Source organism: Epinephelus fuscoguttatus, linkage group LG11 (genome assembly GCF_011397635.1).
Source record: "Epinephelus fuscoguttatus linkage group LG11, E.fuscoguttatus.final_Chr_v1".
Taxonomy (NCBI): domain Eukaryota; kingdom Metazoa; phylum Chordata; class Actinopteri; order Perciformes; family Serranidae; genus Epinephelus; species Epinephelus fuscoguttatus.
In genome coordinates this window covers 40,983,915-41,056,003 of record NC_064762.1, presented here as the reverse complement: position 1 = coordinate 41,056,003, position 72,089 = coordinate 40,983,915, and the positions used below count along the sequence as shown (strand labels likewise).

The window sequence follows — 72,089 nt, the reverse complement described above, 5'->3', positions numbered from 1 at the left end:
GATACATCGGACACAAATGAGGAAGTACACATGAAAAGAGTGACAGAGGTTGACCTTGCTGACACACTGGTAGGTGTGTGTTTGTGTGTTTATGTTCATGCCAGTTGGCTCAAAGGGGGAATGGCAGTGGCTTTCTTCAGAATGGCACATAACTTCCAAATGGATTTACAGACTCCCCCAAGATTTTGTAAAAATGTTAATGGGCCTAAGAACAACTAATCAACTCTACGGGCTCTAGTTTCGCAGACCAGGTGAGGCGGGGGCGCAGCGCACCTGCACTTCACCAACTGGGTGTGGCCAGGAGGATTTTGCAAGACCTGGTTTCAGCTGGCGAGCTTTTAGCACACCTTCGGCGAAGCCTTTTGGCATGAAACTGTCACTGCGCCAAGCTGGATCTGTCGACACCTCCCCCTGCTGCGCCGCCACACCCATCTCAGCGCACCTCGGTCTGCCAAACTACCAAACTGAGCGCGCCTCAGGCTGCGCTGCTCAAAACTAGCTCTGCGCGGGGTTCGCCACCCTGCGCCGTGCCGGGAAACTAGAGCCCTACATGTCAATTTCCTAAAAGGTTGTGTGGACGTGGGGGTGGTTTATAACCACAAGGCATGTAATTGCTTTAAATGGATTCACATAATGGCAAAACTTTGTAGACACACACACACACACACACACACACACACACACACACACACACAGAGACACATACATAGGCTACATTGGAAACAATTAAAGCTTTTTCATCACCAAAGTACATCCTATGCTCTCAAAATGCTGTGGGTAAATTTTCCGTTGTCTGTCAACTTGTAAACTCACTCTACCTCAATATACTTTTGTTTAAATACCAACAAAAATTAATCACACATGCAAAAAAAACCCACACAAATCCCCCTCACCTAGACAATGATTTTAAAAGATTTGGCTGGACAGTATAACAATCAGACCCTGTGTGAATACCTAAAGCAAATCACATGCAACACCCACAGATCAATAATGGGAAGTAAGGTCACTGTTACTGTTACACTGGTCACTGTTATTTAAATGTGTTTTTTTTTCCAGCCCTGGGAACCTGAGCATCAAAGTATACCAAAAAGCACTAGAGGTACAATAAGGTAATGAGTCATTCTTGACATCTTTTATTATAAACCATTGAAAAACCAAATGTTGACTTGCTCTTGAAAGGGTTTTGACTGCATTTACAAGACCAGTCATCACAATTAATCTTATCTTTGACTACATGATGTGCACATCCCTTCTTTGGTGTGTAACAGAACATTGCATTTGTCACAGGTATTACTTTTATTTAATTAGGTGCTAATACAGCTGCATTTGAAGTATCTCCTACAGCCATATTGTATGAAAATGAATATATAATTATATAATTTAGTAATGTACAAAAAAAGATATCGAATTTAGAAAAATGCTAAATTTGATTTTAAAATGAGATAACAATGAGGATATTGGGGGGGGGGGGGGGGATGGGGAAATGATAATAAGATAAGATAATTGAGCGCATTAAAGTTAGTATTCTATATATTCCTCCTTGAGCACAACACAAATCAGTCTATGCACCCACACAGCTAGGCAATAATATCCCAAACAAGCCTATGGATGGAGCGTGTCTCTTTTCCACAAAACAAGCAAATTATGAATGGGGTACTTGAATCTAAATTAATTTATTGGAGTGGATTAACAAAATCTTGTTAATATCATACATGGTAAATATTAATGCATTCTTTCTTTCCATCCTTCCATCTAGCTCTGCTGGAGCATCAGATCAGGGTGCAATGGGTTAGTTTTCTTGCTTGTAATGCATGTAAAACTTTAATTTTAAAAAATCAAAATCTTAGTACCACTGATAAATTAGACAGATTAATGTGTTACTGTGATGTGCAATTAGAGCAGTATTTAAACTGCATGTAATATTGTGATGCTAAACTGTTAATCTCATTCATTTCGGACACTGATGACCCTATGTAGGGCACTTCTGAAAGAAAGGACACTGCTACAAGGTATTGAGTTGAGCCATGGATCTTCATTCTTATTATGATTATTACATAAGGCAGATACCCAACACTAATGATTAATGATTAGTGTTGCAGATGCAGCCCTTTCCACCATGAATGCTGGGAAGTCCACAGAGAACATATTGTACAGGTAATGTTTAGTTTAAGGTAGTCACTTAAATGTCGCTGTCACCATACAAGATTAAAGATGTACACAAAAGTGTTATGGCACATTGTTTTCATTACATTTTGTTTGTTGCAGCAAATACACCCAGCTTTATGCTCTTATTGTTATTGAGGATGAGGACGGGAGTGAAGATTTCAATGTTATACCCATAAGCTCTGACCCTGCAAAGAAAGCTGAGTAAGTTTTATTATTATTATTGTCTGTCATCTTGAAACTGAAGTTTTGTGTGGTGTTGGAGGTCAAGGTTACACCTATGAAAAACATTTTAATGACAAATTTAATAAAACATACAAAAACACTGATATGGTGTTTAAAATCATTGTTCCTGAGTGTCTGTAAGAACAATTATTTTATATGCTTAATTTTATTCCATTCTGTTTGGTATCATTACAGGGACACAAGTATATCTGCAACCAAGATAACTGAGGAATTAGCATGTGCCATAGACCACAAAACTGTCAGCAGATTCAACATAACATGCTCAAATGTTTGGGATGGAGCTGTCAGAGGGTTGAGACGTTCAACCTTCTCTTGCTTGTGAGATTCACTGATGATGCAGGCTCCTTTGAAGAGGGGATAGACACAGGTGGACCAAGGTGAGAGTTTCTCATACTTCTTATGAGCCTCTTGCAGTCACGACCCATTTTTGAAGGACCCCCACAGAGTTGGTACTTGGTGTACAATGTTACAGGTTTGTTGTCAGGCCAGCCCTTGCTTGCATAATTTGATTTAATCACGCTTATTTCTCATATGTCATATGACAAAGTATGCTAAGAATTTGTACGTCAAGGGAAGGAGTAAGACTCTGAAGTATTGTTTATTTTAGAGATGTGATACACCGTCAGGGCTTGACGCTAACTTTTTTCCCAAGGAGCACATGTGCTCCTAAGTTGAAAAAGTAAGGAGAGCACAAAGAACAATGTAAATTGATCAAATAATGTGTTTTCCGTAATAAACGTGATGCAAATAGACATTTACAAGCAAAATTATGTAATGAATTTGTATACAAAATGTACAGAAAGGATTGCAATTTAATTTTGTCTTTAATGTTATTATCTTATATATATTATCTTTGCAATATGATTATCTTATATAATGTTATTACTATCCTAAAACATTCTCCAGGTCCTCTGAAACTCTGCAGGACTTAAACTTAAGCCTCTTTCCTTCCTTCCTCCACACTTTGACATATTTCCATGCTGCCGACAGTGGGACTTACGGCCGGGGTCCACCAGCTGCAAACGTAAGCGTCATGTCAGCGTAGCGTTGCGGCGTATTCATATGGGCTCCACTGACTGCGTACGGAAGCGACACGTAGAGAATCCGAGCTGAGAGGCTGCATGTAGGCTGCATGAAATGTTAAAGCATTTTCCACCTAAGTTATTACATATATTTGATTTATCTACAAGTTTACTGTACTGTTTGTCATCTACTCGCTTTCAAATGTCCGCCACGGACATTTACACAATGTCACGGATAAACATGGGTAAATGAATGAAAATGAAAATCATTACATATCACCTCTGATAATGGTTTATTCATTTAAAAACACATTGTGCTCATTTAGCACACTATTTCATGTAGTTTTTATCTGCTGGAGGGTCGCGTAGGGGAGCGTAGCGCGACAAAAATAGAAGAGCATCCTAAAATAGAGTAACCTGGTTCCAGACCATAGACCCCGCCCACTCAACTGAGTAGGCTTGCATCTCTGGTCTGGCATACTTTAATGAATTTGCGATTTATCTCGTCCAAACGATGGACGGACCAATGAACGCCGGGGGTCTAGCGATTAGCCAATCAGCGCCACGCTGATGTCAAGCTGTACGCCGGTGGGTAACTGGTGAGGATAGCAACAATGGCGACCGCTACAGATCCTACAGACCACATTAACGATGCTATGGAGGTATTTCGCCACTACTCGCGTTAATGGAGGACCAAATTAAGGAAGCTGCTAAACTGGATTTAACGGCGATGCAGCTGGACGTGCACGACGACAGAGACATTTTAAACGGGGAATGCTGGCTTGTTTTCGGCACCCCCGAGGCATGGATACTAATGACGTCAGATTCTGGGTGAGTCATTGATCTCTACTGATTGGTTAGGGAAAAATCACATTCCCTCCCCCTTGTAAATCGCCTTCAGTGGAAGCCATGTCAGACTGAAGGTTCCGGGAGCTTCAGTCTGACACTCAGGCTAAAAATAGAGAGTTGTCGCGCGGCAGACGGGGGTTGTTGCGCCGCTCCCGTTGCCAGTGAGCCACTGTAATTGATTAACAGGGGGGCGAGCTGTTATGGTACTCGCGCTGCAGACGTGTCGCACCGCTGACGTGCCCAGTGGATCTCGGCCGTTATATTCATTGTGCTGACAGTGGCTTGGAAAACCGCCCATAAACGTATCACACGGGGAAGAGGGAAGAGGGAAGGCGGCTGGAGTTCCTCCAACATTTGCAGTTAGATTATCATATTTTTATATTGACAAACATATAGGCTGCTTCGGCTGATTTTTTTTATGCGCACATGTGCCCCTAAATATTTTTTACAGTTCGCACACATCTATTTTTAGTCACAAATGCGAGTGAAACGCTCGCACTGTCGAGCCCTGACCGTTATTCCAGTGGTTAAACACTATTCCAATGATGTACCAATGCACCAACAAAGGCAAGAAATAAGAAAAGTCAGTAAACATGGATGTGAACAATATTCAGCTTTGCAAATCTTTGCAAGCTTTGCAAGTTTTTAGATTAATTCATATTCAACACATTTATGTGTTTTAAAATAGCACTTAATATAAACATTCATTTTTTTTATCTACAAGAAAACTCCACAGGTCATATTTTTAAAGCAACATTTTTGTGCACCTCATAAAGGGACAACTGTAAATAGAGGTATTTAAGTACACTCTGATTTCTCGAGATACAGAATTTATTGTTTTTGTAATGTGATGTACTGTAGGTTTGTGACAAAATTAAATTTGGTCTCCGCCATGTGCATTCCCCCAGCAATAAGGGAGGATGAGTATGATATGGCAGGGAAGATGATAGCTGTGTCCATTGTTCATGGAGGACCAGGCCCACATTTTCTCTCAAGGGACCTGGTCAATCACATAGCTGGACAGCCTGGTTTCTGTGCACAGGTGAAGGATGTAACAGATGATGAGACAGGGAGAGCTCTCCATGAGGTATGGCAAGAAAGTACACTGGTCATTAAATTAATTAAATGCTTATGTGCAGTACATCTGGTCAAGTGTACAGTAAAGCCCCTTATTCAAATGACTGATGTGTACAGAAATCCATAATGCTTAAGAGTAATCATTACTGAAAACACTGAATTCAATTACTTTTTACATTTCTTTTTTGTCTCAGCAGTAAAGTGATATCCACTGTTATAATTAGCAGTTGTATGCATTTCTTTGATGGTTACTGTTTCCATTAAGATTGAGTCGGCACATTCTTTGATGTCTGTGCAAGATGCGTTACTGAAACACAGATCCTTGCTTCAAACTGCTGGATGTTTCAGATGTGTCAGCTCTTTGGATGAAAAACACACCATTGTGGCAGAATACCTTACATCGTACATCATCGGCAGAAATCACAGCGTAATAGAAAGGCAATACTAGGTATTTTAATTAAATGGATTGAGTGTTGAGTGGGGCCTAACTAAAACACTCTCATTACAGCTGCTGCACTTCTCTACATTATTAATATTAAGTACTAATTAAGTTGAGTCAGTGATTTGAAAATTGTTATCCAAATGTTATGGGAAAAAGTCTTCCATATTATGGGATTTCTCAGCCTTTATAAGTCATAGACAGCTTCATGTTATTGCTTTTTATAGTATTCAAATATTATAGGGCCTGAAAAAGTGAATAGCCTCTTATAGTAATGTTAAAAATCTTGTTAACCTGAAATTGTATAGGTTTTACTGCCTGTAACAATTGACTGTACCCTTCAATAGATTCACTGAGATGGACTGGCCAGCCTGCACCTTTTGGATACCCTTTGCCAACATCCAACTCTACTGGCTCCAGTGCTGTGTCATAAGGACAAGAGGCTGACTTCTGCAGAACTTGAACAACTCTTTAAACCACAGCTCAGTCCTACAGGGAGCAACAGGAAGACTGCAGAAAACTTGACACTCACCTTCTGGGCAGACTATCTAATGGACTGTGAAGGTTTGTGAAGTAAAATGCTAGTCTGATTATAAATGATCTACTCTTATTACATGAATGTAAATATATTTAAAGACAGTTCTTTGTTTTACAGAGCAAGGACCTGTGTCGCTGGAGGAGCTGTGTTCATCACAGGCCTGAAGACAGTACCACCCGCAGGAATGACACCCCAACCATGCATCACATTTTCACAGGGGTCTGTGTATCCCACAGCTAACATATGTGCAAACACCATCAAACTTCCACTCTTGCAAACCTATGGTGATTTCAAAGCAAATATGGATTTTGGTATTCAAAACTCACCAGGATTTGGATGTCTGTGAAAAGTAAAAATCAAGTGGGAGGTAGAACAGCTTCAGCTAAGTCTAGCTTTGTTTTGACTACCTGACTTTTCTTAGCCTTGAAGTTACTCACATGTTCCAATCAGTTGTATGAGGAAAAGCTCTGTTTGGTCTTTTGTTTCATGCCTCTTTTCCAGTTTACATGTCATTTGTATTTTGATAAAAGTTCATCGAGTATCAAGGCAACTTCATTTGGACCTAATTTCTTTAATAAACACAACACTGTTTCAAAGTGTTTTCTCAAGATGTATTAACTCTGTCAAAAATGTAAAATAAAAAGGTGTATTACTGTTTTCCAATGCTCAAAGCAAAGTCTTTACATAATATCTTTTAGAGTCCACAATACCAAGTCCTGCCAACTGTGTGAGGGCTCATGGCTGCCTCACTGTGAAGATTCTGACCCATTTATAGCCCAGCTATTCCCTTCAGTGTAATGTACAGCTGTAATGCTGCCTGCCAGGAATCTGGATGTTGAAGTCCTTGTTGCTGCATTGCCTGCTGAAGATAATCATAGATGTGTGGATCACCACATGGATCTTCTGACTGATGCCCAGCTTGAAAAATGTGTGTTGATGCTTCTTTCACGGCAAAGCCACAGTCTCGTGATCCAAACCTATAAGACAGTATCACAGCATAGTTAATTTGAAAAACACTTAAGGATAACCATATAAGGTCAATACAATTGGTTTATGTATGTACTGTATGTCATAGAGTACCTAGGCCTTTAGGTAATTGATTTCAAACAATGGAGAAACCATGAAAATATATATGTTACGGATTAGTATTGCAACCACACCAGAAAAAGAAAGAAAAAGATCAATATCTTGTGATAACTTAATGTTTTGACATAAGTCTTTTCATGTTATGTGCTTGCTAACCTGAAGGAGGAAATGATGTGTGAGAATCAAACACAGGAATATGGCTCATTTAAAACGAATTAACTAAGTTCTATTTCATGTTTGGGTTGAGACTTGATGAGATTCTGCTGTCACTGGGCATGCAGGATAATACTGTAATAAGTATGTGTACAACAAGGATGTAGTAAGAATGAGTCTGAGCGAACGTGATACTGATCTTTTTTTTTTTCTTTTTCTGGTGTGGCAGCAAAATGCTTCCATAATCTATATGGTAATTATATTCACTACAAATGCAAACAATATACCTGTGAGGTACAGCGTACAGGTCATCAGGAATTCCACCAGGACAAGAGGCAAGTCTGGAGGGCCTGATTCTGTGCCTGTTCCAGAGGTGAACACATTCATCCAGGTCTGCCTGAAGAACTATCATGAAACAGAACCGTAGAAGACACTGGTGCTTATGGCCATGTGCCATTGAAATATATCCAGAACTGACCCCTAGGGATTAACAGGATGTTTTGTTATACACAGATGATCCTATACACAAATATGATGTAGGCTGGTTGTAGAGTAATTTAGTATTCACATTTAAGGCTACTTTATAGGTACACCTAATTACAACTGATAGGGGCCTATGTTTGGCTCATATTGATATACAATACACAATACTTCTGTTACTTTTGTAAAATTTTAAAAACATAACAACGGCAATTTATTTTAACATTGAGTGGGTCAACTACAATTTGATCATCTAAAGAGGCTAACTGGGACTGTTAAGCAAAACAACTGATGTCCATTCTTACAGAAACATACTGCTGTCATAGAAGCCAGAAGAAGACATACATACCTCTGTTTTCTGAATATTGACCACCAGGACTCAATGCCCTGGCTACTCATAGAAGACCCAAATATATGGCTTCTGGCACCAGCGTAGTAATCGCTGTAGTCATGGCGAAGAGTGCGCTGCACAGCAGCCATTACCCCATTCTCTGTTCCACAGTCTGTGCGCAGTCTCATGGGAACCATGCCAACGTTTTTAATGCAGTCTATGAAGTTGTTTTTTTATCACTTCTGGGTTGTTGTTTGATGGCCCACATTTGAGCCACATTATTTTGCGGGAGAACCCATCTATACAGCCAGATATCTCAAAGCCAAACAGTTTCAATTTGTCATACCCATCTCCGTGCCACACATAATTTGGACCCATGGAATAATATGTGCATCTAACAAACCTACGATGCGTCCTGCACAATGTTCCGTGTGGGTTGAGATGACGAAGCATCTTCATGACTGTCTCCCTTTTAACGTGGAGTCTATGTGTTTGCTTTAATGTCAGCCACATAGTTCTGTAGCCAAACATTTGTCCAGGTCCGCGCAGCTCTGATATTATGGCCCTTCTAACTTCATTTGTTGAGGAGTAGTTGCCCAGTCTCCTCAGTCCTAACTCCTTCAACTGTGCTTTCAGGGTTCCGAGGGACATGTTAATGTCATGATGGGTTGACAGCATATCAAGAATGACATTATACGTATGTCCTCTTTCAAAATATTCCTCTATTAACGCCATCTCATCCTCCATTCTTTCCAACGTGGTTTACATGGACACAGCTGAGTAGAAACAGGAAATGACGTTACAATCAGAAACAAGAGGTGTTGTCCCTACCAGCCCTACCTTTTCCGTAATCTGAAATGTCGTTATGTTTTGTGAAATGTTGTTGTGTTCTGTGAAATGTTGTGTTTTGTGAAATGTCGTTGTGTTTTCTCTAATGTCATTGTGTTTTGTGAAACGTCGCTGTGTTTTCTGTAATGTCGTTGTGTTTTGTGAAATGTTGTTGTGTTTTCTGTAATGTTGTTGTGTTTTGACCTTCAGGGCCACTGTAGAAAAGTGATAAGTTTAAAATGTACAAAACATAATGACCTTGGGTGGACCATAGGTCCTTGACCATCCAAGATGGCAGAGGATCTAAAGAACAAGTTGTACACCGCGCTGCCATCACTACCTTTGTTAGACTGGGCAGATGTCGGCTCAAAGACAGAAAAGCCTTGAGTTGTATAGGCTGATGTGTCAAAAACAAAGTCATCATTAAGATACTGGGGTATTTTAATTCTGATGTCATCCACCCTGTCATTAAAATATGCTAAAAAATTCATGTGCAGACAAATCAGTTGTTGACCTGCTGATGCTGAGTTTACAGATCGTGTCAAAAAGCAGTTTGGAATTGTGCTTATTATTTGCAATCAAATTAGAATAGTAAGAGGTTTTCACTGCTGACATTATGGACTGATAGTTGGTTAGGCTGTCACTCCACGCTTCATAAAACACATGAAACCTTGAGTGACACCACTGGCCTTCCAGTTTTCTGCAGCTCTTTCTGGGGGCTACCAGTTCCTCATTTATCCAGGGTCTATGGCTCTTTTTGCAGCAGTTCTGAGTTTTTGCTGGCGCCACCAAATCCAGTAGGTCCTGAAGTGCACTGTTAAAATTTTCAGTGAGACATCCCACTAAAGATGCCTAACTAAAAATTGAATAGAAAACATCAGGCAGTCTTAAAATCCTGTAAGGCTCCAGGGCTGATATTTCGAGAAAGATGTACTGTCCTTGTTTCTCTCCCTGATGTAGATGAAACAGGAAGAAAATGTCAAATAGGATCAGTGAATGATCTAAGGCTGGTAGTGAATGGATTTCTCTGACTGAAGCAGACAAGCCAAAACACTAGATCCAAAGTGTGACCACGCTGATGTGTTGATCCAGATCAGTAATGTTTATGAAATCTTTAACCAGAGGCTTTTCCTCACAGCAAATGTGAATATTGAAATCCCCAACAATTAAAATCCTCTCATATTGCAGACTGAAACTAGACAAAAAGTCTGCAAATTCAGAAGTAAAATTTACATCAAACTTTGGTGGATGATAAATCAGAGAAATAAAACCACACAGGACCTGTTGATTGTAAAAAAAAGCTGCAATTCAAAACTGGTAATTAAAAGATCCAAAATCTGTTCATATTTAAAATGGCCTTTAAAATTTGAGGCCACGCCCCCTCCTCTCCTTGTCAATCTGGGAGAATTGAAGAAACTCGTGCCAGGAGGACAGTAGGGGTGCCACTTCACCTCCACAGAGCCAAGTCTCTGTCAAAAACATTACATCCAGTGCATGAGAATCATAAACATCACAGAGGATAAAAGTCTTATTAGACAGTGACTGGGCGTTGAGGAGACCCATATGGACCTTTAGACTGGTTTGATCCAACGGAGTTGTGCAGTCCAGATTACACAGGTTATCCAAACACACACCACGTCCCCTGTCCCAACTCCTGTATGTCAAGCGAGGCTACAACTGCTGACTGACCTCCAGTGAAGTCGGGTAGACAGGAAGAATCCAACGCAGCTGGAGGACCGAGTCCCGGTAGAAATGGCATCAAAAAAACAATCATAGTTTGTCATCGTCAGCCAAGCTTTGATCCTCACGCAAACCAGCTTGAGTACCATAAGCGCGCCCGCGCCTCCTGCGAGTCCTCTTTTGTGGCAGAAAAGCCGGCACATGGCGAAACAACTCCTCAGGTACAGAGGCCAGAAACGGAGGGAGGCTAGAGGTGTGTTGACCATCATCAACATTAGAAAACTTCCTGATCAGAGAATGAATATCCAAAAGTGCCTGATGATCATACACCAACACCGGTTGAGTATTTATCACAAGCAAAAACACCATTAAATACACAATAAATAACTGAGACAAGAGAGAAACAGGTATGGAGAAATGGTGTGCCATGACAGGCGGTGTCATCATTCCTTGCAGCAATAGCCAATCAGCATTGATTGCTTCTCCCCGATTTCTACAATTGACCGCAATGATTTCTTCATCCAAGTCATCAACGTGTCTCTTAGACCCTATCCCAACTAGGCTACTTAAGGAAGTCTTACCTTTAGTTAACACGCACATTAACAGGCTATGTACCACAGTCTTTTAAGGTAGCTGTAATTAAACCTCTCCTAAAAAAGCCCACCCTGGATCCAGAGGTGTTAGCCAACTATAGACCAATATCTAATCTTCCTTTTCTTTCAAAAATCCTTGAAAAAGTAGTCGCAGACCAGCTGTATGACTTTCTCCATGATAATAATTTATTTGAGGAATTTCAGTCTGGATTTAGGGGCCAAACACACCTACAGGGGGTGCTAGAAACACGGACGCTTCAAAGACGCTTGAAATGCCTGAAACGCCCTTTCAATGACCGCTCCTTATGAGGAGTGCCTGTAGAGCAGGGGTTGTTTCAAAACATTGAAAATGGACCCAAGACGGAGCTATGGTGCTACTGGCGCCTGAAGTTGATAGTCGATGATTCGGTGATTCGATTCGGAGAAGTCTGATTTGACTGCCAGTCTCGCCGTCGAATCATCGCAAAATGTGGTTATGAAACAAGACCATAGCATTCTGACTATACGGGGGTGCTCACTACTGCTGAACATCTTGATTTGACATAGAATGTATTTGTTTTCTAGTAATTCATGATATATAGCCTATTTTGATACAAACATCAGCCTAATTTATGTTAATAAAAAATTAAAAATGACGCGTGCATTTAATCAGGTTACACCCCGCCTTTCTGAAAATAGACCTCCATTCTTCGTAATGGCGGGGTTTCCCATTTTTTCTAAAGGCCCCACTACGACGAATATTGGAGACAACCCCTCACATTCCGAAACCCCACCGTTGCGAAACCCCCCCACTCCAAAATTGATTTTCAAGTCCATATGTCTTTGAGTTTCCTGCATCAAACACTGCCACCCACTCCCCGGCCGCACTCGCACAATTCTGAAATAAGCGGTAGCCTACTACAAAAGCTTGAAATGAACGTTCAACTCATTGTTTTTTATTGAAAATATGCCACTGTCTTCATTTATGGGGAGGGCGGGGATGAATGGATCACATTTTAATATTTCCCTCTCTGCACAGAGATGCATTTATTTATAGTAAACACATTTTATAGTGAGCAGCATACATATGTCCCCTGCAAATCCCAACCGTGTTTACAAAGTTTGAATGAACGAGACGGACGCAAAGGAAACTGAGGCTGTGCATTGACCTTTTGCCCATGTCTGCAGGGACAAGGGGACCGCATGATGGGGTCAAACGGATCATGTGCATAATTAACCACAAAACAAGCAAATACTTCATCTTAATGACATATAACACTCATTATGCTTCAGCTGACATATTTTCAATAAAAAACAATGAGTTGAATGTTCATTTCAAGCTTTTGTAGTACAACGAATTTCAGAATTGTGGCCGGAGAGCGGGCGGCAGTGTTTGATGCAGGAAGCTCGATATGGACTTGAAAATCAGTTTCGGAGTGGGGTGGTTCAGAATGGCAGTGTTTTGGAATGGAGGGCTGTCCCCGTTTAAATCAGTAGGCATAATCATTACTACGCATGAATAAATCACCTAGTTGCTCAATGCAAATAAGCTGAGGTGAGTGAGTGCGCTGCAGGACCATCAGAGCAGCATCGAGGCCTATGGTGATTTACGGTGGCGGAGCGCATAAACACTTTGGAGGAGGTATGTGCTCTCAAATCAAACTTTTTTGAGGGATTATTCATTTACCTGAAGTGTCTTGAAACGAATTTCACCTCTGATTGTTTTCTTTATAGACTCTGATTTTTTATTTGGCTACTTTTTCTCCGACGTGGCCAAACAATTGAGAGCGGTGACGCACGGTCCATGTGGATGAACTTGTATGAACCTGAGTTGATTAATGAAGTAACCTGAAGTCAGAAAAAAGGAAAACTGATTCTAAACCTTTTGATGATGTTTTTGGATATTTATTTGTGAATGAAATGGCAAGTTCTGACGAGTCAGAAACAACTCCTGTTAAAGATATGGATGAGGCTGCAGCGCGTCTGCGCTCTAGAGCATCATACCTTGATGAAGTGATAGGAATAAAGATAAAGATAAAATGATAACCCCTTTACTTTTATTATTATTATCTTATTATGCAAACTGAAGAATTAAATTTGTTTATTTGGGTGTTTAGCTCTTTTCTCTGGAGCAGAAACTGACGCAAATGAGCTCATTAACCAATGAGGGGGAAAACAACATGATTCGAACATTAGTCGGCTAAAGGAAAAATCTGTCAAATCAGATTCGACTATGAAAATTCTTAGTCGGGGACACCCCTCCCGCAAAGACACCAGAAAGACGCTTGTCATAAAAAATGCTTGAAAACCAGTCAGACGCGCCATATCATAGGGCAGTGTTTCCCAACCAGGGGTACGCGTACCCCTAGGGGTACGTGAGCACATTGCAGGGGGTACGTGGAAAAATTAAGAATTTATTTCCAAGATAATAAAAAATATTCTCCGTCATTTCATAAGTCCATCAATAAAATGGTATGTGTGCGCTATGACTTGTGTCCCTGGGGAGACAATAACCTGTGGCACAGCCATACCAAAATCTGCGGGAACCTGTTTACCTGCAGGTAAATATGGATAAATGGCTGAAACGTCCAGTTGCTGTGGATCCAGGAGGGGGAAAGGAGCCCGCCGACAAACGCAAGAAAGATGCCAAACCTAAACCAAGGCAGTATAGTGAAAACTATATTTTATATGGATTCACTTCTACGTCTGCGGACCCACCGCAGCCTCAGTGCTTCTTTTGCGGTGAAGTCCTGGCAAATAACTCCATGAAGCCAGCCCATTTACAGCGACACCAGAGCACCAAACACTCGGAAAGTGTCAGTAAAACTGAGGAATTTCACAAACGTAAGCTGTCGGAATTTAAGTCAAGACAGACTGTAATGATGAAAGCCACGAGTGTGTCAAGCAAAGCACTGGAGGCATCTTACGCCGTATCTCTGCTTGTGGCGAAATCAAAAAAGCCTCACTCAATTGTTGAAGATCTCATTCTCCCTGCAGCAGCGGTTATGGCTGAAATTATGATTGACAAGAAAGCAGCCGACACACTCAAGAAAGTCCCCCTGTCGAACAACACCGTGTCCCGTCGGATTGATGATATGTCGGTTAATATTATTGGACAAGTGGTGAAAAAAATGAAACAAGCCGGTCAGTTCGCTTTGCAGCTGGATGAAATGACAGATGTGAGTGGTGATGCTCAGCTCCTGGCCTTCGTTCGTTACAAAGATGTGTCGGACATAAACGAGCATATTTTATTTTGCAAAAAGCTGCCAGGAAAGACAACCGGGGAAGAAATGTTGCAGATTATAGACAGCTTTTTCAAAGAACACGATCTACAGTGGAAAACCTGCAGTCACATCTGTACTGATGGCGCAGCTGCGATGACAGGAAGTGTGAAGGGACTTTTTGGACACGTAAAAAAGGTAAATCCCGACATTAAATGGATGCATTGTATCATTCACCGCGAAGCACTGGCAAGTAAGCAAATGAGCCCTGATTTAAGTGCTGTTATGGATGATGCTGTGAAGGTGATAAATTTCATCCAATCCCGGCCACTGAATCACAGACTGTTTGAAACTCTTTGTCATGAGAGCGGCACAGAGCACGAACAGCTATTGCTTCACATGGACGTCCGCTGGCTGTCCCGTGGGAAAACACTACTCAGACTTTATGAACTGCACAGTTTGAGGATGCTGAGTGGGTGGCGCGCCTGGCGTATCTCGCTGATGTGTTTACCAAACTTAACGAGCTCAACCTGTCACTTCAGGGAAAGGAGTCACACATCCTGAAAATGTATGACAAAGTTAAAGGATTCACAAAAAAGCTCAAACTATGGGAGAAGAAATGTGATGAGGGAGATGTCAGCTGTTTCCCACTACTTGATTCCCATCTTGCCACCACTGATGTTGCCAGGGGTCCAGTGGTCAAACTGGTGCAAGCACATCTGTCCAAACTCTGCACGGATTTCAGCCAGTATTTTCAGGACATTGAAGAAAAGTCAGAAAGACTGGATTGGGTGAGGAACCCATTTATTGTGAGTGAGAGCTGCAACAACCTTCCTGCAAGACTGCAGGAGCATCTGATGGATTTATCATCTGATCAGGGACTGAAAATGACATATGCTGAGAAGACATTGACTGAGTTCTGGTGTGATGTGGAGAAGGAGTATCCTGAGCTGGGAAAACATGCACTGATTGAGCTTTTGCCTTTTGGTTCTACTTATATGTGTGAAGTGACCTTCTCAGCTTTGACACACATTAAAACCAAGCAGAGGAGCAGACTGGATGTGGAGAACAGCCTGGTAACAGCTGTTTCCACACTGCCCCCAGAACTATCAAAGCTTATGAAAGACAAGCAAGCTGAAGTGTCTCATTAAATCTCAGATGACTGAAGAAAAGAAAGTACAACTGATACAGTGAGTTTAAATAGTATTCTTGTTAAGTGTTTTGTTCCTGATTTTTAAAGTTTAAATGCCTGTTTAAAGGGGACATATTCAAAGAAGTTCCTTTTGTGGTAAATGTCATAAAAGTTATATATAACAAAGGCAGGTTAATTATTTGCTTTGTATTTATTTATTTATTTATTTATTTATATTACTTATTATTTTTATTTATTCTTATTTTTTTCTCATTTCAACTTAATTATTTTTCTTTAATAACAATATAATCATAATATATTAGTATTAATAATACAGTATTAATAATACAAATGTTTACTATAATATTATCTCTTATATTTATCATTTTTATTGCCTTGAAGGCAACATAATTTTATGTTTAATTTGAGTTAAATAAGAAGATAATGCCTGAATATTAATTGTTCAATTTAAGAAGATGAAATAAAATGACTTGGGTTGAATATTCAGTTGTGTTATGTTCTACTTTTGGAGAATCATGAACACGTATGAGTGAGCGGGTACTCATGGTATGACAAAAAGGCTCAAGGGGTACACGAGACAAAAAAGGTTGGGAACCACTGTCATAGGGAATCAACTGTTTTACTGACGTCTTGTTTCTAGTGCTCCTTGTAGGTGTGATTGCCACCTTAGAGTGCATCATAGTCCTGAGATAGCACTAGTAAAAATTACAAATGATCGATTTTAGTTCATTCACGTTCACGATGAATCATCTCTACATACTAAAGTTTGTTTTGGAGTTCCACAAGGTTCTGCGCTCGGACCAGTTCTGTTCTCCTTATATATGCTTCCCTTAGGTAACACAGAAATCATCATTAGAAATCATTCTGTAAATTTCTATTGTTATGTGGATGATACGCAATTGTATTTCTCGATAAAGCCAGAAGAAACTGATCAATTAACTAAACTTCAAAAATGCCTTAAAGACATATAATCCTGGATGAGCTCCAATTTGCTGATGTTGAATTCAGACAAGGCTGAAGTTATTGTTCTTGGCCCCAAACAACTCAGAAAATCTTTATTTATCTGATATAGTTTCTCTGGATGGCATTCCTCAGAGTAATATTTGATCAAGATTTGTCTTTTTACTCCCATTTAAAACAAACCTCACGGACTGCGTTTTTTCATCTGCTTAACATTACAAAAATTAGGCCTATCCTGTCCCAAAAAGATGCAGAAAAATTGGTCCACACTTTTATTACCTCTTCACTGGGTTACTGTAATTCCCTATTATCTAGCTCTAGTTAGTTATTAGCTCTAATAAATCTTTGAAAACTCTTCAGCTAATCCAGAATGCAGCGGCACGTGCACTGACGAGAACTAAGAAACAAGATCACATTTCTCCTGTTTTAACTTCTCTGCACTGGCTCCCTGTAAAATCCAGAATTGAATTTAAAATCCTACTGTTAACTTATAAAGCTCTAAATGGTCAGGCTCCGGCATATCTTAGAGAGCCCATAGTGCCCTATTATCCCACTAGAACACTGCGCTCTGAGAATGCAGGGTTACTTGTGGTTCCTAAAGTCTCCAAAAGCAGAACTGGATCCAGAGCCTTCAGCTATCAAGCACCTCTCCTGTGGAATCATCTTCCTGTTCCAGTCCGGGAGGCAGACATCGTCTCCACATTCATAACTAGACTTTCCTTTTTGATAAAGCTTATAGTTAGGGCTGGCTCGGGCTTCTTTTGGATCAGCCCCTAGTAGGGCTACTAGTCTGCAGGGGGACCTCCTATAATACACCTCCTATAATACACAGAGCACTTTCTCTCCTTCTCTCTCTCTCCTTTGCTAACATTCCTGTCTAGTTACTGCATCTCGCTAACTCAGCTCTACTGCATGTCACTAACTCGGCTTCTTTGTGCTGGCAGGTTACCTCATATCACAGCTGTGCCTGGATCTTGTGCCGTGGTTGTGCTGCTGCCGTGGTCCTGCCTCATGCCTCCTACTGCTGCTGTTATCATTAGTCATACTTCTAATGTTATTATACACATATGATTATTATTGTCACATACATATATTAATATATATGTAGCAGCATAGAGGGCACTGCTCTTAATTGATCACAGCTGGTGGCTGATCATTGGGGCGGCTTAGTATAAAGGTGGCAGTCCTCCACCGTCTCTTTGTTTTGCGCTCCCCTGCCGCGTCATTTCCGGTCTGGAGGTGTGTGTCTTCTCAGGTAATGCCACTTGCTGCTGATTCACCTCAGTCGTTTGGTCTCTCTCTCTCATTATGCTATAAGCATTTGTGTTTTACAGCAGAGCAGCGACAGAGTGCGCCGTGCTCCATTGTCCCGCCTGGCTGCATTTGTATTGGTAGGTGTCCTTTCTGTCTCTGTGTTATGTTGTGATCTCAAGTGGCTAAATGCTAGTGTGGTCGCAGGTGAATGTTGGTAACCGTGCGGGTTTCCTTTCTCCCTCACTCTCCGTGTGCCTGTCAGACTCTGGAAAGGTAGGCTGTTGCTTCTTTCCAAATTTCTTAAGTTTATCTTTTAGCTTAGTGATGCTAATTTTGTTTTTATATCAGGAAAGTCTCATCAGCTGGCTGAGTCCACTGGTGGTGCGGACGTGACGTCACCACCGCCAGCTGATCGGAGCCGCTGCTGCTTTGTCCCCGCTGTTTCCTTGTATTGGCTGCTGCTGTCTCTGCTTTGCTTCGTTTGGTCCCTGGCTGCGTCTGGCTGTCTGGCTAGTTTGCACATTGGCTGCCGCTCTCTTGTCCCGCTTAGTGGCGCTGCTTCATGGCTTGGATTGCGGTCAGCTACCGTGCCGCTTTTGACTACAACCATCTGGGTTGTGTATGCGACTGAAACATTTTAATTCCATTAATTGTGTGATTGTGTGGAGTTACTCTTATTTTTTTACTTGTTAATTTGGCCTCAGCTCCTGATTAGGTTTCCCTCCCCCTTCCTTTTGGTATGAATGGAGTTTTGTATTTTTTAAAAATTTATTTTTTGTAATAAAGTGTACCTATTTTTGTAAAGAATTTGGAACCATGTCTCTTGCCTTTTGAGTGAACAAACCTGTGTGTCCTATTGATAATAGTGGTAATAATTCTTTGGGTGAAATTCCCAAAGTGGCATTGTCAGGCAACCTAAGGTGTATTGTATTAGTGCATGATTGCATTGTATTAGTAGAATGCTCTGCTCGCCCGCCACATATATGACTGTATACTTACAATGTATTGTACCACAATTGCCGTAATTAATATGATATTACTACTTAAATTAATGTTGTAAGCTACTGTCATTACCGTCTGTCCTGCATCTCTCTCTGTCTCTCTGTCTCTGTCTCTCTTCATGTATCATTTTGTCATATGGAACACTGTAAATTTAATATGTTGATCTGTTCTGTACGACATTTATTGCACGTCTGTCCGTCCTGGAAGAGGGATCCTTCCTCATTTGCTCTTCCTGAGGTTTCTACCATTTTTTCCTGTTATAGAGTTTTTCCTTATCTGCTGCGAGGGTCCAAAGGACAGAGGGATGTCATATGCTGTAAAGCCCTCTGTGGCAAATCGTGATTTGTGGTATTGGGCTTTATAAATAAAATTGGTTGATTGATTGATCTTATGTTATCTTCATACAGTACTGATTCCTTCCAATTATCCCAATCATAATTATGATCCTGATGCTGCTATATAGCTGCAATACGATTACTGTTATGTTTTCTTTGCAAAGTTGTGGACCTGTAAAACCCTTTAATATGATAAAAGGCAATTGCAGAATTTTGATTGAAACTTGAATTAGCTGCAGCCATGAGCCTTTGGCCATGGTTAGGCAACATTTTCTCTCTGAAACACTTTGCCAAATAATTCAGTTCGATTTAGTTTTATTTTATTTATTTATTTAAAGCTTAATATCACAAATTACACTTTGCCTTTAGAGGGCTTTACAGCATACAACATCACTATCATTGGACCCTTACAGTGGATAAGGAAAGGACGAACTGATGTGCAATAGCTGTCGTGGGCACAGAAAAGATCAACAACATTCCAGTAATACATATGACAAAATGATACATAGAGAGAGAGAGAGAGAGAGATACATAGCAACAGCAGTAATAACAATGACCACTTTAACATAATAACAGAAATATGAATAATAATAGTAGTAGCATGTGACAGTATATTTGTTTTCTGCATATATTTATATAAAGTATATGTATGTGAAAATAGTAATCATATAATATATAATGATAGTAGAAGTATGACTAATTATAATGGCAGTAGTAGTAGGCATCAGGTAGGACCACGGCAGCAGCGCAACTACAACCCACAATCCAGGCACAACCACGATTGGTGGGAACCTGCAAAATAAGGGAGCACAAAGGCTTCTGGAAAGAAGCTGAGTTCGTGACATTATGTAATGGGACATGAATGTTTGTAAATGGAGACGGGGGAGATGAGCTTAGTGTGTACCCCGGCAGATTAGGCCTATATCAGCCTAAGTAGGGGCTGGTCCAAGGCAAACCTGAGTCAGGCCTAACTATAAGCTTTGAGAGGAAAGTCTCAATGTGGGGAGGCTGTCTGCCAGACCAAAACTGGAAGATGGTTCCACAGAAGAGGAGCCTCCACACACTCATCGTGCAATGAATGAGCGTGTGAAGATTTTATTGGTCACTGACTCTAAAAAACAAGTATTCTCACCTAAGTCTGCTGAGTCTGGGGCACAGGGCCACTCCTACCCCTCCAACTTTGGTCACCACAGCAACAAAGCCAGACAACGACCCCTATCTGTCCAGCCGTGCTCCCTCTGTCACAGTTAGGAGACCACAGATGAAACCTTGTGGCAACAAAGGGTCGAGCAGCCTGACCTCGAAGCCTCTTCAAGGCCCTAATCGGACCATGATTTAAGCTTAGCTGTCTTACATTACCTTGAGCAGACTGAGAATAAGGGTTTCAATAAGGAAAAAAAATCCTTCACACAGGGAGCCAGCAAGAGAAGCCAAAGCAAGAGAAATATGATCTCCTGTCCTAGTTCCCATCAGTACACATGCTGCAGCATTCTGGATCAGTTGGAGAGCCTTTAGAGACTTGTTAGAGCAACCTGATAATAAGGAACTGTAATAATGCAGCCTAGAGGTAATTAATGCATGGACTAGTTTCTCTGCATCTTTTTGAGACAGGATATGCCCAATTTGTGCAATATTATGGAGATGAAAGACAGCAGTCCTTGAAGTTTGCTTTAAGTTGGAGTTAAAGGATACATCTTGATCAAATACCGTTAGATTCCTTACAACACTGCTGGAGGCATCTAGAGAAACTATATCTTTAGATAGGGAGTTTCTGAGGTGTTTGGGGCCATTTACAGCAACTTCAGTTTATCATCAGGAAATTGCAGGTAATCCAAGTTTTTTATGTCCATCAAACATGCTTGGATTTTAGCTAAATGACCATTAAAAAAACACTCTTTTTTTTTACTGTCAGGCTCTCTTTTAGACTCTTGTTATGAAAAGTCTTCCTCTTTTTAGTTGTTTTTCAGTGTAGGAAACTGTTGTCAATGCTGGAAGAGCAACTTTATTTCTATTATCTATCTCGGTTTTCTGTCATTGAATCAGGTATTTAGTGCTGCATGGACATGCAGGGACATTGGCATTTGTAGAAGAGCCAACAGAAATGCCTTCTCTCTGAAATGAGAATTGATTGGCCAAAGTCTCCCACCACAGGCTTGATTTTCTAAAGCCTGAAAACCGAGCCAACACAGCCAAGGGGGTGCTGGAGTTTTAATGTCCACTTGAATTGAAATATGCTGAAAGGTTATTATGGACAGTTTGCCCAAAGATGCCAATAAACCTGCCTACCCCAGCTTTAATCATAAAGCTTTGCTAAAACTGTGATGAATCTGCCAGATACAATGTGGTATTTTCCTGCCCTATCTTAGTGACATTTGTTTCGTCTCAAGCCTTGGTGGTGATGACAAAGTTAAATCAACTAACAACTGATTGTGTTTGCTGGTTTCCTAAACAAGTCATTGCTAAAACAGGAAGTTGAGTATCCTACAACATAAACTGCTTGCCATGGCCTAGATCAGTGGTTCCCAGCTGGTGGATCGCAGTCCAAAAGTGGGTTGAAGGTCTATTCTGAGTGGACTGCAAGTGACGTGAAAGTTTGTAATCAACACTTTATTTTGGAGTACAACAAAAGTATTAATCAGAGCTTTTATTTTGATGCGTCCTTTGGCAACAGACTTTGTCATTTTTGTCAACAGTTTCCCAACAGAAACAGCAAACTAGCTTGACATGGCCAAACGAAAATATTACGCTGCTGATACATCCATATTGTCTGTATTTGTCGGGCCTATTAAAAAATCAGTCATTTAGGTTTTCTTTAGATGTGACAATATAGATGTTAGATGCACTGAGATTGATTTAATGAAGTATATGTACAGATTTGATGCAATGATAATGGTGTAATTTATTTTTTTTTTAGTGTAACACATATTTCATTTGAATATGGACCCCAGGAAGAGTAGTTGTTGCCAAGGCAACAACTAATGGGCATCCTAATAAACATTAAATAGCCTACAACTATCTCAAAACTATACTAAACTATACGCTGCTCAAAAATACTATTTTTGATTAAATGTACTTTGTCACATTCCACCACTGTGTAATAACAGCTGTCTATAGAACTGTTTATAGCTTCAATAGCTAACCTTGGGAGGGAGGGTGACACACATATTGGCCATTAGGACCTACAGTAAATAGTACTGTCCTGGTTGGGGAAAAAAGTAAAATAAAGGCAGGAAATACTGGCCCTGTGTATTCCTGTGCTGCAGGTACTGACAGGTTTAGATACTGCAGACTGTCACAGGATGGCTCATGCACCATCGATTCTTCTCCCCTTTTTCTTAGTTACCTCAGCTCAAGGTGCCCTGAAGCAAGACTTGTATGCACCAGTGGAGCTGTTCAGGGTAAATAAATGGATTACTTCAGGCAGTGATATAACATACTCAATTAATTTGAAATAAAGCCCTGGGAAAAGTGAAAAGGCTCAGTCAGCCTTTATGAGTTAATAAAAGTTTTAAAAGTGGTTTGAGAAAATGTCAAAATGTTTAATTTGATGCCAAAAACATGAAAATGAGCCTTAAAAGCTGCTTTTCTGGGTCAAGACGAAGGATATTTTGTTTCCAAAAATATCTCCCCAGCTGCTCAATGGAACAGCTAAACTGGAACACTCAAAGGGACCTTTGTGGGGCAGTAACACAGTAGACACACACAAAGCACATGTACATTTTGGCAAATGTAGGATGTTAGAGAGTCAGAAAAATCATATATAAATACATTCTTACACGCCATTCTCCGCTGGATTCTCTAAATCCTGTTTTTCAAAACACTGAGTCTCTTCTAACCTCACAAAATGTATTTTGTAGATGGAAGCATACAAGAGGGAAATTATCTATCTGCAATTGTATCCCCTTTGGTATGAGGAAGTATCAGCTATTTTCTCTCCTCTGTTGTGCATTTAAAAGTCTAACCAAGCCAAAATGGTCCCAGGCCTTCCAGTGAGCACTCTGCTGCTTTATCCAGGGAACAATTTGATAAGAGGGATGGGGGGAGGAGGCATTTCCCTTGTTAACATACAATAAATGAATCCTCCTGATATATGTTTTGAGTAGGGAGATAGAGGAGACAATTTACCTGCCCATCTTGTGCCTTGTTTAATTAAAAAAACCTTCCCTCATGAATGAGACAGTAACAGTACAAGAGCAATTGTGCTTTACTGTTTGGGGAATTCAGAAAGTGCAATTTTTTCAGAACCATACAGTAACACTCACTTTACCATTTGGGTTCATACATAAGTGCTCATATGGGACAGCAGCCCAGTCACCAGAGTAAATGTACATAGTTACAGTCTTAGGTGCGAGTCTAGTCGAAAGAGATAAATGGATTGAGATAGTCATTTGAGATAGTGACTGGTTGGTTTTGTTGCTTTTGAGGTTGTAGATGAGGATGTTAGATGAAGGGAAGAAAATGTTTGACAAGATGATGTTTTGAGATGGACAGAAGGGTGGGAGCAGTGAACTCAATGGTGCAGAAAACTGAAGAATGCTAGTAGGAACATGGATTCCATGACTTTTTCTATTAAAGGGGAACTAATGTTTTTTTCAACTTGGGCCCTATTTTCCGATCTACTTTTGTCTAAATGAGTGGTAGGATGTTCAATATTTGACATTTCTCCAGTACGAAGCTAGGGCTGACCTGCCTGCAGCCTGTGAGCGCACGCTATATTACATAATAGGGCACTGGGACAGCGTCAAACAATGTCCAAATACGTCCACTAAAAGTGCGTTTTTTTTCCACACAGATAGGCTCGGATTGTTAGTATTATTATCCGACAACATAACGGAAATGATAAATAAACGTTTGTCTTTACCTTTAGCTGGAATCGGACATATTTGTTGTGGCAAGTCAAAACACTTCCTCTGCCTGTTCCCTCTCTCTCTCTCTCTCCTCGTCCCTTTTCAATGAGCTCTGCGTCCGTGTACATCTATGTAATCCGTGTTCAAATAAATATGGGCGGTCATCAAATTCAAATGGCTCATCCAGATCCAGTTGGTCAAAATCTGGTAAAAATTTGGACATGTTTGTTGTGGCAAGTCAAAACACTCAATCAGAAGGTGAAAGTCTGGCTCTGAAATCTCACGTCTCGCGAGATTCTTCTTCTTCTTCTTCTTTGGTGTTTTACTATACAAGTCTATAGTGTTTTATGGTAGATGGTCTCACGAGACTTGAGTTGTTCCAGGAAGTTACCGCTGGAGCAAGCTTACAAATGCGACTGTTTGGAGTAGTTTTTGATCAACTGGATCTGGATGAGTCATTTGAATTTGATGACCGCCCGTATTTATTTGAACACAGAATACACGGAGCTCATTGAAGAGAGACGAGGAGAGAGAGAGGTAGCAGGCAGAGGAAGTGTTTTGACTTGCCGCAACAAATATGTCAGATTCCAGCTAAAGGTAAAGGCAGACGTTCATTTCTCCTTTACGTTATGTTGTCGGATAATTACGCTAACAGTCGGAGCCTATCTGTGTTAAAAAAAAATGCACTTTTAGTGTACGTATTTTGACGTTGTTTGACACGGTCTGAGTGCCCTATTATTTAACATAGCGTGCGCTCACGAGCTGCAGGCAGGTCCGCCCTAGCTTTGTACTGGAGAAACGTCACATATTGAACATCCTATCACTCATTTAGACAAAAGTAGATCGGAAAATAGGGCCCTGGTTAAAAAAAACGTTAGTTCCCCTTTAATGGAGACAGATAACCTGAACGGACAGTTCAGATCCAACAGGCAAGGAGGTCTAAAGTGAGGGGCAAATGTTTGGAATGTATGGGCCAGCACATCAAGTGAAGGGAATGTACTACTTAAAAAAAGTAATGTACTTATTATATTTATTTCATTAAGCCTATCATGATAAGAAATTATTGTCAACTGTCTGAGAAACAGTTATTTCAATTTACTCTGACAGTGTTAGAAACTAACTTGAGTTGTTTGATTTAAAGGCCTATCCAGGCTACAATAAACAGGTCTATCATAACATTTCTGTTGTATTTATGTCCCACACTGTGGCACTGCAACACTAAAATGCTATAGCTGTGTGCAATAATATTGAAGCAGATATTCAGAGGTAACACAAAGGTTATTTTGTCTAGTAACTTATTACTTTAACAGATGACAGAGTTTAAAGCGGAAATAAGCGGTAAACCCTAACCAGAAGTTATTATTAAGAACTGACATTAATAGGTTGATGAGAAGTTGCTGTATTTGTTATTTATTAGCAAACCACATTCTGATCTTTTTTAATCACAAGAGTAAAAGATTGAATCCAGCTACTCAATTAAGGAGTTTCCTTCATCATGAGTGCAGACACTGACACATTTCATCTGAGTATCCGGCTAATACTTAAGTATGTTATATACTAACTCATTAAAAAAAGTAAAAATGTATCATCTGAATCTCCATGGGCCCGCGCCCTTGCTATGGTGGTCTTCATACAGGTTTTCTGGTGTTAGCCATGGCACAGCAGCTTGTCAGCTTGAAGACTGGAGAGGCTCTTGTTTAGGAGCTCCGGAGGACTCACGCACCTCAGGGCACCCCGGGGGGACAGATTGGCCTTGGTCTGTTCCATCCATTGCACCAAGGAGATGATGTTACAGTCACAGTGCCATGGGTTGTCATGGAGGTAAAGCTTCATCAGGTCTGACAGGAGTCAGAAAAGAAAAATGATTATTTAAATTAAACCATCATCAGTAAACTATGCAGTCATGAAAGTGGGACTGTAAAAACTGAGGCTGGTGACATACGGGGCATATGAGCAAATGTGTTTCCATCCACTGTCTTCAGGTGGTTTCCATTGAGAGCCAGCTGGGAAAGCTTGGTCATGTTCCTGAACACATCAGGTGGCAGGTGCTTCAGCTCATTGTTCCTCAGGTAGAGTTCCTTCGATATTCAGCACATTTGTTTTTGTTGCATTTAGTTGACCAAAGCACAATAAGACATTTATGTGCAATGCAGTCCTAGTAAACATTAACATCTATTTGCAAATTGATATCAAAATGTTTACTGGTAAGGTCAACTACCATAAAACTTCAATTGATAGCCTGGGCTATTATTTGCTTGAATCACTGAAATCAACAGGCCTATATTTGAGACAGGCGCCTATATGGGGCAGGCCTTTAATTCCTTTCACAAAAAACTGTTACTCAGCAAGATCAGGAAATACAATCAAATTGTTTATTTAAACTAGTATGAATATTACTTGTGTAAAAATTAAGCTTCTATCAATTTTGTATCATTCATTTGATCTAGTTCCAAAAAACAGTGCATCACACAGAGAGAGTTACGGCGCTCAAGGACTATGCCACCTGGCATACTGACACAACACCACTTTATCCTGTCAAAACAATAGTCACAATTTGGATTAACTAATTTGAGGTAGTCAACTTGTTTTCTACATCCAAAGAACTTCTATAAAAAAAATGAACTGCTTGGCAACCAGACCAGGCGTCTAGTTGAGACTGGCATTTTTTTGTCAAAATGTGTAACCACACCAGGATAATAAAAGGGACTGAGCGTTTAATTGGGTCTAGGCTTTTAACTGAAGTTTTAAGTACTGATGGCCAAATGAAGCTTCATGAATCATTTTCTTTATTTTATGACCCCACTAGATGGTGTTTTTTGTTCAACAAAAGGTTGAAAGCACACTGAATTGCCATTTGTTGAGCCTTTCTCTTTAAACAAAGAGCTCCATCTAGTAGGCTAAAAAAATAATGAAAATGCTTCATGAGGCTTCATTCAACCATCACTAGTTTTAAGGTAATTGTCCTAATTTGCAGACAAATACATCTCAAATTTACAAATAAACTGGTTTTACACAATAGAAAAAATATTTGGATCAGACCCAATTATTTTTCAAATTAAACTGATTCTATCTGACATATTCATCTGATTCTCCATTTGTGTATGAACCCAAAACACTGTTGTACCTGCAAGTTGCCCAGGCCATCCAAAGTTGATGAGCTCAGTGTGGACAGGAGGTTGTTGTCTAGAACTAGCATCTCCAGAGATCGCAGTGGCCTGAATACTCCAGCAGGGATGTTCTTCAGGCTGGATTTGGAGAGACAAGATTCTTTAAATAACATCAATATACTGTAAAAGTACTGGGTAGCACTTTATTTTACAGTACACTAATTAGATGCTAATTAGACGTACTAAGCTGTATTTTGTATCAAATTAGAAAAAACTACACCTAATATAATCTTCATTAGACAGTAAAATAGACAACGTTGCTCTAATAAGACGTAACAATCCGTAGCCAAATTAGGTAGAAATATGTTCGCAATTTAGACACTGAAGAAAAACAATTATGTCCTAATAAGAGCTAACAAGACGTACTTTGCAACAAATTAGACAAAAACTAACACAGTTATATCCTAATTAGGACTAACAAGACGTACTTTGGAACAAATAAGACAAAAACTAGAGGTAATTATATTTTATTAGATATTAAACACAATTATATCCTAAAAAGAGCAAACAAAACGTACTTTGCAACAAATAAGACAAAAACTAGAGGTAATTATATTTTATTAGATATTAAACAAACACAGTTATACCCCAGTAAGAGCAAACAAGACGTATTTTGCAACAAATAAGACAAAAACCAGAGGTAATTATATTTTATTAGATATTAAACAAACAATTATATCCCAAAAAGAGCAAACAAGACGTACTTTGCAACAAATTAGACAAGAGGTAAAATATTTTATTAGACAATAAACAAACACCAACAAATTCCTTGTTGCCTGGATGGCTCATTCTCTGGAGTCCCATTTGTAGGTAGTAATACATAGCGACCCCTATTCAGCCTGAACTAGATCTTATTAGAGGCTAATTAGTTATAAATTACAGCAAAACGGTACTCTAAATTAAAGTCTGCACCGTTCCGCCTTATTCAACCTGAACTAGATCTTATTAGAGGCCAATTAGGTATAAATTACAGCAAAACTGTACAGTACATTGAAGTGTATTATTCAAAGTTTTTAACAAATACAACAACCAATAAAAATTTCTGGGTAAGGGTAACACAGGAAGGTGCAACACCCCTTGACGCAGGGGCTCCAGGGATGAAGAGTTAATGTTGCCCCCGTCCTCTTCTTGCTGTAGCATGTTTTAGGTGTTCAGCTGCATGTATTCGGACATTATCTGTTCCCTCTTTAAATGATTTCAGGACAGCATCTGTAAAAGTTGGAAGACAAAAAGTGTTAGCAATGCATAAGCAATCTGTAAGCCATGCACTTGAGCACACTGTCTGTATAAATATATAGCTCCATTAGCTGCATAACAAAGCTAGAGAAACTACATCATACTACCTCAGTCAAATACACATGTTGAAAAGTGCTGCAACCAGCAAAAGAATCAAACATCTAAGATACTTTGTGTGTCAGGGTTCAATAGAACATTTCTTCCCTACTTCCCTACTCTTTTCACTGGCCCGGCCGCTAAAAAAATGAAAAATAACCTTTTTTTTACCTAAGTTTTATTAATTTGATTTCATCTCACATTAATTTCATTGAAATGAATTCACATCAATTGTACACATTTCAGATAATAACAGATAACTAACAGACTAATCATTATTTATCAGAGAAGAGAATTTTGGACTGTTGAAGCTGAAATATACATAGTGTGCCTGTATAAAAAGCAGGCTATATTAATTTTTTAGATCTTTGCTTTCTAACTATTATTATCATCTTTACTATTATTACTGTTATCATCATCATCATCATCATCATCATTTTCATTATCTATATTACTCTTATTCTTATTACAACAACATTTTACATCTTCTCTTATTCATTAATGTAACTAAGTAGGCATTCTGGGCTTGTATGATCTGTGTTTTTCGGTGTACGACACTTGAGAATTATTTTGAAGAAACATTCATTTGTAAGGATTGTTAATGTTCATGTTCAGTTAATGTGGTAAATATTTTGTTAAAACAAGACTGTGCATTTCATTTCAATATTTGAGTTTGAGGTAATAAGTACACAAGTTAATTTCCAAGTAAAATGCTGTTGTATTAAAAGGGACTTCACTCCCCAGAATGCTTGGGGAGAGGCACGTATCACGTGGTGACATCAGTTAGCTTCTGTGTTAGCAGCCAAGCTGAAATACAGTTAAAAAACAGACAAGCTGTGTACTTCTTGTTTGCACAAGCTCACGTGTCTGTGGCTTTTGTCATTCACCAAAGATGAGGTTTGATTTTAAGCAGTGATGTTACATGGTGTGCTGATACTTCGAAGCGTGTGTCGAGTAATCCAGGAAGAGTTTCCGCGATGCGCCTGTCGAGGCTTGTAGCGTTTCAGACGAGTGACGTCATTGATGATGTCCAAAGCCTCGCTGCCTCGCTGTACCATGAGACTGGTTTGGGAAGCGGTTCAGATCTTGGTCTGCACAAAAGTGACACAGAACACAAATATTACCCCTTTTGTCATTATTATATTATATGACACTACACCACAATACAATTTTTGGCCAAATTATTGGTTTATATACATAGGATGCATTCACAAAACAATAGCAGTTTATTGTACATGTATTTGATACAGTATAGTCCTGATGTAAAAATAAAAATAAATAAAATATAAAATAAAGTTATATGGTCATATATTTTATCACCATTATTATTATTATTTATCATTATTATTGTTATTATCATTATCATCATAATCATCGTCATCATCATAATTAATAGGCTAGTCATTCCCAACACCCATTACTGACACAAAATACCGTGTATCACAGATTACATGGTTAAGATCACAGCTGCCTGTCTTACACACTTTGGCCATCAGGTGGTTTTGTGTGCACATGAAGCCTCAAGAAATGAACCCTTTTCTGAACCAATTTGCTGGAAAGCTTCAGTGCCTCATGAGGCTTCATCTCACCATCACTAATTTTAAGTCCAAGGTCTCATCCATTTTTAAGGTTTTAAGACGAAGCTGCGACAACTGGAGTTAACTACGTTAGCGTTAGCTAGCGTTAGCTAGCTATTTTGTTAGCTCCGGCACACACCCTTATCTGAGCACACACATACAGCCTCTGAACTTCGACAAAAATACTGTACTTACTCAGTGTACTTACAACTATTACAATGCACCGACTGCAATAATGTTTAGGTACTTACAGAACATTCTGGAGCTTCTTCGCCAGCCTCCCACCAAGACACATCAGTCGCGATGACTGATCTCTTCTTCTTCCTTCTTCTTCTTCTTCTTCTTCTTGCATGTTGGGTAAGATTAAAAGAACCTAAAAGTTTGATAAAATCCAAAGTAAATGGGGAGGAAGACAGAGAGCACACATGGATGTTAAAATTCACAAGCATAAAAACTCTGTCATATTGTAACATAATGACGGATTAAAGGTCTGAAAATTCCTGAATAAAACCAGAGTAAGATTTGGCAACACATTTTCACTCCAACCTCGTCATATGATTCGCAGGGTACCCTGGCTGCGTTTTTTTTTTGTTTAACTGTTTTCTATTGTATCAAGATTATCTCCCTACCCAGTAGCTGTATCACAACTAAGGGAATTATCCACACCTGGGGTAATCAAAGTGGAAAATTAATAATCTTTAAGATGCACCACTTTACGTGGCCTGCATGCACCGGGCTATAAAGGCCCCAGCTTGTGCATGCACCCACTGATCCATTGATTTCTGAGCATAAAGAAAAAGAGAGACGAATTTAGAGTTTTGTTCACATACCTTAATTTAGGTTGGAGCGCTGGCCTTCGTGGGTCTTTCTCAAGGATAACTATATGCTGTTTCCTCTTTTGGACGATAAGGAGTGAAACAGTTGAGGGGGTGTCATATGCGTGTATTGCAGCTGTTTATGCACGGTTGAGGCATAGCAATGGAGGCATAGCAACTCGCTCAAGCCTGACTTAGTCAGGGGGCAGCATGCTGCTTGCCTCGAGGAAGTTGATGCTGACTCAAATCTGACCAGGTCGGGGGCAGCTCACGACGTTCCTCGGGGGTTTAGTTGCCTGCTGGAGGGGCGGCGAGTGGCTTACCTCTACAGTTAGCCACCGCGAGTTGTAGCTTGTTTTCCGGTTCACACCTGCGGAAGTTTCCCATTTTCCTTATCAAAACACATCTCCCTCCAGTAGAAGTGTCCCACTGTCCAGTGTCAAAAGAAAATAATTCATATTGTGGCTGTACACATATCTGTTGGCTCAGGAAAACTATTTAAAAATAGCTAGCAGAACTGTTGCCATAACTATAGAGTGCACTTTCTGGTTGAGCTACAGTGATGTCACTCTCAAAAAAAGAAAAAAAAAGAAAGGAGAGACAGATGATGGCAAGCCAGCAAGGCCCCACTTGTGTGGGCTGTAATGTTAATATGCCAGTATAGGATGGCCATGACTACTGTGCGTTTGGCTTCATACATGAACTGCTTATGCATGCTTGCTGTTTTGCCAGCTAAGCGCCCTAGGTTGGCGGGTCTGATAGTCTGATAGTGTGGGACAGGGGCCCCTCCTCCTCCACTTTAACAGTATCAGTGGGGGGTGAGCGGACTGTGTTACATGGGAATGTCCTTACTACTGGGCCCTCTGCTGAGTTGGATAGGAACCACTGTTCCCGCGGGTCGGAGGAGGAGGTAGACATTCATGGCTTTGGGCCCCTTGAGGACAATGAGTTGGCCTCAGAGGGGCAGCAGGTACCTGTTAAGGAGGATGACCAGCAGTTGCCTCTCCGTCAGAAAATAATGCTTTGGCTCTGGGGCTCGACCTGCCAGCTGGTCAGGGTCCCACCCACTCAAGTTTCGATGATGAAACAGCAAGGAGACCCATACGGTTCTTTGTGCCTCTCCTTTCTGATTTTGAGGAGGTGGTCAGGAGTGGGTTTGCAACACCAACAGCAGGGGCACGCTGGTCGGTGCTCTGTTGATGCATGGCTGCAGCTGACAATCAGGGCTATGTGCCATTGCCCCCCATGGATCAGGCTTTGGTTGTCTTGCTGGCTCCATCAAAGTCCCTCCTGGGCAAGACAAATTGCCCAAGCACAAACTGCAAGGTAATGGATGGCTTGTTGGGAAAAAAACATGGAGCCATCGCAGACCAGACACAGCTGGCAAACACAGATGCCATACTGTCCCTGTATTAGCGCCATCTGGTTGACCAGCTGAAGGAGGAGTGTAGTAGGGATCTAATAGTCAACTACAGTGCGTCTTCTCACTTCTTTCTAAGCTCCTGAGGGACCAGGGTGAAGCATCTGACAGTACTATGGCAAGTTTTTGGGTGGCCATGCACTAGCTGTCACAGTCCATGCTGCAGCCAAAGGATAGGGCGCATCTGGTCAAACTGCCTGTTGAGCTATCTGCCTTGTTTGGGCCTGACGCATCCATGATGATTCAGCAGGGCCAGGAAGCCCGTTGCTGTGCTAAGGAGGTGTCAGGTGCCTTGAAATGAGGTTAGGGTTGGCAGCGACCTCAACCACAGCAGCCCAAGCAACCTCAGACTGCTTGGAGTCAGGAAGATCTGCTGGCTGGATGCAGTACGGCGTGGCAAGTCTAAATGGAGCCAAGGACATGGCAGTGGCCAGTGGCCACCCAAGATTGTGCCTAAGTCCTGACCCAACATCACCCCCAGCCTTCCCTTATCCTCAGACAACATGGGAGGCTCTGGGGGCAGACCCCTGGGTTGTTTCAATAATGGTCCAGAGGTATCATTTACAGTTCCAAAGCACTCCTCGTCTGACGAGGGTGGCTACATTTTCCATCATTGCAGACCACCAGCACAGGGAGGTTTTGTGCTCGGAGATCTTTACTCTCATGTCAAAGTCAGCTATCATGGAAGTGAGGGGAGAAGATCAGCAGGCAGGGTTTTATTCACATTATTTTCTTGTTCCAAAGTAAGATGGGACGCTAAGGCCTGTCTTGGGCCTCATGGGGCTGAATAAGTTCCTCATGCCCCTGAAGTACAAAATGTTGACCATACCCAGGGTCAAGCAGACTGTGCGGGTAAGTGACTGGTTTGCAGCTGTCGACCTAAAGGATGCCTTTTTTCAAATTCCAATCTGGGAGGGGCACAGAAGATTTCTCAGGTTTGCCTTTGAGGGAAAAACCTTTGAGTTCTGTGTCCTCCCTTTTGGCATCTCGCTGGCACCCTGCACCTTCACAAGGTGCATGGATGCGGTCCTGGGGCCTCTATGAAGGCAGGGTCTCATGATACTGCATTATTTTGACGATTGGCTAAGATGTGCACAGACAGAGGAGCAGTGCCGCCATCATGTGTCTGTGCTGTTGGATCACATTCAGTGTCTGGGGCTGCACATCAATGAGAAAAAGTGCAGTTTCCAGCCTGCACAGGCCACCCAGTTTCTCGGCATGGGACTGGATACCAGAGCTGAGTTGGTAACGCTGTCACAGGAAAGGCAGGTTTCAATCAGGACCTGCCTCTCTCATTTTCAGCTGGGTGCCAGGGTCACGTGGCGGCTGTGTGTCCACCTTCTGGGTCTTATGGTAGCCATGGCACAGGTGGTGCCATTGGCTCTTCTGCACATGCGTCCAGTCCAGAGGCAGCTCTTCAGCCTTGGGCTCTGTCCGCAGAGGTAACTGCAGGCGGCAGTGCTTGTGCTCGCACAGCTTTGTGTGGACCTCAGGTGGTGGCAGTACTGTGTCACCAGGTGCTCTCTATGGATGCATCCCTGGAGGGGTGGAGCACACTCCATTTGGGCAGGGGCACCAGTGGGGTCTGGAGTGCTTGCTGGAAGGGCCAGCCTATCACTGCTCTAGAATTGAGAGCCATTCACCTGGCCCTCAAACATTTTCTCCCAAGTCTGGGGCACCAGTGGCTTAGTGGTAGAGCAAGCGCCCCATGTACAAGGCTGTTGCCGCAGCAGCCCGGGTTCGACTCCAGCCTGTGGCCCTTTGCTGCATGTCACTCCCTCTCTCTCTCCGCCCTTCACGCTTGTCTGTCCTATACATTAAAGGCTAAAAAGCCCCAAAAAATATCTAAAAAAACCCACTTTCTCCTGCGTCTGCAAAACCATGATGTGCAAATAAGAACTGACAGCACAGTGGCAGCCGCATATGTCAACAGGCAAAGGGGCTTGGGCTCCCCAAACCTTTGTGAGATAGCACACAAGCTGTGGACCTGGGCATGGAAACGGTTCCTGTCCCTCAGGCCATACACGTGCCCAGATTGGTGAACCAGGTGGCGGACCTACCCTTCAGGGAGGCTCATGTCCTGGGGACTGGAGGCTGCATCGCAGGTGGTCGGGGAGATCTGGTTCTGCTTTGGCAGGGCAGTGGCTAACCTGTTCACAACCAAGGACAATGCCCATTGCCTACCGTTCTTTCCATGAGATGCGACTCTCCCTGCCGAACATCACCAGTGGCCCTTAAATGCTGCTGTGTTCACGCTTCTCCCAAATCTGCTGCAGAGAGTTCGGAAGAAGTGCAGCCGATCCTGGTGGCCTCGAAATGGCCACACATTTCATGGTTCTCGGAGGTGATGCTTCTCCTAGCCGGGAGGCCAGTGGAGCTCCTGGTCCAGTGGGACCTTCTGAGTCAGGCACAGGGGCTCAAGCTTTGGGCCTGGCCCCTGAGAGGGCCAGTCTGCTAGGCTTGGGACTTGAGCAGTCAGTGGCTCAGACCATGCAGAACGCTTGGGCACTGTCTACGAGGGCTGCATAGTCTTATCACTGGGAGCTCTTTACTTCATGGTGCACAACTTACCATCAGTGCACTGACATGTGCAGCCTCAGAGGGGCTCCGGTACCTGCAGGTAGTGCTGGCCAAATGAAGCCTCGTGAAGCATTTTTTTTTATTTTCTGAGCCCCTTAGATGGTGCTTTTTGTTCAGCAAAAGGTTTAAAACACACTGAACTGCCATTCTTTGAGCCTCTCTCTTTAAACCAAGAGTGCCATCTAGTGGGCTCAGAAAATAAACAAAATGCTGCAGGGGCCACTTTAGAAGCATGGTGGCAGCTATCAAGGATGCTTGTACAGGGGATAATAGACTTGCAGATGGTGACTGTGACCTCATCTCTCAGTTCCTGAAGGGTGCGCAGAGGCTTGCACTGTGCACCAGGAGGCCAGCCATCCCACTGTGGGACCTGGGTCAGGTGCTGGCCGCCCTGCAGTGGGAGTCTTTTAAGCCTCTGCAGTCAGTCAGCATCATGTGGCTGTCACTTAAAGTGGCTTTTCTCTTGGCAGTGACATCAGCCAAAAGAGTGGGACAGACAACATGAGGCCCACTCTGCGAGCAGGAGGCAGACTTGGGGAAAGGACAGGCTCTGAGGGGATTTTGGCCGGTGTAGAGAACCGAAGCTGATTGGCTGATTGATTAGAAGGAAAGAGTCTTTTGTAGTCAAGGGCCACAAAAGACTCTTTCCTTCTAATCAATCAGCTGATTGGCTGATTGATTAGGAGGAAAGAGTCTTTTGTGGCCCTTGACTACAGTTGTCCAGGAGGGACTGGAAGGAAAGGGTGATGTCACAGCAGGGATTTCAGCAGGAGTAGCCACTGCAGCGGAGGCTGCTGCACCCGGGACTAAAGCTGGGAACACAATTCTGTCTGCTTTCTCCGTTGGCTAGCTAGCTTCCACGCTAAAACCAACTATCCAGGTTTCAAGGCTATCCCAACCAAGAGACAAAAAGCTTAAGAATGGAATGTCTGGTACTTGAAAATGTTTACTCTGTGATATACAGTGATAAAACAAGCAGGATCTAAAAACAGTAGTCTAAAAAATGTAGCTTCAAAACCAGATAAAAATATCAATTTTGAAAGATAATACACATATACATGTGTACTATCTTTCAACATACTTTTGCTTACATAAATTGTTTGTCTTTTTGGACACACTAAGCTGTAATTATCACATCACTTCCTCAAAGCCTCCTTGCTGTCCGGAGACATGTAACCATGGGAAGCTAGGTAAGCTTGGTATGCTCTACTGGTAATTTAAAAACAATGAAACTATACTACGCCTGGCAAAGTGAATTCTAACACCTTACATGTTACGCTGACATTTTACGGTTGGGTAAGAAATGACAGTAACGACATGTTACGCTGTTTGACGCACCACCTGGCTTCACAACCCCATCTGGCCGTCGTAGACCATAATGTGGGCCGGCAGGATTTATGTCTGGTCTGCACTAGCCTGGGCTCTCTTGTGTCTCCTCCATCAACCCGTGTCTGGTATACTACAGTATATGGCTGCTGAGCTCCTCCGGCTCCGCTGTCACCTGTCTGAGCCTGTGCCGGCAACGCTGCACCTCCACCCAGACATTACTCTCCTGCCTCGCCGGAGGTACATTCACTGAGGGTCTCGCCGGAATTTCCATCTCGACAACTCCAAAGCAATAAAAATCCTTCTGGTCCAGCACTCACCCACAGTCTTCCCAGGAATGCCGGCCGGGTTGTTGACCACAGCACGTTAGCCCACCTAGCTCGGTCTGCTAACGATACCCTCATGACAATACCATTGTCAACTTTGGTCTGCTCAACATCCGCTCAGTCACGAACAAGGGACATCTCATCCAGGATCTCCTCACTGACCATAAGTTTGACTTTCTCTGTTTGACTGAAACCTGGCAACAACCCAACGACTTTTCCCAACTCAACTCAACCTCCTGGGTTTGTTTACACCTGTCAAACTCGTGGCTCGCAGAGGAGGTCTTGTGATAATTCACCGTGAGACGTGGAAAGTCCTGCCTGTGACCTTGCCTGCCTTCAGCTCATTGGAATGCATAGTGTGTAAACTGTCTGGACCCACTCCCACCATCATAGCTACAGTTTACCGTCCCCCTAAGCCACACAACAACTTTTTAAATGACTCTGCTACTCTGCTCACCCATCTATCCACTCTCTCTCCAAATGTAATATTGTTGGGGGACTTCCTCTCACCAGAGACTTTTCATTGTGCCTCGAGAGTTTTGTATTCCATCAATTCATTGATTTTCCCACTCATACTAAAGGTCATACTCTGGACTTAATCTGTTGTTCTGGTCTCACCCCCTCCAACTGCACAGCTGATGAACTCCACATAACTGACCATTTCCTCCTCTCATTCAATGTCACACTTTGTCTCTCCATCACCAAGATACCACGCCTCATCTCATTTTGGAATATTAAGGATATTAATATGGATACCCTCTCCTCTTCTATTGACAATATCTTGATCCCACACTATTTTTCCACCCCTGATGATCTGGTTACTCAATATAACAATGGTTTAAACAACATTCTCAACAGTCTTGCTCCAGTGAAAACTTGGTTTGTTACCTTCTCAAAACTGCCCCCTGGTTTACCCCTGAACTCCGGTCCATGAAAAACAAAGGTCGACAGCTTGAACGACTCCATAGAAAAACTGGTCTTACTGTTCATAAAGAAATGCACAAAGCTCACATATCACATTATAAGGACTCAATTTCTCAAACCAAATCTGACTATTACTCCGGCCTAATCTGCTCCAATGAAGGTAACTCCAAGACATTGTTTTCAGACTCTCTACCCACCCACCTGTAAATGGCAAACAGCACACAGCACAAATGAAAAATTTTGAGGTTCGCATAAAATAAAAAGCATTTTCAGGATGAGTATCCCTTTGGAATGATGCAGCAGCAGCAGCAGCAGCTCTAAACCTCTATCAAATCATAGTACAACATGTGAACATTAACTCTGCAACGGTTGATTCTGATAAAGTGAAGCAGAAGGAAGAAGAAGAGGTTTTAGTACAGAAAATTCAGGCAAGGTCTCCAAAATAGCACCATGTTTGCATGTGATTTTTGTCATGTACAATCCTATGTCTTTCATTTTCTGTTTCTGTAAATAAAAAAATAACACGGACAGCTGTATGTGTATATTCTATTTCCCACTCCAAACTGACCAATACACACCTAGGCTACTACATTTGTGTACTTCTGTGCTTTGGAGGCTCGGATCTCCGTGATGGTCGATTTGAGTGATTGACACCTTGTTTGATTCATTAGAGCCAATAGAGTGACGCCATACCCACCAAAACGAGACGGACAGCATTGTAAGCCAATCAGAATCAGCAGAACACGTTGTGGGGGAGATGTTGGCTGCTGTGAGTGGTCATTGTTATGCTTATCCCCAGAACCTGAAGGCCGTCATTTTTCACCCGGATTCATTTGAATGACAGACAACATGTCGATCAACGGGAATGTAGCATGATTTAATGGCAGAATGAGCTTTTCATGGTAAAAACAACAAAGATAAGAGAAATATTACAACTATAGCTCGGCAAAACGATTTCTGTTGTTGTTGTTGTTCTTTGGCCTCTATCTCGCTGATGCTCTGGTGTAGAATGCTTTGCTCCGCATATGTGTGGAAACAGCGGAGTCTCAGCTTTCATTTGAGATGAATGGCGTGTGTTTTACATAACTGTCGTCGAGTTAGCCCAAAATATACCAAGTGGGTCGGGATATCAGTGCTGTATGGAGTTGGATTTGTTGTTTATTTATTTAGTTGTTGTTTGAGCTCTGTTTGGGCCATGTAAAAAGGGTTTTTACAACCTTGTAGCCCAGGTTCTGCTGTTTAATTTGATGTGCAACATCACTATATTCTTCGTGATCAGTGCATTGTTTCGCACTGTGTTTGCAAAGTCGCTCTCAAATTCCCCCAGTTGGGTGACTTTCAGTTTTGCCAACATTTTACTTATATTTATTGGATACTTTATCAACATTTTACGGACAATTTCATAATTTTTTTTCCAGACATTTTATTAATATTTTTCGTACATTTCATTAACACTTTTTTTGGACATTTTAGTCAGGTAGAATGTTTATTATTATAGCTCCAAGAAAACTAGTCATGTTTTAATCATGAAGATAATCTCAGAATTGTTATATTGCTGACAATTATTTTATTTTTTCTTTTAATTTTGCCTAGATATTAGAATAGTCTTCAGTATTCTGAATGACCACTAGACTACATAAAGCAATATCTTTTATGTAGAAATCCTGAATAGATTCGGTATTATGATGTTTATAGGCAGGCAATTACAATCAGGTACACAGAAGAGAAATATTTAACATGAGTAGCGAACATTTAAACAATGTTTGCTGGTTATAACTTAGGCCTATAGGTTTAGCTAACAAATCAATGCTGTTGAGAGCTAACAGTCCACATTAACTTATCTTATCTTATTAACTTATCTTATTCACAAACTTTTTGTAGTTTTAGTTGTCCTGCCTGTAAAACAATAAATAAATCTCTCAATTTCTCTATTCCAGCGTTTCTCAAACTACCCCCCTAAAAATATTTCTTCAGCCAAGTTTCCCCTGGCCAGCAAAGATTATTTTAGTGGGAAAAAAGTTGATATAAAGAGGTATACTGCACTGTGCTGTCATTTTCTAATTTTTCAAATAGCAACCTTTTAACTAAACAAACCATAAAATGCTACATTTCAAATGTTGAGAATCCATTGTTAAATTCATGGCAAACCAATTTTTTACATCATGCAAAAACAGCTTTGTAGTTGCGCTGAACTTCATCTTTTTTGATAAGCTGCTCTTACAATTTAGTGATATAATTATTTAGGAACTATGCATGATTGATAATTAAATCTATATATATACAGTATATATATATATATATATATATATATATATATATATATATATATTATACTTAGCCCCATTTGAGAAACACTGCTCTATACTGATGAGAAAAACTGACTCTTTGATCCTTCTGGTAAAGCAATTAGGTGTTGCACAGCTGTCAAGATGCTGCCCATAATATTGTACACAATAAGATTCTCACTGAACATACCTGCACTCAAAAAATCAGTCTAACTGTTGCATTGCTAATTGCAATAGGTTTGGCATTGGCAGATTTAAAGAAGCATCTACCAAAGGCAATATCACCTGTTATTGTCTAAGTTAAGGAACATGAGCTGTCTGAGTCCAGTGAAGGCCTTGGGAGAGATCCTCTGGATGCGATTCAGGGAAAGGTCCAGAACCTTTAGGGCAATCAGAGGCTTAAAGGCATTAGACGGGAGCGTTGTCAGCTCGTTGAGAGGAAGGTCTAAATCTGACAAGTTTCCCATTCCAGCAAACATCTCAGGTTTGAGGGTGCTTATCTGGTTCTGTCCCAGCATGAAGAAGCGAAGGTTCCGGAGGTCCTGGAGACATGGAAGGAACTTTTTTTTTTTCTGTTCAGATTATTTCATTGTGAGTGATTTACATTACAGCTGTAGGCAACCAAAGAGAATCTTGAAAGTGTGGGTACTCATCAACTTATTGATTGGTCACTGTGAAAAAAAATCTGTGAGTTTTCTTTAGGGGCAAAAACCAGCCACAGTGCACTGACTATACTCTACCTGTATCCACCAAAATGTTTCCCTTTTTTTCTGAGGCCTGTGTATTTGTTTAAATTCTTTGCAGTGAGAGTGCCCTATATTTACACTCTGATACAAGCCCCAGCAATGTGAAGAGGCACTGAGCATCTATTTTGCACTGAGCACTGCATATTTGGCGTTTTTCTCTGGTCACCGAGAGCTGGAAATATTCAACATTGAGTAAAATGCAGCCCTCGTTACTGTCATTTCTTACCCAACCATCAAATACCACAAAGACAATGATCAACAACAATGAAAGGGAAACGAATACTACTGGTCACATAGACCACTTCAAGTCAATATTATTCACTTCAGTAGAACTTTATTTATTCTGATGGAAATTCTTGTGCCAGAGAATGCTTCAAGTACAGTAACAACTATTATCGTTCACAAACCAGTAGCAGTGAGCCCAGATTTTTAAAACAACAGAGTATTTAGTATCAGTCAAAATATTTAAAGTATACACAAAGTACAAGAGTTGCTAACAATGAACTAAAATGGTGTAAAAATGCAGATCAGCATGTTCATCCTCTCTGCTTATGTGCTTCAGTCTTCAGAGCAAATACTCTTACCATGAGCCAAAATTTTTATATACATGGCTATTCTGTATCCTGTGATGGCGTTCAGACACAACCAAAGTTTCTCACCTGAAAAATCACTATGCATCCAATGAAAGTGATACAGCACTCCCATCTGGGCATTTTCTGAAAAGCACCTGGGGCCTCATGTACAAAAGGTGTGTACGCACAAAAACGTTCTGTACGTCCTTTTCCACAACAAAGTTAAGATGCATCAAGAATGAAATGACCGCGGAAATGTGCGGTGCCTCACGCCAACTTCATGGCTGGCGTACGCATGTTTCTACAGCTGTTGATCCTTTTGTGACACTTAGAGGTGATGCTAGGAAACTGATATAATAAATAAGTGTGAAAACAATTAGTCCTCAGAGTGATGTGCACATCAGAGACATGAACAATTAACACTGATGAACAATTAAAACACCTTTGACCTTTGCAAGGGTCCTAAGGACAGAGGGATGTTGTATGCTGTAAAGCCCTGTGAGGCAAATTGTGATTTGTGATATTGGGCTTTATAAATAAAATTGATTGATTGATTGATTGATTGATTGATTGAAATTGATTGATTTGATATACTGGCATGTTTAAATTTAAATTCAAAAGATGTATTTCAAACCAAATAATACCATACATACAACATTTACGCATGAACATTTACGCACAAACCTCTATTTTATAGGGCTGTGAGAAGGCTATTGTATGACCCATATGAACACATTTGTTGTAAGTGTTGGGATCAACATATTAGGCCTCACCAAGGGGCAGCAAATATGTTGGGAACATAATTTTAGTTCTCACACGGTGGCACCAAATATGTAGTGATCAACATATTAGGCCTCACCAAGGGGCACCAAATATGTTGGTAACATAATTTTAGGCTTCACACGGACGCACCAAATATGTTGGGATCAATTGGCTATCGGAAATAATTAATAATTATTGTTAAATAATTAATAATTATGTTAAATAATGTGACTTAATTAACATTAAGTCACATTATTTAACATAATGTGACTTAATGTTAATTAAGTCACATTATTTAACATAATGTGACTTAATTAACATTAAATCACCTTGTGGGGCACTATTCCCGTAAAGGGAAAATGATAGCCAGTTAAAGATATCAGTCTCATAAAATACACTACACTATTAATTTGGAGGTTTGATTAATAATTAAATTAATGACAACAACCAAAATTAACAGTAACGCCTGAAGGATCTCGGAGTTCTTGACGCAGCAGAGGTTGACTATTCATTCACTCCTGTGCAGCATTAAACAGACAGCAGGTATGATTCCAAAGAATTATATTTATTCACAAACTAGCAAAGCAAACCAAAACACACAAATTCTAACTAACTATATACAAGCTTGATGTGTATGTGTGTGTGTGTGTGTGTGTGTGTGTGTGTGTGTGAGTGAGAAAGAGAGAGAGAGAGAGAGAGAGAGAGAGAGAGAGAGACAAAGGCGGGTGTGGTGATCAAAGAGCCGTTTGGTCTACAAAACAAAATGGCTGACAACAGGAAACTACAAGATGGCCGAATCAAAGCTGGCTTCAGGTCGGGGGAGGTATTTGTCTGACCGTGTGGTCAGGACAAAGACAAAGGAAAAGAAGCGGGAACTTTGAGATGCCTGTTTGGGTGTAGCTCTGTTGAAAACCTATTTGTTAATGAGTCTATGTGAATATGCTTTGTGTTGCAAACAGTCTGGATTAGTGCAGAGATTGTGTAGTTGTGTGCAAGAATCTGTTTGTGAACCGTATAAGCAAACTAAACACTTAGCTTTGGCGAAGTCAACTAATCAATGACCTAACTGCAAACTATCACAACAATAACTCAATGACAGCATTAAATGAGGCATGAGCAATTCAGAAATATCTTAAAAAATAGTTTTAAAAGCATGCATCAAATTTGTTAAAATGCACACTCTGTATTTTTGTTGGTTTTATGTCATTTGAAATGACATTTGCACCATTTTTTTTTATCAAAAGAAAGACTGAATACTCCTGAAAATGTCAAATGGTGTAACCAATTGTAATCTTTATTTTAAAAGCATTAAATTGAAATAAGATATTTTTGTAGTATTACAATTTTTAAATTTGAATGCATTTTGGCAATATTGAGCAGGACATTTCCTAAAAACACCATTTTTTTTTCTAAATAACACTTGACAAATTATGCAAAATTTGTTAAAAAACACAGTGTAATCCTCTTTTGCACTGCAAAAGTGGATTACATTTATTCCATATTTTACTCCACATTTATTTCCCTGTTTATAATCATATTTTTTTATGAAAAAATACCAGTTAGGCCTACACCAAATGACACTGGTTTGTGTCAATTGGTGTAACTTTTATTTTTCATAAAAATATGATACACTGCCTGACCATGTTCCTTCTACAGTCAAACACCATTGTTTGTTGAAGAAATTGACACTGAAAATCAAATATGGCAGTCAACAAGGTTAAGTGAACGTTTTTTTTTTCATGTTATTTCAGTTCAGGAAAAAAAGAACATCTGACAGCAGTGAGTTAATTTCTTCTACTGTAAATTCTTTGCTAAAACAAAAAAAACATTTTACAATCATGTTTCATTTTAAAAATTTAACTTATGTTTTGTATCTTAAGTTCTGATAAGAAAAAAGTCACCTGACAACAAGTCGCAAGGGTGAACTTGTCTACTATTGTGAATACAGTTTATAAAAATTTAATGAGAGAGAAAGTTCAGAAAAAGTAACATCTGACAACAATTAACCAATTTCTTCTGTAAATTATTTGCTAACAACAATCTTAAAATTTAACTCATGTTTTATGTTTTTCACCTGACAACAACAACTTGTAAGGATGTAAATGGCCCTTGCTGAAGCATTAGCATTCATTAGCATTAGCACTCTATGATGAGCTACTTTTTCCTTGTTAGAAACGGGCATCTAATGGGGAAAATTGATTTTATTTATTTAGTTTGATTACTTTAGTTTTCTATAAATGAATTATGTATTATAAAGAAATAGCAGAAAATAATTGTAAATAATGTATTTAACAGACTGAAATTTTAATGTTAGAGTAAAATGAATTACTGGATTTTTAGGTATTTTAAAGTACTGTACAAGTTCATCAGTATTTTTTTTTATAATACATCTGTAATTACCATCATAAACTACTGATATCTAACAAATTACCATCATAAACTGCTGATATTTGACATAATTGGCTATTACAGAAAGGCTTTTAGTAGGAGTCAAATGGTGTAACCAGTTATACCATTTGACATTTCATTTTCAAATCAGATTTGACAGGCATTACCATGGACACCTGTGTAAGCACATGGCCTTAGTCTCAATATTGCCAACATAATTTGTAAGGTAAATATTCATTTTTATTTTTTATTTTTTTTATGAATTATTAATGTTTTTCTAGGGTCATACCATTTGATATGTAAACTTACCAAACCTGACCAGAGTCTAAAAACGTCAATTTATGAATAATTTTTAAGAGATTCTAACCTTGTCATGCAGCAGTTGTGATCATAGACATATATACATAGACGCCGCATTGAGCGCTGGGCCGTACGTCAACGTTGCCGCCATATTGGATGTGGCAAGGCTGCGCTGTAAATTAATACAAGTAAATGGACTTCATTTCATAAAGTGCCTTTCTACAAAGAAATTTACGTTAATGCTTCTCGTTTATTCATTTACACATGCACTAATATACTTGGGTTCGTATCTTAGCCATCTGAGAAGATCAAATACATTGTTTTTGGTGCCTAACTGTTTCCCAAGTATATATTAGTGCGTGTGTGAATGAATAAACGACAGGCATTAACGTAAATTTCTTTGTAGAAAGGCGCTTTATGAAATGAAGTCCATTCACTTCTATTAGTTTACAGCGCAGCCTTGCCACATCCAATATGGCGGCGACGTTGACGTATCGCAGCAGCGGGCAAACCCACTCGATGCGGCGTCTACGTATATATGTCTATGGTTGTGATCATCAGGAGTCCTTTTTTCTAATACCATTTCCTGTCACATGACCTTCTTTACAATATTAACAAAACGGCCTCTTAAATGGTGGTTACACGACTTGACACTTCATGTAGTTTACTTGACTTTCACGATTCCCCAAATTAAGTATTTAGAACAATTGTACTTCATTACCTTTATTATATAAAAAAGTAATAATATAAGATCATGCCAAACTAGTTGATATGGTGTTTTATTGAGAATTTTAGTGTTTTTAAGCAAGTTTAATTATTTGGTGCAAAGTTTTTATGGTTACACCACTTAGACATTTTTGCCATTATCCTCTAATATATTCTCTCAAAATGGATTAAAAGCAGAAATTTTATACTGGATCCACACAAAATTAAAGTTTGTAAGTTAATCATACATTTATTTTCAAATTTTAACCCTTTTAAATTTGACTAAACCATATGGACACAAAAAAAGTAGCGTCACGTCATTGACCCTAGCCTGTAAAGCTGTGATAAAGCTATGCCCAGTTGTTACATTACCGATCCTTGAGTGGATGGGAGAAAGAGTCACTTGGTGGTGTACTGCTTTGTTAGCTGGCAAAGGAAGGCTGGGAAGAGCTGTGGTTCCAGCTGCAGTCTTTGTTGTGTCCTTTGTTCCAATGGTAAAACTCTGAGGAAGCTGGTCGCTCGGGGTTTAGCAGAGTTAGACACTGGGTGTTAACTCACTTGGTTCTCTTTGTTGCTGGAAAGCGCGTTGTAAACCTTGTGTTTGTGAGAAAGTCTATGAGTCTAGCCCTTAGATGCATAGGTGGGTCAAAAATGACCCAGTGAGGTTGTTTTCTTGCAATATCGATATAATGAAAAGTTGTCATCATTTCATATTCCAGCTATTCCTAAAAAAAAACAAGTTATTGATATCATGCCATTTAAAATTTTAACTTACATTTTGTACATTTTAAGAAATGTAAGTTTTTGTATTACTACCCATAAGTGGGTCAAAAATGACCCGCATTCATTTCCTATGGAATTTCATGGGAACCTTTGATTCTTATCAACTGTGACTGTCAGGAACATATATTTTGTGGACCACACAAACTATACCATAAGTGTCACCCCTTAAGAAGATTGTTTTACACAGCAAGATGTGATACATGTAAGTATTATCTTCATTTTCATCATCATGACTACTGTGTGAAAGAGTAACGTTATGTCTTATCATGTATCAAGAAATTAACACTAGCTAGCTAACTAAGCTAACTAACATTACTGTATGTAGTGTGTGTGTGTGTGTGTGTGTGTGTGTGTGTGTGTGTGTGATCCATGACTATTGTGTGAAAGAGTAATTTACCTATTTTATAGTTTGCGAAACAAGTTAGCTCACCAAGCTGGCTAAGTCACAACTGCATATAGTGAGGAGACAAGAAGGCAAGAAAAGAGAGAGGAACTGTCTGGACAGTTATACACACGCATATATTCTCTCTTTCTCTCTCTCTCCCTCTCTCCCTCCCTCACACACACACACATACACACACAAACACACACACACACACACACACACACACACACACACACTCACACAAAATGGATGTTGACATTGTTCTATTGCTGTTGTGCAATTTTCTTTCTCAATTTTCAAAATGTTTTAAAAATGTTCATAATGTTGAAAAAGTGACAAATAAAAATATTTCAAACATGAAATTATTCTTGTGTGGACCACAACATCATACAAAATATAATACAAATTATTATTCCCAACCAAAATGACAAAAGTGACATAAAAACACATTGATTCTAACACGGGTCATTTTTGACCCACTTATGGAAAAGTGTAGGGTCCAGTCACTCGTGCATCTAAGGGCTAGTTGCCCTCCCTTTAGTGGTTTGGGGCTACGGAGCAAGGGTCTGGGCCTCTGGGCTGTTCCAGGCCCAGCCGGAAAGAGCTGTGCAGCTGTTCAGCAGCTGGAGCAAGAGCCATTTTTCTGAAGGGAGTGGACAATCTACAGATGCCTGTGAAGTCAGAGTCACATGTCACTGTAAAAGTCCTGTCTAATCAAGTTTTGGGACTTGAGTCTCACTGAGGTGTGTGGTGAGACCTCCTGTGGAGATGGGTATCACATAGCTCTCTTTGTTTGAAGACAAAGAGCATGCAGAGGAAAAAGCCTTTAAATGTTCCGTTTAGATTTTACCAGATGATAAATCATCTGTGGTCCTGTGAATCCCAACATCAGTTACATAAATTTATAGGTATTTACCTTGGGTGTAATCTGAGTCACCCACATATGCTCCCACCACCCCTGAGAGAGCAGTGTCACCTACAAATTGCGCCAACTCTCTGTTCAAACGGGGTGAGCTCTGCCCCTCTTGTCCCCCCGCCTGTTTTGGCCACACTTTGGCGGTGGGCAGCTGTCCTCCACTTCACGTCCACCTTAATGTTGGACCACTTATTTTTTAATTCTGCGTGTTTATGCTTTTCTGACCCCATAGCATTGACAGCCACACACACACACACACACACACACTCCCACTCACTCCTCTTGCATTTAGTTGCATGCTGGAGGACAGCGTGCCAAAAAGTACATTTTTGCGTGCCTTCACTGCAGTGAGTAGCATCTCCACTTCCTTCACAATCATGTGAAGTTTTTCTTTTTTCCCGTCTTACTCATTCTTTTGTTTTAGTTTTCTGATGGTGCAAAGAGGTGAATCTCGGGTGCAGGACCATTTAAATATGATTTGCATATTTAAATTGGGGAGTGGACAGGGAGGGGTCAGGTACTCCAACATGTGCGCTCAATTCAACTTTGATTGGGATGTACAAAGGAAATGTGCTTGGATTCATGCGTAGGCAACAGAGTCACATCTGAATGTTTTTGTGCGTACGACGTTTTCTGGATTTAAGCATACGCCATGTTTCAGTAGGAAATCCACACAAGTCTTTGTACATGAGGCCCCTGGTGTTTTCAGCTGGGAAAAATGGTTTGGTGGACACATGGCTTTATGAAAATACCACCAGCAATTATCCCACCATTTAGAATATAATTTGGTTATGAGCATATCAACCATCTAATCAACCAACCCATGACAGGGTATCAGTCCTACAAGTAATCTATTTCTCTTCCTTACCTGGAATCCCCTCAGTGGAAGGTTGGTGATGTGGTTGCCGTAGAGATTGAGGAGCATCAATTGCTCTGCACCAGAGAAGGCCTGGGGGTGGAGGGACCTGATGGCATTTTTTTCCAGGTTGATACTCTCAATCTTTGGAATTGATCTCAGAGCATTAGCCTTCAGGTCTGTGATACCATTCTCACCTTTAGATAGCAGAAAGAGAGTAGGATACCAATTCAGTTATGCTCCACACTGCTTAAAAACAACAAGAAAAACAAAACAAGAGAAACAAAAAGAGATCACATATCACGCCAATTTTATCTGCTCTTCACTGGCTTCCCATTAAAGTCTGCATCCATTTTAAAATACATGTGCGTACTTTAAAGCCTTGCCTGGTCAAACATCCAAGTAATTGTCGCAGCTCCTCCTGTATTTGTCTAGTTGACCACTGAGGTCATCTTAACAAAAGTTTCCAGCTGTCCCTTGTAACTTAGTGATGGCCTCATGAAGCCTCATGACGCATTTTCTTTATTTTCTGAGCCCACTAGATGGTGCTTTTTGTTCAATAAAAGGTTTAAAACACACCAAATTGCCATTCTTTGAGCCTCTCTCTTTAAACCAAGAGCGCCATCTAGTGGGCCCAGAAAATAAAGAAAAATGCTTCATGAGGCTTCATGAGGCCATCACTACTTATAACCGCTGTATAACCTGAGTGACAGCACTTTTCAAGATGTTGCACCCAATTAATGGAATAATCTCCCCTTATCCCTGCGACCCCTAGCTTCCTGTGATAACTTCATGCTTCAGCTGAAAACATTTTGATTATAACAGGCTTTTTATTACATCATCCACATAATGTATTACCTTTTATGTGTTTTATTCCTTGTTTGCTATGCGTCAGTTGTTGACGCTCTTAGACGCTGTATCAACTTCAGCCTGTTGCATGCATTGTTTGTTTTGTTTTTTTTTTACAGGAAATGTACAATTTGCATACAGTCTCACTCAAAATAAATGCAATATGTTGGGACAATATCACGAATTGACCTTTTTTTCCTTTGACAACAAACAATGTGGTTAGGTTTGGTGAGCACACGCACGTGGTTGGGTTTAGGAAAAAAGGGATTGGCTTTACAATCTTAGAGGAAGTGAACACCGGTCTCTTGGGTGGTGTGTTCAGTGGTTGTTGGACCCATCCACCACCCCTCTCACATGCCCTACCCCGTTAACTTACGTTGTTGCCCTTCTGTGCTTCCCCCTTATGCCCCACGCCCGGCTGCATATCATGTCAACATGAAAGGACGGCTTTATTCATTGGTGTCTGATACTGGAAGTCACTGACTTTCGAGTGAGATCGGGTTGAATTTAACTTGTCAGCTCTATGCTTTGTCACTGCTAATTTATTTTTATTTTTATATTGTTTCTATTGCTTATTTATTTTTAATGTATAACACAGATTTTTTTTTATCTGTGAAAGGTGTTATACAAATAAACTTTACTTACTTACTACCTACTTATGTTTATGTTTATGTTTACTTACAGGAAATGCCAGATAAATTATGAAGTGGCTTTAATGTCACAATAATCTCAGGATGATTTGATTAACTACTGGGAATTCACCTAGTTTGAGGATCCAGGCATCAGAAGGCAGCGTGGAGGGAAAGACACAAAGCCCCCTCTTATGACAATTGACCTCTGACTTTTCAGGACTGGATTTTCTGGAGCATTTACAGTTGTGAGGACACCCCTCCACAGCCATCCATAGGATCACTAGCATAAACCATCCTATGAGCTTCTTGTCCCCTGCAGGGTAGAGGATGGGGAGGGACAGAGAGAGAGAGATAGAGAGCCTTGGGATAGCCTTGACATTGAGAAAGCATGTGTAATTATAATGACATACATAATTATAATTTTATCATTAGCAGTAGTAGTAGTTTAGTATTATGTAACCAGGTAGTAAAAGTATAAATATAAATGAATACAGGAAATAAACTCCTGAAAGTAGGATTCCCTGCCTCAGCGGTCCTGCTGTAGGTGTTTACTTTAGACAGCAGGGGGAGTAGTTTTACCGTCTCTCAGAGGTCAGGGGCATCAGTAAAACACAGGAAGAACAACAAAATGCTGTGTTTTGCTGGAAATGACAGCTGTTGCAGAAAGATTGCTGATGCTTGTGAAATAAAAACATTGTGTTTATGCTACTGGAGCTTATCTGTGAGCTAGATAGGAAAGTGATGATGATTTCTGATTTGATCCCTTGTATAATAATAATAATAATAGCAATAGCAACAACAACAATAACAATAACAATAATAATAATAATAATAATAATAATAAATATTAAGTTGGGACAGGTGTCTATATTGGACAGGTCTTAATTCCTTTGACTCAAAACTGTTAATCAGCAAAGATTTGGAAATACAATCAAATTGTTTGTTTAAACCAGTTGGAATATTGTATAAAAATGAGGCTTCAGATAATATATCAACTATGAATCATGCATTTGATATAGCTATGACAGACAGCGCATCAGAGAGAGTGAAAGAGAGTATGGCACTCAAGGATTACGGCACCTGACATACCAACACAGCACCACTTTATCCTGTTGAAAAAATACTCACAACTTGGTTTAATTTTTAGCAAAAGCCCTTTTGATACTTTTGATCTGAGGACCCTTTGGACTACAGGAATATGAACAACTTACAGGGTAATCAGAAAATGAATACATAATTTGAGGTAGCCAGCAACTCTGTTTTATACATCCAAAGAATTTCTGTAAAAAACATCAACTGCTTGGCAACCAGACCAAGCGTGTAGACAGGCCTTGATTTGTCAAAATGTGTAGCCACAGTGGGCTAGTAAATGGGACTGGGCATTTAACTGGGACTAGGCTTTTGATATATTTTCAAGAAGGATTTAGTCAATACCATTTATATTGATATAGGGTCAAGTTGCATTACATAACGTTATTCTTCTGAAAAGCCATGCTAGTGTACATCTCTCCTCTCTCACACTCCACAGCTCTGCCCCACTCACTGATTCACAAGTTCTGCAGCAACACTAAGAAAGACACAGCGCTGCTGTCATTTTTCAGTTAAAAGATGTTTAGAAAACAACTATGGTCACTGGTGAAAAGATGTTTAGAACTGGTTCAAAAGTGAATGTTTTTTCACTGACTGTTTGAAGACATTGTTTGAACATTTACATTTAGACCATATTTCACCAGGATTTTTTATATTGTCACTTAGCTGTGAAAACTGGATGTGACTAAGAAGTAACGCTCCAAAATTACGATATGGTATTGTTTGCACACTGTAGAGGATGAAAAATCTCACTACTGAAAATTCAGGTGAAATATGGTCAAAATGTGAATGTTCAACTGATGTCTGTCAAATAGTCAGTGAAAAAAACTCTTGTTTTTTGATCTTTTCTGGATGTCTTTTGCTGGAAAAATGCTTGCTGGGTACAGTGTAACCAGCGTCTATTTCAACATCCAGCACTGAAAAGTTTTGGATTGCAATAACATTTAAAAGTCTGTTAAAAGCTGAGGAAACCAAATGTGTAAAAGATGACCAGGCTCATATTATGGCAAAGATGCAAAATGGATGACAAATCTGATCACATGCAGTACAGAGCTGTCCTCTCTAAATAAATCTGGGGTAAGGGGTGAGGTCTCCACAAAGAGTTGGAACGTACATAAGAACTAAAAAATAAAAATGTGTAAAAGAAGAGTTTCTTTAAAAAATTGCCAAAATACTTGGAAATAAAGGGATGTGAAGAATCTACAGCTATCACATTTTAAAGCCTACCATGTGCAATAACAATGTTTTGAAACATCAAAAGGAGCAACCCTCTCCAACGACACACACACATGCAAACAGTGACACTGTAGAACAAAGCAGCTTTTAACATAAATACTTGATTACTGTTTCAAATAACTGAACTGGCTTAGCTGTGTTTGACTTCTTCCATTCGAGTCGAAAGCTGATCCAAGTTGGAAAAACCAAAAGAAAGCTAAAGCTCATTTAAAAGCTTTTTTCCTCCTGCTGGGTGCCACTTACCTGAACAGGCTGCCATTCCACTAACTGAACAGCACTAGGTTCTCCAGATAAATGTCCACTTTGTTTTCACCACTCAAACTGGTTCTCAATGTTTCCTTTGAGAGTGTCTGTGACACTGTTCTGTAATAAGAATAAGCACTGTTTTCTGTGGCCTCACTTCCACTGAGCTTTAAAAACAAATTTAGTAGATGCACAAATTCTTCTGAACATCAGAGGGAGAACTGCAATCTACTCACCTCTGCCTGTGTTCTGAACCAGGGAGATGAGAGTATGCAGCATATGAATTTCTTTGTATAACACTTGCCAGTGTAGCAGTGTGGGATGACAGAGCAGACAGTGAGAGCAGGGTGTGAAACTCCTGGATCCGCCAGCTCTGCAATGTCACAGAGCCCAGAGAAATGTGGCATCCACAGATTATGGCATCGTTCCATTTACACTGCCACGTCTACCAACTGTGTGTGTGTAGTATGTTTGCATGGTGTGTGTTGGGGATGGGTGTTATTTTGATTCTGTCCTCATGAGATCTAACTCCTGACTTCAAACTAAGGACATTTTCAGCTCTACAATTTATGGAATAGTCCATTATTTAGAAATTGAGCTTAAATGAAGGGTTCAACATTTTGGGATATACTTGCTTCACTTCCTTGCAGAGTTAGACAAGAAGATCAATACCACTCTTATACTGATTGTTGAGTATGTTGCTACTTGTAGCAACCAGTTTGCTTAGCTTAGCACACATGAAGAGAGCTAACCCCTGGCTCCGTCCAAAGATGTCACTAATTAACATGTTTTATCTTATTTGTCTAATCTTTTCAAACACAGAAGTGCAAAAAAAAATGTCATTTAAGAGAGGTTATGTGTCAGACTTCCTTTTGGCCAGGAACACTGACATTCTGGAGTCTCAACTGGTTGCGTGACTGCAGCTGAGGGGCAAAAGAAATTCAAATAACCTTTGAGATGTTGAGGCCTTTAATATGAGTGACCGACGGGCTATAATTTTTACACTAATACAGTTTTTGTGCTAGGGGATGTTTTGCTAACACCTGAGTTTGGATCTCTAATTTGCTTTGTGTGCTAGTTACTGCTCCCTCCTCCTCCTTCCATTTCCTGACTTGTTCAGAGCCATGTTCACCTGTACAGTAACTAACAAATCAGTTTTTTTATCCCTTTATAGGTGGACTTAATGCCCCTTTTCAACACTTCATAGAGAAATTTCATGTAAACTCCTCTAAACATCTGACTAGCAAAATTGGAAATGGGCAAAATGCATTTCATTAAACCCCAAGGTTAACAAAAACATTTTACTATTTAGCCTGCACATAGCCTGTAAAATTAAAAGTTTAAAGTCAGTTTTTCCTTACTTGTTTAAGGCCAATGAACAACACTATCATTGTGCACTTAACACATTGTGGCATGTTGGGGCTAAATGGGTGGTGTGTTCCAGCATGCCATGAGACAATGTGTTTAAGGCCACAAGCCGAAGAAAACTGTTTAAATGTGTTCTTAACCACTCACTTTGCCCATTACCCAGTGATTAATGTTTATGTATTTAAAAATGGTTATGAGTTGATACAGTTAATGTTGTGGTAAAAGATGTTTTGCACCATGAGTTAAGGCATACACAGTTAGTGACCTCCCGCTTGTGTGGATACATACACATAAAATGGCAAACATAAAGTGGTGCTGAGGTCAAATAAAAAGCATTTAAGATAAGTGGGTTCGTGGGACTTGGGTAGTGGATCCATCGCAATAGGCCTCCCCACTACCCTAGTTGGGTAGTCATTTACTGACTGGAAAGACTGGAATTTGTCATGTTTCCCTATTAGCTTCATGGCAGTTGTCACAATTTTTTTAAGTCTGAGTCTGAGTTTGCCTTGCCACAATATACTTTTTTATATGTATTTCAATAAATTAAAAATAACTGTTGTAAAATATGTACTCAATGTTTTTATGCTCAATGTTTTTATGTTCATTTGACATATAATAAAACTTTAAACTGACATAAAATTCCTGTCAGACAAGGGTCATGTGACATTTATTGTGTGTCTGGTGTACTCTGTTACTGTATTGTACTTAATTAAAAGAAATTTGAGTTGAGCGAGCATATTGGAGTTTACAGTGTAGATTCTTTCAGTTTTAGTTGTGATGGCAACTGGCTCCAACCTCCTATAATGGATTGCACCAATCGTGTTGCTGTAGCTGAGATTTGTACAATTAATTGGTATTTTTGTTTTTACAATTTTTTAAATATTTTTTCTAATGGCCAAATTGATATAATTCAAATCCAGAGGTGGAAAGAAGTTGCCACTTTTATTGTGGTAATTTATGGGTAACGTAACAGCATATACGTTTAATGAAAAACAAGCCCAAAACAAGGAAGCGGACAATGGCAGATAGCAAGGATGTAGCCATGGAGTCAGCATTAGGAGGACCAAATCTGCCAGGGGGTGTAGGGTACTGGAGAGGTTGCTACAGCTGCTACTGAGTCTGTTTCCACAACTTCAGCCTGCTCTCCTCCCCAAAATAGTCTCCCAGCAGCAGGGAAAGGCGGAGGAACTGTGAGGTGACTAGCTAACTAATTCTTGTCTCTTTTGGTCTGTATATGGCCCATTTGAGCAGCTCAAAAGCAAGAAACAGGAGAAAAATTAGCTGGCTGACAATAATGATAATTTATTTACAAAAAACACAAGTTAAATCAAACGACACAATGAGTATAGTCAGTAATCAGTTATGAGGTGCATGTGTGTGTGGGTGCATGGCAGTGTGTGCCTGTGGAAAGCAAAGCAGAAGAACCCATAGCTGTCTTAAGGCCATGAGAGCAAGCGAGACTGATGACAGAGGGAGTGTTTATGCTGGAGCACAGACCGGGCCCAGGTGTTGCTCAATTAGCCATAGACCCTCTCAGCTCGGAGAACCAGCAAGACCGCCATCTAGTATGGATGGGGAAATTATATGAGAGAGAAAGAGAGACAGACAGAGAGAGACACACACAGAGAGAATGAGCAACTCAAGGCGGTACGAGGGGGAGGCTGAGCAAATCAAGGCGGTATGAGGGGGAGGCTGAGAAAGTACGAGACAGTAAGTAGTGATGGCCAAATGGAGCCTCATGACGCATTTTCTTTATTTTCTGAAACCACTAGGTGGTGCTTTTTGTTCCACAAAAGGTTGAAAACACACTGAATTGCCATTCCTTGAGGCTTTCTCTTTAAACCAAGAGCGCCATCCAGTAGGCTCAAAAAATACACAAAAAGGCTTTATGAATAATAATAATAATAATATAATAATATAGTAATATAACCGATAAATGATCACGCCCAGAGCCACCAATGTTAACAACATTTTGTAGAGAGGGGGATGAGTGGTGTCCCATTCCTATTTGTAGCATCCGGAGCCCTTTAAGACTCTCACACTCAATCACTTACAGCTGATGTCAGTTAAGTCAGTGAGGGTTCAGGGCTTGAGTCTTTAGGGGCCGGATTGGAATTGGGCCATACACACACAGGGTAAGGGCACAGGTGGAAACAATCAGGGGCGGTGCAGACAATCAGACCAGCGGGAAAACACACAGGGGAAGGAGCAAGTTGCCTGAAACGAGAGGAGAGTTAACTTTCAAAATAAAACAGGAAATCACGAGACAACATAGACACAAGACAAACTGATTAAATTAACTTAATAACGTTTCTTGGTTATGACATACTGAAATAACTGACGTGAGATGTGCATTGTTTTTGGAAATATGTCTCATAGCATACAGTCTCTAGATGTGTATGATTTTGTTTTCCTTATGGTCTAGTGTGAAAAAAAAGTAAACAAAAACAAAACAAAAAAAATAAATACACAATGAATCATAATATTGATGAGCAACACTTGGAGAATAGCAATACTTAAAAACCACAAACATACAGAATCTGCACCCAAGTATTGAGATAGTGTTGAATCGGGAGATAAGTATATCATACTGTACCAGCCCTACTGCTGGCTGCTGCTGCTGCTGCTGCTGTATAATACCAGGGTCCATCCAACGCCCCACAAGACATGCCCACTGGGAATCCCCAAACTTCCAGTTGGCCAGTCTGTGCCTTTTCAAGCATGTACTTGTGAAATTAAGACTAAAGTAATAATAAGTGAAAAGTGTGTCACAGTATGTACTTCTTTCACACTAACACCATCCACATCATGATAATTTTAAAAAGTTGTTCATTTATGTGTTTAGACATAGAAGTCACAAAACAACAATACCAAATACAGTGAAAATGTATTTTCACTGGGTTATGACCAGGGATGGTCATAACCACACCTAGCCAGTTCTGAAATTCTGGCCTATAATGGGACTAATACATGCAGATTAATATCCAAACTGATTCACACTCCCCAACATCTTCATATCTGTGTTAATGAAATGTTTTACTTTGACCAACTGATGGTCACCTATCCATAGACTGCAAAGCTAGATTCTGTAATCCTGATCTTGTAGTATCTGGATCAGGATAATCTCTGTGATCCATCAGACCTGTAGCTGTGTGTCTTGGACACTTGGGTGAAGAGAGAAGTAGAGCTGTCAACTGATCATCACCTGGTGGTGACTTGGATCAGATGGTGATGTAGGCTGTCTGACAGACCTGGTAAACCCACATGTGTAGTGAGTAGGGTTGGGAATCTCTCTGTGATAGACGATTCGATACGTATCTAGATACATGGGTTACAATACGATTCAAAAACGATATATTTTTAATACAGAACGATTCGATACGGTGTAGGAACGATACGATTTGATGCGATTCGATGCGATTTGATACGATTCGATACGATTCTATGGGTAACATTTGTTGATGTAGACATTAATCATACATTATAAAATAAAGAAGCCAATTCTATAAAAGTGACATTCTTACAGTATGAATAAGTCAGTAAGTAATTTATTCCACTGAAATATCAGTGATGTATTATAGAAAAGTGATTTATCTTTTTATAAATGACAGAGTGGAGCAAACACAGAGAAATAGTCTGACATGCTGTCAGTGATAAGCTGCTAGTCATCACAGTCCATGATATCAACTAATAACAGGGGATGTCAGATTCTGCCCCTACATTGCATGTTATTATTTTATCCTGCTTTATGTTTATATTGTACAGCGTTATGATAAACTTTATTCCAGACTCAAGTCCATATAAGATACATACAAAAACACAGACAATACCATAAAAGCAACACAACAAGTAGGTTTAAAACACTTAAATTTTACTTAAAGTTCACCTCACTTAAAGTTTAAAACTTCTTCTCATTTTTATATTGATCCCATTCAACAAAATGATGTTCATTCAGCAAGACTTTTTTTGGTCCATGTCTAAAAATAAATACATTTGACATGTGATTTTGTTGTTGTTTGTCTTTTTATTTTATTTTTGCCAGTGCCATACAGCAACAATGCTTGGGGATGTGGTCTTTTACAAATTTGAAAATACTGTAAGAATGTCACTTTTATAGAATTGGCTTCTTTATTTTATAATGTATGATTAATGTCTACATCAACAAATGTTAACCATAGAATCATATCGAATCGCATCGAATCCTATCATTCCTACACTATCGAATTGTATCGAATTGTTCTGTATTAAAAATATATCGTTTTTGAATCGTATGGTAACCCGTGTATCTAGATACGTATCGAATCGTCTATCACAGAGAGATTCCCAACCCTACTCTGTAGCAGGATAGGGATCCCTCCTCAGTTTCTCTTCCTCTGGTTTCTTCCATATTTTCCTGTTACAGTTACACATCAATAATATAATTGCTAAATGTAGCTGTAATCTCTGTATGATATACAGATGGCGTACATGTGTCTGTATGCTAAGATTGGACTTATAGTTGTTTTTGGAGGCACTGCTCTAGAGAAAGAAATTACCTCCTATCAGTTTTCCACACTGAAAAAGTAAAACTTATGTGTATCAGATTTTTTAAAAAGCTATACACACATCAGAACAGGGCAGTCTCTTGAAGTACTGTATTTGAGATAGCTAGACAATTTTCAAATGATATTTTCCGATATTATGTCCATGCAGTGAGTTGTAGCAGCGATGCATGTGGAAGTGGGTCAGGACAGTAATTCCTCATGAGAAGAGAGAGCAGAGGAATTGCCAAATATGTCACTCTCTGTTACACAGCAATGGAAAGGCTGAGGATAGAGAGAAGAGGGGAGGGGAAGGAAGGGTAGAGGAAGAGACAGATCTCCAGTGACTCAGACACAGAGAAGGAGAGAGAAAGAAGCAGAGGGAAAAGGGAGAAGAAACTGGGAGACAATGATAGGGGAGATGCGTGGTAAACTAGAGGCAAGAGAGCAGGCCAGAGAAGGAGTGGGATATAATCAGAGTGAACGAAGGAACAGAGATAACAGTAACAGTAACAGTGCAAAAGACTGATAGGTAGAAAAAGCAAGAATAAATGGAGTGATAGAGGAGAGTGCAGGCCAAGACTGAGCTGTGCAGCACATTGTGCAGATTAATCCGGACATGCGGAGGAGAGGCGGCAGATAAGCAGCTGTGTTGACTGGACTGATTATTTTGTCAGAGAAAGAAGAAGATGACAGATCCTTTTCAAACCTGGCCAGCAAACATGCACACACACAAACACAGTAGGCAAGCCATATGGAAGTGTGTCATTAGCCAGCCTTAACAGAGATGGACACTGAGCAGATAAGAAGGGAGACAGTCACTGTTTTTCTTTACAAATATGCTGGCTTGGCTTGACTCTGTTTGACTCACTGTATCACCCCAACGCAACAAGGATTTGCGTCTCCACCACAACAGGGCTACCTGCTTGAAGGTGCATTGTCTGATGACAGGTTGTCTTGAGTGATGACATTTTACACTATCCCTGCCATTGCCTTGATCTTCTATAATTTATGACATAATGCCTCCCCACCATAGAGGTTTTTGGCAATCCATATTTTCACTGTTATGCAGTAGGGGACACTGAAACACTTCTTAAGAAATACAGAAACGTACGCATGCTCGAAGTACTGAAACATATGCATGTAAACTGGAGCCAAAAGCGGGGATTGACACGGAGCATGTTATGGTGTCCCCATTAGACTGTGATAAACTGTCGGAGACACCAGCCAAGGCTGGAACAGAAAACACGTGGATTGTTAAAAGATAAACACGAACTTTTTGATCCGAAGATTGGGGCTGTGTCAGACAGTGAAATCACGCCAGAGTGTTATGGGACTCAAAATCTAAACCTAAAGGCATTCTTGGCGGTCATCTTAACATCCGTATTGTAGTTCTAAGTATTGTACCAAAAGCAGATCAGATCAATTCTTTATTGACGGAATCAAACTTGGACTATCTTTGTCTTACTGAAACTTGGCTACATAGCAGTGTGCCCACAAATATGATAGATGTACCAGGTTACGTGTGTTTCAGGAAGGATAGACAAGAAGCTAGGGGCGGAGGGGTTTTGATCTTCATTAGGTTTAAATGCAGAGAAATACAATTGGACACTCATCTTGAATGTTTAGCTCTTAATATTATTCTTACACCGCAGATGAATTTTAATGTAATTGTTCTGTACAATCCACCTTCTTTTGCTGTTTTTTTTTTTTTTTTTTTATGGTGAACTCCAAGCTATATTAAGAATTTTGATAACCACACGGAAACAACTATATATGGAGATTTTAATATTAAGTGGTTGAGTAAAGAAAATAAAAACAAATTGCAAGTAATCATGACACACAAACACACAAACTCTAATTGACATGGTATTTACTAACAAATCAGATCCGATAACAAAAACTTATAATTTAATAACTGGATTGTCCGATCATAATATGACCCGGTCTGTCAGAAACTAACAGAAAAACTGCACAATTTGAGCAGGAACTTAGGAATGTTAGCTGGGATGAGATAATAGATTTTCACGATTTAGACATGTGCTGTGACTCCATGACTACAGCTTTAGAAACTTTAATAGCAAAATATTCCAAAAATATAAAAAGTAGACAAAAGAGAGCAACTCCACCATGGCTAAATAATGAATACGTACACTAATGAAAAAACGTGATCTGGCATTAAAAACATCATTATCATCTAAACTTAATACTGATAATCTTTTCTACAAAAGTTTGAGAAATAAAGCTGTACAGGAGTTATGCAAAGCAAAGTCATCATATTACACACAGCTGATAGGAAATGCTAATGGCCATAGTGCATCCCTGTGGAAACACAAATAATTTAACCAACATATCACATGGCCAAAAAGAAATTAAAGAGCTGAAAACAAAGGGAATAACCATTATTGATAAGGCCACAATGGCTCATGAATTTAATACATATTTCATAAAATCAGCCCAGGAATTAACACAGAATTTTGATTGTCCAACAATTGTAGCTGACTCGGAGGCTGTAGACATATGTAATTTATTATGCATTAAAGAGGTAAATGAAGCAAAAATATTGGAAGTAATTAAAAATCTGTCAAATTCTAAGGCAAGGGACATTTATAACTTAGACACTCTGTTCATTAAGAAGCACAGCACAGAGCTTGTTAAGCCCCTGACTCACCTTGTTAATTTATCAATTAGAGAAAATAAATTTCCAAATAACTGGAAGAAAGCTATCGTTACACCAATTTTTAAAACGGTTGACTGTAATTTGGTCAGCAACTATCGCCCTATCTCCATTCTGTCTGTGTTGACAAAGGTGCTTGAAAAGGTTGTGGCATCACAGGTTATTGAAACCAATCTACTTCTTCATCCTCAACAATTTGGTTTTACACCAAAACATTCAACCGAAACAGCAAACATTTTTTTCATTGAACGTATAAAGCAATCTCTTGACAGTGGTAATGTTGTGGGGGCAGTGTTTCTAGACCTTAAAAAGGCCTTCAGCACTGTTAACCACAACATACTCCTGTCTAAGTTAAAATCTTTCAAATTTTCTAAAGAAGCAGTTGATTGGTTTGAGTCCTATCTTCAGACTAGAGAGCAGTGGATAAAAAATAATCAAGAAAAATCTTCTTTTTTAAACAATAGAATGGGGATTCCCCAAGGACCAATTCTTGGTCCATTGCTTTTCAGTCTGTTTATTAATGATTTACCTAAAACCTGCCCTGAGGCCGGCTTCCAACTTTATGCAGATGACTATGGGGTAGTGTTGCACGGTATACCGGTACTAAAATAGTACCGCGGTACTAGCGTATTCCAAACGGTACTATACTGCATTTGGAAAATACCGGTACTTTGAAATTGATTCAATTCATTAATTTAGTTAATTTATTTTACTCAATTATGCACACAAACGCCTTTCTTGTTCCTATTGGAGCACAGATTGCACAAGTGGTGTGTATGACAACACCTGTATCAACATTCGCAGCTGGCGCATGTGAAAAAAGACAAGAGAAAGTCTGCCTCGCAAAGGGAGACAACACGAGACAACACAAACTTGGTGGGACATTTGAGTTACCAAACCCTGATGTCCGTACCGACTTACCGAACCATGATTTTTTTGGTACCGTTACACTCCTACTATTTATTGTTCTAAAGGTTTGTATCCAAAAGAACTTTTCTTTACGAAGTACCTAAGAGTATCGAAAAGTATCTAAATTCATATTGGTACTGGTACCGAAACAAAGATTTTGGTATCGTGACAACACTACTATGGGGTGCCGTTTGTAAAGTGGCTCACACTGAAAATAACATCAACATTTTCCACATTTAGCTTCAAACAATGGTTAAAAAAGTGTTTTTTAACATCACCTTTTACCACATTTACAGCAATATTTGTTAACTTAGAAATATGTTAAATAGTTGAATCTAAATATTAAATGTGGCACCTAAATGTTAAATCTAAATATTAAATCTAAATCTAAATGCTAAATTTAAATCTAAATATTAAATCTAAATCTAAATGTTAAATCTAAATGCTAAATGCTAAATCTAAATGTTAATGTTAAATCTAAATGTTCTGGGTGAAACTATGCAAATTCACACTGCCGGTCACCGGAAGTACCAAAATAAAAGCTTGATATGGTCAGACTGTGTTTATAGAATCAAATAACGAATTATTTAACGTCACCTTTTACCCCATTTACAGCAATATTTGTTAACTTAGAAATATATTAAATAGTTGAATCTAAATATTAAATGTGGCACCTAAATGTGAAATGTTAAATCCAAATGCTAAATCTAAATCTAAATGTTAAATGTAAATATTAAATCTAAATGCTAAGTCTAAATGTTAAATTTTAAATCTAAATGTCCTGGGTGAAACTATGCAAATTCACACTGCCGGTCACCGGAAGTACCAAAATAAAAGCTTGATATGGTCAGACTGTGTTTATAGAATCAAATAATGAATTATTTAATGTCACCTTTTACCACATTTACAGCAATATTTGTTAACTTAGAAATATATTAAATAGTTAAATCTAAATATTAAATGTGGCATCTAAATGTTAAATGTTAAATCTAAATATTAAATCTAAATCTAAATGTTAAATCTAAATACTAAATCTAAATCTAAATGTTAAATCTAAATGCTAAATCTAAATCTAAATGTTCTGGGTAAAACTAAATATTTAGCTAATATGCAAATTCACACTGCCGGTCACCAGAAGTACCAAAATAAAAGCTCAAGATGGTCAGACTGTGTTTATAGAATCAAATAACGAATTAAAACCAACTTATCAGGGGAAATGAACACTTGAACATACATTGGCATGATAATAACTACGTAAAATAACAAAAAACATGTTTGGAGAAAATTTATTTGACGTGTACTTTGAGTTGTTAGTGTCCCTTCTATGGAGGGTGTGGGACTTATGACCTGTACTACAGGCAGCCACGAAGGAGCGATCGAGATGTTCTGGCCAGCACGTTAAAACACACTAAAGGAAATGTCGCAAATATTTTGTAAATGTCTCTTCAGGCTTCCACCAGCAATACACCTGGAGCAGCCACACCCGCCACCTCCACTGGGACATCATACCGCTCAGTATACTTTCATACTCATGTAACCTAGCTATCTGTTTGTTTTTTTAAATGTGTGTGGTGTAATACTTCGATTTTAATTCCAATCATGGTGGCATATTACACACAACACCAACATGTTACAAGACAATAATGTCTTTGGTGTTTTATTTCTGTTATAGTGTCTATAATTCTCTCTCTTAAATGACCCATCTTTGTTATAGAAACATGCTCAATGTCATAAGATATGCAATATATTGTATATCTTATGACTCACGTTCCTGCTTCCTACCAGCACCTGACAATCTGTGGCTGTGCAAGGAGATTTCATTGATTCCATGCTCAATGTCATATTTTGTGCTGTGTTCTAGGATGGCTACCAAGGAAGGCAATTCAATTTCCAAAGAGGAACTTGAACATGTTCTTTCACTGAAGACCACCTTTACTGAAGCTGCATCTATTCTTTCAATCTCAAGGCCAACTTTCTACAAGTTATTGCAAGACTATAATATCCCAACATCAAAATTTAACAGCATCAGCAATCAATAATTGGATCTTAAAGTGTCACAAATAAAAACTGAACACCCAAATGTTGGAGAAATGATGCTTAAGGGGCATCTGCGCTCCCAAAACATTGTGGTTCAAAGACGACGTATAAGAGATTCGCTGCGAAGGGTGGACCCAGTTGGTGTCCTAGCCAGGAGAAGAACAGCAATAGCTCAGTGAGTATATTCTGCCCCACATCCAAATTTCAAAGGGCATGTGGATGGAAAACATAAGTTGATTAGGTGGAAATTGGTTGTTCATGGTGCAATAGATGGCTACAGTAGGATGTTGATGTTTCTTCACTGCTCCAACAATAATTGAGCTGAAACTGTGAAAGACCTCTTTACTGCAGCTGTTGGACAGTTTGGCATGACCATTGCACATCAGGACTGATCACGGAGGAGAGAACGCTCAGATTTGGGAAGACATGCATGCAAGCAGGAGTGAAGGCTCTGTTTTAAAGGGAAGCTCTGTACACAACCAGAGGATTGAGCGTTTCAACCGAGACTTGAACAAAAACTGCAGCCATGTTTATGCACCTATATGAACTGGAATCCTTGAGTATCCTACACTTATAAAATGCAACAGACCTATTTTGTCTCCATTATGTCTTTCTACCCAGAATCAACCGTACTTTGGAGGAATTCAAAGCTGGATATGACAATCACTGTATGTCATCTGAAGGAAATACAACACCAGTTCAGCTTTTTACTCTGGACAGTTATTTGTTTCATCTTCACAACCCAGAACTCCCAACAGCAGAGGTAGTTTTTCGCTCCTCACCAACTCTCATGGAGGATTTTCCCCATTAAATGACAGAGATTTGCAAGAAATATTCAGCTTGAACCATAGAGACAAGTTACCCTGTGATTCCAAAGGTTATGGAACTTTCATCAATGTCTGACATGACTGCCACATTTGAAGAAAATGGAGTATAAAGTTGTAGTCTGTTAGTTTCATACATTATAAACAACTATAGTAAGCATCTGAAATGTACATTGAAAGTGTAAGAAATATAAAATTTTAAATGTAAATATTAACTTGAGTTATCACATCGATAATGTACAAATGTATTACAGCTTTATACCATTCACAACATTATGGATCAGTTTAGCAACATGGTGCAGAAATTTGTTCATGACTGTGAAAATAATGCATTGTCAACATTGTCAAAACCTTACCTAAGTAAAAGTATAAGTATTAGGCCTATGAGAAAAATGTACTTTAGTATTAAAAGTAAAAATGCTCGATGCAGTAAAATGACACCTGTCAAGTGTTTTATTATATCTGTGTCTGTATACATTACATACATTACTATTGTATCTGTATCATGTAGCCTGTCTCTGAGAAGATAACTGAGGGGTGTACTACAAAGTGAGATTAGTGGGTTAGCGAGGTACAGGGCCGCCCCTCCCTAAATGCAGAACACACGCTGTGCGTAGGGCCTCATCTTCCATGGGGGGCCACATTTTGCACGAGGGGACGCATTTGCGCATATGCGCAATGGATGCGCACATGCGCTACCGTGAGGCGCGCGTAGAATCAGCTCGAGGAAGGAGAGAAGAGACCTGACCGCCCATGCGTCGCTGCAATGATTGACAGCACTCGACATCTGAACAATAAGAGGGGTGCGCTGGCAGGTACTTGCAGAGCTGCAGCAGGTGAAGAGTTGTCGATATGTCGTCCAAAAGAGCCTCAGGAGTATATGCGAGGACGGGAGGTTGGATGCTCCCAGAGAGGGGAGAGGGAGAAATATAGCTAAATAAGATGAAAATAGAAAAAAATGTCTCTGTATTTTATTTCTGTTTTCAGTGTTTAATCAAGGGTGGGGGATTGAGGTGGTGGAAGTTACTTTCTTTTGATGAGTAATTGATGGCTATTTGTGATTCAGATTTGTTTATTTATTTATTTCAGTTTGAAGTTATTTTTATTTAATAATTATTTATTTATTTATTTATTTATTTATTTCAGGTTGAATTTTTTATTTTATTTGACTCATACAGCCAAACTACTGTATCTACAGTACATTTGTTATTGCCAATAAAGGTTGTCAAGTTAAATGGCAAGTTGTTGTACGGTCATTTTGTACCTATGATACATTTGGGACGGGGGCCTCCAAATAAAATTTCGCTTAGGGCCCCAATTTGGCAGCCCTGATACAAACAAACCACAGAAACAATGAAAACCAAATAGCTGAGAACTAGGCTCAGGTATCGATCAGTCCTTTTCAGGGATACATTCAGCCAAACCATAGCCCTTAAACTATAATGAACTCAAAGGGGCTATGGTGACACACTCTTGTGCAAGTGTAGCTTCTTAATGACTATAGCCTTTTTTTAAAATCAGGCTGTACTGATTGTGCTGATTGTTGATTTACAGAAATCATGAAGTGAAATATTTGTTCACATCATGTGTACATCACATAACGTTGCATTTTCTTTGCAAAAGAGCTCTAAACAGAAAATTTTACCACAAGATGAAAAGAACATGGCAAAGAAAGAATGTGGAGCAAGATTGGGAAAACACAAGATATAATCTTTATTTTTCAGCTTCATTTATGTAGTGCAGCTGAAACCAGTGCTTTATAATGTAATTAAACTACGTCCTCTGTGAAATCACTTTCTCAAAGTAAACAAACATACTTACACTTGCACATAAACACAATCAACCACTGGGCTGTAATGGAAAGTTTTGGTGTTGTTACCATGAGAGAGGCAGATGGTACACAGCACACAACAGCAGCCTGTTTTGACAAAAATGGAGAGCCCTGCACTAAACAGTGGTGCATTATACTGCAGGGTTTCTTTTACTCACAAATGAATTGATTTTAGTAAATTATATAGTATAGTTACAGAGTATATTTACAGTAAAAATCATAACTAAGACAGTACACTTTTGCTTGAGTTGTACTTACAAAAAATTTTCCTTTATGCGTACTTTAATGGTAGCTGTTAAAAGTCTCAAAAAACAAAACAAAACAATACTTTAGTCCAGTTGTAGGTACCACAAATAGTAATAGCAACAGATATTGGAAACTAAAGAGTGAAACCCTGACATTTGTTTAAATGGTGCTGAATAAAGATCCATTCATTAGTGCTACTAGGAGTTAAATTCAGCCAATGTTGTTGCATTCACAAAAATGTGAAGCTCATTTCAAGTGTGTGCAATGGGAAGATGTTTGCTTTCATCATGAATGAATGTTAATTTAGGAGTTGGGTGAAAATCAACAGCTGGGACTCTGCTGCTCCCTGTAGCAAATGCCAGGATGTGACCGGGGCTCAAAGTCTTCAGGAATGCCTCCTCATCCTTGGTTAGAGTCCTGTCTCCAAATATGTCTCTCTGCTCTTTCTCTAAAAGCAGAGGAAAACCAGTGTTGACTTGGAGACTGGAAAATATTCAAGTTTAAGAAAGACTGAGTCACTGACTAACTGAGTGACTAATGGATTAATGTATAGGTATTTTGGAGAAAAAGCAACTATCTTCTTACAAGCATATAATATAACAACTGTATTCTTGTTTGTGGTACATAAACATTACATAGGTGCAGCTTCATGAGTTGTAAAGTATAAAATGAATCTGTAAATTTCCTGGGTGGCCTTATTGTATAATATACTGAATTACATTACACTTCACATTTCTACCTACTTTCAACAACTGGAGAAATTCCCAGAATTTTACCACCATCAACTCCTCCCTAGCTCTTCTGTTAATCCCCTGTACAGAATAGCTTGGTTTGAGAACACCAGCAACAAAATCAGCTGCTAGATCTTTGTCTTCTCCTGATATGTCAAGCAGTACACGCAAGCTGGGGTTTTCTCTCAGGAGTGATAAAACCTGGAGGGAAATTCAACACCATAAAAGACAATGTCATAAAAATGAGTAGTTATGGTTAATATTGCAATTTTTTAAATCACAAGCTGTTTTTTAAGATTTTATTTAAACGAATATAACTCTGTGGCCTTTTAATAGTGACATACATTAAGTCCTTTAATTACATTTTGTAATTTTATTACAGCTAGTTAATAAGCAAGCATGATACAGAACTGTGAGGTAAATCTTACTCCATAGCAGGACAAGCCATCAATGAGTTGATCAAGACAGCTTTGCCGTTGCAGAACAGCATGGTATAGAGCTGCATTTTTCCCAAACACATCTCTGTTGGCAATGGTGACTATGAGTGAAGACCCTCAACTTGAAATCGCCATGAGTCACAGCAGCTGACTGCTTCCTCCAAATCGTCCTGCGTGGTTGCATGTTGAACCTAAATATTACAGATCAAATCTTTAAAATTTTATTTTCTGAAATTACTGCATTTAATCAACATTTACAGAAATACAGTGTAGATTGTGCATTTAATTTCATAATTATTTTTCTATGTTGTGAAAAGTAGGGAATTTTAGTTATTTATTTGGAAATAACAAAACCAAAATTAATTTTATAATGCATTCCCCCAAAATAAAATTAACTGTACTGCTGCGGACTCAGCCCAGTACACAATAAAATGTACTCATGCATGCTACATGTAAATACATTATGAATTTTTAACATAAAAATAAATCAGAGGACAATATATTATAATTTCTCACACAAAATGTTGTCCCATCTTGAATATTTGTTTTGCAGACCAGCAATGCATCCTGATACAAAAACAATGCCATTGTTTTAAATTTCTAGAAACTTTACATTAGTTCAAGGATAAGTAGTACCTAAAGTTAGCCAGTATGGCTAGGCAATAGTCAAAGAAAAAGCAAAGGCTTACTTCTTCAGCTCAGAATATTGCACATCACCTTTTTGAGATTCTCCCTTAACTCAGGGTCACCTATATCATCAGGTATCCCATGAACTTGAAGGATGTCCCCAGACACAATGTAGTCCACTACATGCGGGGACAGAAATGCAGGTGGTTCACCCCCTTGCACTATTATTGTAGACATCATCCTGCCAATGATTCAATACACTCTATTTTGCAAGTGGAGGATGTTAAATCTTGGTGTGCATCCATTTGGTGTGCCTGAAAGATGAAATAAATTAACAGCGTATTCTGTACTGTGTACTCTGACATTCTAACCCAATATTCGTGGCCAGGTAACCACAAAATAAATTATCCCCTTCAACCACAATCGATGAAATGCAGTTAGAAGTGAAACTCTTTTAAATATATATCAGAAACCATACAGGTCCAAATCTGAAAGCATAATTAAATTTACCCATAAATGCTGACTCGTCTCTGAGCCTTAGGACTACAAAATCATTTCATTACCTTCAAAAGCTCCACTGTCCTGAAAGATAGCCTTCACCAGTAAGTGGAAAAACTCTTGTCTGGGCCCCCCAAGGTCAGCAGCATCTTCCTCAGCATCATGTTCATCGCTTGCAAATGGGTGATTCTCTGAATTCGGTGCACATTGGGTTCTCTGGTTACTGAAAAAAATACCACAAATAATTGTGTTTCTGAACATTGCATCTGATGAAGGACTATTTGAACCTCTGAGAAAATATGTTTTCCCACCTTAGGCATGAAATCCCAAACATTATTAGGAATTTCTTTGTCACTTAGATTGTTTTAAATTCAACCCCGTAACGGGACAATTTGATGCCTGTGTGAATATAATTCTAAAACATATTTAAACTAATTCTTGCAGTGCCTTGGCAATCACCTGTCTCTTGTGTAAAATACCTTATTATAAGTATATTTTATTTGATTCTAAATAATAAGAATTTGACTGTCAAGTAGGATATGGCAACTTAATGTACAAGCGGTCTTAATAAATCATGACAATATACTTGAACACAAACATTAGATAAGGCTTTCATATATTTTCTACTTGTCTTCTAAACACTGCATACAGTTCAATAAACATTTATCTAATATTTGTTATTATTATCAAAAAATGTATGAAAATGTATCAAGTAACAGGGTTGAACGCACTGTAACAGGGTTGAATGAATGACACAACATTTAATCAAATTGAAATTGACTTTGATTAATTCATTAAAACAAACATGAAGAAACAAACATATTAGGTAAAACTATTTCATTAAAATCATGAACATCAGATAATACTATTTCATTTATCATAAGTAGTGACATAGCAATTACATAATATACACTAGTGTGCAATGATTGACCACCATGGCTTTGTTTGTGTTTGTTTGTGTGTGTGTGTGTATGTGAGTGTGTGAGCACGAGTGTGAGTGTGAGTGTGAGTGTGAGTGTGTGTGTGGAAGGGGGGGTTTGAATTCATGACTAAAAACAGTAAACCATGGCTCCCTTCCAAATGTGCATTTCTTAGGAGCAGTGTTGGGTAAGGGTTACTTTAAAAGTAATCAAAGTACATTACTGCGTTATTTTTTAAAAAAGTAACCAGTTACTTTTTACTGCGAAACTCCCTGAGTAAAGTAACTCAATTACTTTAAAAGTACTTCCAATGTTACTCCCTGAGAAACGTAACTCAGGCACTTTTAAAGTACTTTTGAGTATTCTACATTTCCTATTGGGCAATGGACCACAGGGCACTTAGCCTACATTATTTTGTCTCCAAAATTAAAGTTATGGACCACTTGCCCTTCACTGAGATCCAATTCTCCCATCACAGCCGTCACTTTGACCAGTAGAAACACAGAACGATCTGCTGCTGTAGACAACTGTATGACAACAACACCCCAGCGTTTTTAATATTTCCTCTAGGGATGTTACCACACAGAATAAAAGGGGGAAATGACGGTGTGAAACAGCAGAGGCACTTTGTCAACCCGCTGAGTTAACGTTACTGTCAATAGCATCAAGCTAGCAAACAATGGTACATCCTCATGGTCGGACATAAAGTAATAATGGTGCATTCCAGGCAGGCTTTTGAACTCGTAAGTCACGACTTCAAGTCACGAGTTACGACTTTGTAGCGTTCCAGGAAAGTTACGGCAAACTGCCAGTTACTTCCTGTTTAACGTTGAACATGGTGAACCGTTTGTTTGTGCTTCCCCATTATTGCTATCGCCAAAGGTACCTGCTCCTTGCTCATTTGAATGAAACGGAGGAGGATAGGGTCACAGATGCTATTATAGGCTATTTTTTACATTATCTGTGTTTTTGGAAACGTATTTTGTATTGATTTATTCTTGCAATGGAAACCAGCTGCCAATAATGCGTTAACATTAGGGTTATTTTATGTCTATTTCTCACCATGTATCACCTGCATCAACACCGCATCCATAGGGCTGCCATTGTTGTTTAGAGGAGTAAGGTAATTGGTTTAGAGGGCTGTGTGACATCAGATACCGTAACTGGGAGTACATCGATCTGGTACGAGTTCACGGGTGGGAAGTTACGGGTTTGACTGCCGTTCCAGTGCACTTTCACGGGTTACAGGTTGTGAAAACACGAGTTACGGGTTGCCTGGAACGCACCATAACATTAACAAATAGCGGCGGGGCTTTTACTCACCACAACTGCAGAGGCTCCCAGCTTCATTTGAAACAACCTACATTATAGACGGTCCATTATTCATTAATCCCTCTGTGTGTTTATGTATTTACTTTTTATCCACTCCGTTGTCTTTGTAAAGTTAACATATCGCACCGTCATTTCAAACTCAACACTTGTTTCAAATTAAAAGCCCCTTATAATCTCAGCTGAGAGAATCCCTCCATTTTCTAAATAGGCTTTTATTCTGAAACATTTACTTATGGCGCTTCAAATGTAGCTCCTGCCATCTGCTGACGCTTTTGGGTGACTGCAACAACATGTCGGCTGGCACATGAACAGACACAGTTCTGGCAGTGACTCAAATAATAGTGAAAGTAATAAAAATAGGACAAGAATAACCCAATGACATCACACACGCCGTGAAAGACAACGGGGGATAATTGGTGAGTACCAGCGTGTAGCGTGTACCAGGCATAATGCAAGTCCTGAGTCTGAAATATGTCTGTCAGCGAGTCCTACTCCACCTATTTAGACTCCACCATAGACAACGGCAGCATTTCTCCGACCACGTAGCGAGCCACAAGCTCCGTGGCTTCTTTCAGACTGATAGGTTTAACGTTATCTCCATTATTAGAACCAAACGACAGCCGTTGCTGTTTCGGAGCTGAAGGACTAGCGTTCTAAAAGTAACGGAAGTAACTGATGTCTT

General features: G+C 39.6%; 1 protein-coding gene across 1 annotated transcript; it reads right to left on the bottom strand.

Moving 5' to 3' along the window:
- Positions 1-25,776: 25,776 nt before the first annotated feature.
- si:dkey-1j5.4 (leucine-rich repeat-containing protein 15) lies at positions 25,777-52,466 on the bottom strand. Its single transcript, XM_049589690.1, has 6 exons — positions 52,451-52,466; positions 48,414-48,598; positions 40,274-40,530; positions 27,361-27,481; positions 26,179-26,314; positions 25,777-26,074 (listed from the first exon to the last, which is right to left on the bottom strand). The coding sequence occupies exons 1-6, from the start codon at positions 52,464-52,466 to the stop codon at positions 25,884-25,886; spliced, it is 906 nt and encodes a 301-aa protein (XP_049445647.1). The 3' UTR covers positions 25,777-25,883.
- Positions 52,467-72,089: the final 19,623 nt, after the last annotated feature.

Bases quoted from the DNA above. Each gene is read 5' to 3' on its own strand.
- si:dkey-1j5.4 (XM_049589690.1), bottom strand. The intron at 40,531-48,413 runs GTAAGGAAGAGA...CCATGTCTCCAG, and splicing joins TTCCACTGAGGGGATTCCAG to GACCTCCGGAACCTTCGCTT. The intron at 27,482-40,273 runs GTGATATTGCCT...CTCCAAATCCAG, and splicing joins CTTAACTTAGACAATAACAG to CCTGAAGAACATCCCTGCTG.